Source organism: Berghia stephanieae, chromosome 1 (genome assembly GCF_034508935.2).
Source record: "Berghia stephanieae isolate SIO BIC M18660-M18661 chromosome 1, UCSD_Bste_1.3, whole genome shotgun sequence".
Lineage (NCBI taxonomy): Eukaryota > Metazoa > Mollusca > Gastropoda > Nudibranchia > Aeolidiidae > Berghia > Berghia stephanieae.
The window spans coordinates 59,376,228-59,438,727 of NC_088360.1; the positions used below are offsets into that span (position 1 = coordinate 59,376,228).

The window sequence follows — 62,500 nt, forward strand, 5'->3', positions numbered from 1 at the left end:
AATTATTTTCCTTTGCTGTCTGTGTTTTGTTTTGTTTTGATCTGTTGAGTTGGTTTTTTTTAGTTTTTGTTTTTAATTTTAGATTTGAGCTTTAAAAAAAAAAGATTTGCTGGGGTCTTGTTGTTGTTGTTTTTTTGTTTTTTTTTTTTGGGGGGGGGGGGCGGGTTGGGTTTTAATTTTTATTTTTTTTGGTCTCTTTTATTTTCGTTTGTTTGTGTGGCTGGTGGTCGGTTGGTTGGGTTTTTTTTTTTTTGTTTTGTTTTTTGTGTGTGTGTGTGTGTGTGTGGTGGGGGGGGGGTGTTAAGTTTTTCTTTTCTTTTGTCTTGTCTTTTTTTTTTGGCCGACATTTAAAAAAAGGGTTTATCAGGCCCAGGGTATTGCAACTTTGATGTTTATCTCGAGATTACTTTTTCCATTTCTGTTATATTTGTCTCCAAAACAATGTTGACGTTGTTATTTTGACACGGTGACATACGACTGATAACTGACACGTTTTCCTCTTGTACTGTAATCCCCCCCCCCCCCCCCAGAGTGGTGCACGTGCGAGAGACCCGTCTTACTGGCATAGTTAGCCACATCATGATCGGATTGTCCATGTTTATGCTCCCTGAACCTCTGACCTACATTCCACGTCCCGTGTTGGATGGCTTGTTTCTCTACGTAGCTATCACGGCGCTTTACGGCAACCAGCTCTTTGACAGAGTGCTTCTATTGTTTACGGAACAGGTAACCGAATAATTAATATGTCTAATTATTATCGAAATAACTTATTCTTACTCGTATATTTATATTAATATCCATGCAACTAACAACCCATTTGAAATAAAATGTATAAAAAGTGAGCTGTTATATAGATCAATATTTGCTTTGGTGTGTTCAAAACGTTTTACATTGGGTTGGGAGCGGTGGGGGTCACCTGAAGCCTGGTATCGTGAAAATACTAGCGAATGAGTGATAATGGAGAGATTCAACGATAGTTGGAGTGTGAATGAAGCGTTAGCGTGGCGTGGGTTTGTGAGAAGAGAGTCCTAAGGGTGTGTAGTAGTAGTAGTAGTAGTAGTAGTAGTAGTAGTAGTAGTGGTGGTAGTAGTAGTAGTAGTAGTAGTAGTAGTAGTGGTAGTAGTGGTAGTAGTAGTAGTGAGTAGTAGTGTAGTAGTAGTGTAGTGTAGTAGTAGTAGTAGTAGTAGTAGTATAGTAGTAGTAGTAGTAGTAGTAGTAGTAGTAGTAGTAGTGTGGTGGGTAGTGGTAGTGGTGTAGGTAGTTGTAGTAGTAGTAGTGGTAGTAGTAGTAGTAGTAGGTAGTGTAGTAGTAGTAGTTGGTAGTGTAGTGGGATAGTAGTGGGAGTGGTAGTGTAAGTATAGTAGTAGTAGGTAGTAGTAGTAGTAGTAGTGTAGTAGTAGTGTAGTAGTAGTAGTAGTAGTAGTAGTAGTAGTAGTAGTAGTAGTAGTAGTAGTAGAAGTAGTACCATCCGAATCATCTCTATAATCACTCTTTCGTTAGTATTTGCAAAGGGTCCCAAGCTAACTGCAACATTTTACATGTATGACACGACGTGACATCTATAAAGAGCTACTACAACTCTAGAAACAACTCTGTTGCCAAGCCAGGCACTCATTTTACGCCGCAGCATAAAGAGAAAAGTTGAGTAAAGAGCACTTCCCAAGGACGCAACTTTATGCCACTCATTAGTTTATCCTTGCTTGGTCTTTTGATTAGCTAGGGACAAGAATATCAGCGGAGGATTGAATTGGGGGGCGGGGCGGCATGTCGATACTAAATTAAAAAGGATCAAATACCAATTTAACAAAAATAAATTTTGGGGAGTATTGTGTACTGTAACCATAATTTATCTTCATATCTTCATTCTTACAGTTATAGCTCTCAAAATTATGTTATATATGACCCAGAAACGGTCTATATTTTACCAAAACTGAAAAATTGTTTTTTGACCAGAATTTTATCTGAACGGAAATATGAGCATTTGCACTGCACAATTCTACATATTTGCCATGCTCAGTGCGCTTCACAATGTTTCATATATTCCCCTATATTCAAGTTCATACAGTACTGGTCGCCTGTTAGGCCTCCATTGTGTACTAACTCTTACAATGTCGGTCACTGACTATAGTCAGGTACTCATTCACGCATGAGTTGACTGACTGGGTGGGATTCCTGACTTCCCATAGTGGGCAGGGAGGCACTTGCTGTGTCCTCTATCCCCCTATAGCTGTTATCCAACATGCTTTTTGTCTTTGTCTTGGAATGAGATTACTTGGTTCTATCCTGGCCCTCGCCGGATACCCTGGCTGGGAGGGAAACAGCCGAATGTATAGTTTTGGGAGATGATATTTTTTGTCTTGTAAATCATCTCTCTGTCATGCACTGTATTATGTGTTTCACATTTATATTATTTGTAAACATTTGAGTGTATCCCTCTAAGTGGGGATCTGTGCTTGTGTCTGGATGAGACGTTTAGGGGATCTCAAACTAAGTACACTGATAGGATGCTCTTGGAATCTACATTTCTTCTCAACTTGAACTAATTCCTCTCTGTCTTCCTTTTTCTTGGGCACTTTAATTGTAATTCTAGAACTTTGTACTATCCCATTTTCTTCCTTTTCACCGGCGCTGATATGACATAAATTTATTGTAAGCGCCATAAAAACCCTTTAAAACAAACACATAGATCGAAGAATGCAAACTGTTGTTTTTGGTAGTAAGAATCTAAATTAATTTTTTTTTTAATTTCTCTCTTTTCATCCAGACTGCCTACCCACCCAATCATTACGTACGACGAGTTCCACAACGAAAGGTCCACACCTTCACCGTCATACAGCTTGTACAGCTGGCCGTGTTGTGTGTGTTTGGATTCAGTCCTTTTCCCTACATGAAAATGGTCTTCCCCGTCCTACTTATGTTCTTGATGCCTCTGAGGTACCTAACTATAGCTTATTTGCCCCCCCCCCCCCCCCCCCCCCCCCCCCCCCCCCTCCATCATTAGGCGTTTAGGCTATTTTTATAAAGAAAAATTAAGAACTTATGTCATTTCTATTCATGACATTCATATCATAGAAATTGATGGAGGATATAATGTTGATCCTTTCTCTGTTCTTCCAACAAAAATTCTTTCTAACTTGCGGTCGAAAAATAAGTGCGGCTATGTGGTCTAGTGGTATGACACTCGCTTTCGGATCGGAAGGTCATGGGTTCGAGCCTCGCTCGGCGCATAGTTGAGTCCTTGGAAAAGACTCTTTACTCACATTCTCTCACCGTACTCAGGTGTAAAATGAGTACCTGGCCGTTAACAGCGTTGTCTTTGTCTGAAAAATTGTAATATCGCCTAACAGGCGTCATGTCTCGTCCTACATGTTAAATGTTGCTGTTGACCAGGGACCCTTGTAAAGCGCATTGAGCACGTTAAGTTTTTATCGCTCAATAAAAAAAAAAAGAAAAATAAGTGTCCAGAGTGACAGTAAGAGACATATTCACGCTACATGAACGGGGATAAAATACAGCAAATCGTCAAATATCGTCGATCTTGTGTGCTTTTTATTTTTGGCCAATAAATTGTGAGGGCAATTTTTTTTTAATAACAAAAAAAATGCGTGGTTCTATTTTACTCTAATCAGACCGACATCATATTTAACCGTTTTCACCTTGCGTAACATTAGTAACTATGCGGTTCAGGGATTCATAAGAAAAACGAATTGCATTTTTATGAATTCTATTGCACTCTCAGTGAAAAGGACAAGGCATGTAGTGCCGTATAACGAATGAAAAAAAAAACAAACTGAAACACGTATTTAGACTTTTGGCCAGAAAACTCGTACCTAGTGTAGTCCCGGGTTTGAGAATGTTTGGTAAGGCGAGGGTCATATTAATCAATTGATATTTGAAGGGCGACTTTGCTGGCCAAAATATGTACGTGTTATTTTCAATGTACGACAGATTGACAATGGGTGAAGTTGTGATTTAAAATAAATGCAAACTTGACTGTAAATAGAAATGCTTACAATTGCCTCTTACTTTTAAAGATGACAAAACAAACAACAACAACAAAAAAAAAACAAACAAAAAAATAACTTTTTAAAAAAATCTGAGCATTTATATAGAGCAATATCCACAAAAAGTGCTCAGCTTTACATGTGTTTTACTGTGATTGTAAATCGCTGTGTTCGTATATAAGAATGCATATCATAATACTGTTGTTTGATAGCGTGTCAAGTGGTCAAACTCAAACCTATCCTGTCGTTGAATAGACATAAATCTAATTTACACACTTTACTTTCCTCATTACAATGGAGGCTTCTTGTTTATGAGTGTTATATTGTCATTTTATTGTTGAGCTCACCTAAAAATAAATCGAGATATATATTGTTATTTATCGCTACTACTACTATTACTACTACTACTACTACTACTACTACTACTACTACTACTACTACTATAATAATAATAATAATAATAATAATAAAATAATAACAATAATAATAATAATAATAATAATAATAATAATAATACAATAATAATAATAATAATAATAATAATAATAATAATAATAATAATAATAATAATAATAATAATAATAATAATAATAATAATAATAATAATAATAATAATAATAATAATAATAATAATAATAATAATAATAATAATAATAATAATAATAATAATAATAATAATAATCTCGTCGTTTCTCTATCTCTCCTTTACCTCTGTATCACTCACTCTACCTTTATCTTTTTTTTTTAGCCCTTCAAATCATGGTTTACTCCACACAACTCACTGCTTTTAACCCATTAATTTTAATGTTCCATCTCGTGTCGATCGTTAACCACAATGCGGTTCATCGTCTTTCTTAGAATAGTCTAACTATTCGATTTACACTTTGTTTCTCACCCAGACACAAGTTTGTTCCCAAGTTCATCGAGCCAAAATATCTGAAAGCTCTTGACGGCCACTGATTACATTACACTTCTACATCAAGGCTTTCCATTTATAACTTATCTCCATCGATCGACCCAGCTAATGGATAGTTTGCTGTTGACGTCACGTAGCTGTTGTTGTTTAACACAACCTGAGCGGCGGTCAATTGTCACCAGATTATCTATAACCGACTCGAAGATATTAGTCAAACAGTCGTAACTAAATGAATGTGTGTGATGGTTACGGCTGTTTACTGATAGTTTGTGACTGGCAGAACGGATGACCATTTCTCTGGACTCTCAATAAAATAATTGTCATTGATTGGGCCACCTGTTTAATTAATGGTAAATTGTAACAAAACATGTAAGATATGATATAAGTATAAGAGAAGCATTCAAATATTTGTTTTTGATAGGTTGTTGTCAGAAATTAACCATTTAGATTTTAAAATTGTTTAAAACGGGGCCCCAGTGTATATATTGTCTTTCTTTTTTCGGAAATTGTGTTGAGTAGAGCTTATGAAAACAGAGTTGTTTTGTTGTTTTTTTTTTTTTTTTTGTTTTTTTTTTGGTTTTTGTTTTTGTTCTTTTTTTAAAAAAGATATCAAGCAAATTGAATTCAATTGTTAGATACGTATACGAAAAGTCAAAAGAAACTGTTGATATAAATGGAATATATCGGAGAATCGTCTCATTTAGAAATCCTAATTACAAATTAAATCTGTTTTCTTTTTCATAAGTGAGAAATGATCACCAAGTTGAAACAATATTTTGTATAAAAATCTACAATTTGTTTTTGTTCTTTGTTTTTTCTTTTATTTTACGTAATAAACCTCGGTCGTCATTAAAAAGTAGGAATAAGTAGTACATCATATGTCTTAAATTAAAGGTGGATTTTTTACCTTTTATTGCTTGTCAAGCACATATTTTAATACTCATCAGGCATATCATTCAACAAATAGAAGCATAATATAATTACGATTTCATCGACCTCCTTATGAAGTTCATATGACTCAATATGACCTCATCATTAACACGAGTTCATGGCCACCTGACAAAGCTGATTGGGCCACTAATAGTCTATATTGTTTGTTTTTGTTGCCGTCATCGTCGTCTTTTCTTTTCTTTTTTTCTTAAATGTTGGTCTATTCGGAAATCAAAAATAAACCAAGAGTCTCTCTACCGGATTTTTGTACTTGATAAATTGTTACAGATTTAAAACATTCACACATTGTTTAACAGAGACATTCGCGGTAGTGCATTACTGTGATAGTTTTGCTGATTGGGCGTTTGCCAAGCACAAACACTAGTCATTAAGATTTATTGATGTTGCAACAGTTTATGCCTTTTTAATCCAAGTCATCGAATATCTAATTCATTGTATCCTAATTCATTGTATCGGTCATCCTTTATACTTGTATGTACATTTTAATATGATGATAATATTTATATCCCTGTTATTGTAACTGTATCGATGGATTGTGACACCAAAGATCCCTGCCATGGTATTTTATATCCCATCATATTACTTACGTTAGCTCTATGATCTGTATTCAATTTTATATACGAGTATTTATAAAATGTGTATTTATTACGAATAGTAAATGAACCTGTTCCCGCCTTCTTACTTCCGGTGACCATTTGTGACCCACTGTCTCAAAACGGTTTTGTGATGGAGATTGAATTTATAGCCACAAATATTCTATATGAAATGGGCGGGGTTCATGGTGGGCAGGAGATCACGCTGTGTCTTCTATCCCCTTATATCTGTTTTCTGAGTTTGCTTTCTGTCTTTGTCTTGGAATGGGACTACATGGTTTTATCCCAGCCCTGGCTAGATTGGGAGGGAAACAGTCAATTGTATAGTTATAGTTTTGGGAGATGATTTTTTTCCTTGTAAATTATTCTGTTATGCATTGTTAGTTATGTATTCTGTAAACATTTGAGTGTGTCCCTCTTAGTGGGATCCTGTGCTGGTGTCTGGATGAGACTGTAAGGTCTGGGTGGGGATCCTGACCTCCCATAGCGGGCAGGGAGGTACATACTGTGTCTTCTATCCCCTTATATCTGTTATCCAACATGCTTTCTGTCTTTGTCTCGGAATGAGATTACTTGGTTTTGTCCTGGCACTGGCCGAATCCCAGCTGGGAGGGAAACAGTCAAATGCATAGTTATTGTTTTGGGAGATGATATTTTTTTCCTTGTAAATCATCTCTGTTATGTATTATTATTTTTATTTTGAATGTATAATGTAAGCATTTGAGTGTGTTCCTCTTTGTTGGATTTTGTGCTTGTGTCTGGATGAGACTTGTAGGTGATTTCAAACTAAGTACATTGGTGGTATGCTCTTGGAATCTACATCTGATCCCTATTTGTTCCCAGTTCCCCTTTGTCTTACTTTTTCTTGGGTGCTTTAATTGTAATTCTTGAACTTTTTACTTTCCCATTTTCTTCCTTTTTACTGGCGCTGATATAACCTAAATGTGTTGCAAGCGCCGTAAAACCCTTAAAAACAAAACAAACAGACTGTAAGGTGATCTCAAACGAAGTACATTGATGGTATGCTCTTGGGAACTACATCTGTTCCCTATTTGAACCAATTCCCCTTTGTCTTACTTTTTCTTCGATGGGTTGATTGTAAATATAGAATGTTTTGACTATTCCATTTTCTTCTTGTTACTGGCGCTGATATGACCTAAATGAGTCGCAAGCGCCATAAAACTCTTAAAACAAAAAACAAACAAAAACTTGGGGTTAACTCTATGTTCGTTGTGATGGAGAATGAATACCATTTCTTACATTGCGAAAAAACAAAAAACAAAAACAGCTCGCAAAGTTCATATTTCCCATTCTATTCATTTAAAATTCACTTTTATATGTCCTATTCTTCCCGACTTAATAAGGGTTTGAGACGGCGGATCACATGTCATATTACGTCATCAGCCACGCGGGGGGGGGGGGGGGGGGGGGGAGGAGGCTCAGACCGCAGCCTTCGTTAACTTATATTCTGACACTACAACTTCTTTTGACGGTCATTTATAGGTTAATGTACCGCCTAGTGAGTTGTTAGTAGTGTAAAAGGAAACAAATGATCCCATTGGTTGAGAATTGAATACAACTCACGATGTTCACATGTTGTTTTAGCAAGGTCCCATTATAAAGAGGTGTAGCGTTAAGTGCGTCTTGTTTCATTCAATAACAAGTGAAATTATGCCCTCCTTTGCGTGTGCCAGCACGACCCACTCAGCATGCCAGGTTTTAACCTTAGAGTTAGAATCTGGTATCTGGTCCCTACACTCTTCATTAATCAATCTCTCTCACGCCATCTTCCCCTCCCCTAATCACTTCTTTGATTTTAATACAATAACAGTAACAACCTCAAGTCATCATTGTCTCGCTAGCCCCGTTGGTACTGGTACACATTAGAGTGAGTAATTGCCTGCTACCTATTGGAAGGACGCTCGTCTATAGGAAAATACTTTCCAACAGATCTAACCAACCTAGCGACACAATCTCTGCTGGGTGGACAGATTGTTTTTGTTTATAAGGGTTTTATGGCGCTTGCAACACATTTAGGTCATATCAGCGTCAGTAAAAAAGGAAGAAAATTGGATAGTAAAAACATTCTAGAGGAAAAAAGTAAGACAAAGGGGAAAGGTTTAAATAGGTAACAGATATAGATTGCAAGAGCAAACTATCAGTGTACTTAGTTTGAGATCACCTAAAAGACTCACCCATACACCGGCACAAGATTCCCACTAAGAGGAATACACTTCAAATGTTTACAAATCATATGTTTAAAATTTAAAAAATAACTACATAACCGAGAGATTATTTACAAGGAAAAAAAATATCATCTCCCAAAACTATAACCATACATTCGACTGTTTCCCTCCTAGCCAAGAACAGGACAAAACATTCCAAGACAAAGACAGACAGCAATTGGAAAAGATACAGGAGGATAGAAGACACATCAAGTACCTCCCTGCCCACTATGGGAGGTCGGAACCCCACCCAGCTTAAGAAAAAATAAGTCAACTTCGACTGGGGATCGAACCTTAGACTTAGACCTTCTGATTACCGGTCAGACTTGCTAGGGTGGACAGGTGGACAGAAATAAAATCTCAACTTCATCGGGGATCGATCTCAGTCCCTTTGCATGTGAAGCGAGTGCTCTACCAACTGAACTATCAAGACCCCCAAAAGCACTTAAAGCACCCAAGAAAATGTAAGACCAGAAAACAAGGCCAATCTGAGAATGTGTATCTTTTCTGATATCATCCAAAAGTCCAGGCCAAATATAAATCCAGGATCCGCATCCATAAAAAAATTAAATCACAGAAGACTGTCATTGGTACAAATGTGTATTCAGGTTCAATTAAAAATCTTGCATCTTCTTTGACAAAGAAATTGGGCAACACGAGGTAATAATTGACAGGTCATAAAAGTTTTTTTGTTTTAAAATTAATTAGAATTAATATTAACCAGTTAACTGCCGTACTCTGAAAAAATGGAAAAACTCGTATATCGATGGATTTAAATGCCCCTCCTCTTACCAAAATCTCGCTAACAACCTGGGACATCATTTAAATCGATCGATATTTTGAAGGACGAGTTTTCTGGCCAATTTTTTTTTAATTGAGTTTTTCTAGAGTACAGCAGTTAATTGGTTAATGATAGTTAGGAGTAATAATAATAATAATAAATCAAAATGTATGGTTAAAAAAAAACAAACAAAAAAAACAAAGGGAGAAAAATGAAATAAAACATCGCTGCTTTAAAACAAAGTAATCTAAATCTATTCGTAAAAATTCGTCAAAATTAGAGAATAAATAGCTGCTAATATTAAAAAACGAACTTTTTTTTAAAGTTATCATTACACTTCAAACTCTATACAAAAATGGTTCTGTGTAGAGTAACGATAATGTATTGTGATAATTAACATCATTATTAAATAGAATACATAAATAGAATTAAGAACCATTAGCTTGTTTTGTTTGGGGTTTTTAACAGGGATTTTATGGCGCTTGCAACACATTTAGATCATTTCAGCGCCAATGAAAAGAAATATAATTTAAACGCCTACACTAATAACATCCAAGAAAAGGTGAGACAATGGAGAAAATTCAAACAAGGAACAGACTTAGATTTGCAAGGAAACCATTTCTTTAACGATAATCAATCTCATATGACATACAATTGTAAAAATTGTCCCCATTAGTAAACAATGGACTCGCATATAAGTCTTACACCATAGGTAGAAAAAGAGATAAATTTTAGTCAATGCAACCAGGAGAGCAAAGAGAGAGAGAGAGTTTGTGCCAAAAAATATATCCATTCCGACTGATATTGTACTGCTTATTCCAATATTTGGGACTGATATAACAGCCGATCGTTGAATTAAACAAAACGAAGATTAACTACTAGGCCACTTAATTTATTCTATTTTAGTTTTTTTTTATGTGTTAATGGCTTGTGCTATCTTGTGTATTAAACATTTATTTTAGTTGCTTATTAATCCTATTCGTGTCCAACCTTGTGTGTTTCCCTGATTAACCTGAACATTTTTTAAAATGACATCATAGTAAACAAAGAAATTGTTATGATATATTTTTAAAAAATTACCCCCTTCTTGAGTATAATAATGGCTTTAAAATGAAAACACTTCACATAAATGTGGCCCCCACTCCCAACTATTTAATCCCACAACCAAATTCATTTTCATCTCTTTGGCTTTCACCAGCTGCTGTAATCCATCACTCTCAGACTCAGATAAAAAATAGCGCTTAAAATCAACAAAATAATTGAACAATTCATCAGAAATAGATCCATCAAACATGAATATGCACATAACAACATTTACTTAAGTCCAATATCAATAACCATGGTGATAAAGATATTGATATGGATAGAGGAATGCTGTCAGACATTATTTTCAAACGTAGAAAATACTAAGAGGACAATTCGTTCCTTCCCCTGAACATGAACAACACAGCATTATTTTATTTTTTTCAATTATTACACCGACAGTGAGTTTGCTATTGTTTGGTTCTAAAAACGCACAGTGTAGAGCAACAGTATCCTTCAAAAAAGGAGAATATTGTGAATCAATCAGATATGGAGAAGGTTCGCTTCTGGGAGAAATACAGCGCCTACAAAACTATTTTACAGAATTATAAGACACAAAGAACCAAGACCAGCAAGCAACATAATCCTAATACAACTATATGTATTAAATTCATAAAGGCACAGAGAAAAAGAGCATGACGATTTCAAAATGTTAGCATATAAATCAAAAATGATCATTTGACAATCGAAGATGAAATGAGTTTGAAAAAATGCATACATATCATAAAATCAGTTTATAATTTCATTCTATAATTATATCAAAATCTGTTTCAATACACAAATACTAAACTAATTCTATCTTGAACTAATCGTAGTGGTAGATATAAAATAATTAAACAGGAGAACTCTTCTGGCTATCTAACACTAGGAGAAAATTAATTGAATTTTATTTAAAATATCATATATCATATCATAACTCATTACTTAAGAGTGTTAGAAAAGTATATATCTCTAGCAGATATCTCCAAACAAACAGACGCAATTGATTTTAATATTAGGAAGTGGGAAACGTCAAGAGAAAAAAGGAGATTAAAAAATTGAGAATTGAGAATGAACATCATAAGTAACCAATTAAAGAAAATAGGAATATAGATAGTATTGTCAGCAATTTCCAGTTTAGAATAAGTAACAGGCTAAGGAAAATAAATTCCTCAATTACCGAAAAGGAGAACCCTTTACTTATAAGTCTAGAATGCTCATCAAAATACTAAGAATCTAAGACTTATGGCAAAAGTAGCCCTTCCCACCTCATTCAGCACCTTTCTTCATGTTCTTCATCTCATACGGATATATCATACAAAAACAAATTTTGACAGATGTCTAAAAGTAGAAATTTATTCAGTACTGAACAAACATTTTCCAAAAGAAAAAAAAGACAACAAGCAAACAAACATGCAAATGTACACTCAACAATCTTCATGAAAACAACGGAAGACCATTTTTAAGAATAGGGCACAGTCCAGAGGGAAATCAAATGAGACGTTTAGAAGAAAAAATGACTTTAGAAGAAAAAATGATATTTAAAAAGTATTATATTAGGAAAGTATGAGGCCATTCATAGAGAGCATCATTGTTGTAATTAAAATATTGAGGCACTACTACTGACATCAACGACAGCATGATAATGTCATTGTCGATGTTATAGACTAGGTAAGGTTAAATAACACAATTACATAAGATTGCTTTACATGGTACTCTATCATGTTATTCATTACATAAATATATCATAATATGTTACATATTTATTTATATGAAAACGGCATTTGAATTATACAATGGTAAAAATATGCCCGTGTGATTTACATTATCATATCATTTTTAAAACAACAGCAACATCAATAACAACAACAACAAAAGATTGAAAGCATATTCTGTAAAACCATGCCTGGTTTTATATTGTATCAATGAAATTAAAAATTTTGATATCATTCTTGACGAATGCCTGATACTAAATCTCTTATTTCAAACCAAAAAAAGTAATCAATATTTAGGCCATAACCGTATTGGTAATTTATATGTTACACTGTCTTGTATAGAATTAAAGATATATAAAGTACATGACGGGGTTAAATATCTATGAGTGTATATAAATATATATTTTACAATTTCCATTTTGACTGAAATGTAAAAAAAAAAAAAAAAGACTACAGATCATTGGTTGAGTAATATTTGATACAGACGAAATTGTTGTTGTAAATAAACCCATAAGACAATTATGTAGACTATGCAATGCACACACAAAAACGATAAAAACTTCTGATATCTCACAAATCACAACAAACAATACAAATTCATTAGTCGTTCAAAAAAAAGGTTAACCCCAACTCTTTCAGTGCCATTGGCTGCACTAAGCGGTCAGAGCAGAACCTGTTCTACTGACTAATGGTAGCACAGTGTGGCCCTTCTTTAAAGGCAAAATTAATAATGTAATCCAATCCTATTTTCTACAAAAGTACTATAAATTGAACCAATGGTATAATTTCTTTCATCAGAACATTCAAATGGCCCTATGGGGGATATTTTAATTAGATTATGCGCCAAAATCGAATGTCGCTTTGTCTTAGCTTGTCATTCTCATGCTGCCTCTATCAGGTGTCTGCCATTTTGTGATGGAAATACGAATATAGAGCCAGCGTTGAAAGAGTTAATATGATTAGTTTATAGAAAATCAGGGCTAAAAGAGTTTTTATGAAATTGAGGATTCCTTGGCACTATAGCTTTTTTTTTTTTTTCAATTTAAACTCAAAGTTTTAAGGGAACAATCGGTTTTATTACATAAAAACTACATTATGATGAGTCTATTTTCACCTGAAGTCCAATCAATGTAAAATTTCCCTTTAAAGAAGGAAAATTGCAAGACAATTTTTCTCAACTGTTGAATAATTTGTTTGTTTTTCCCCACAGATCACAATGTAACAATCTGATGTAGGCATTAGTTTGTAAAATGGGATGGCCTGGTTGAGGTACCATTGTGTACATACAGGATATGATAGCCTTTCTTGTTCAATTTGGAAATAAATCTACTAAAAATAATTTCATCAATTTTCCTATTTATCTATTTTTTTAAAAAATCTGAATCAGGAAGGGTGAAAGAACCTAGATTTTTATTTTTAACTTCAACAGACACCACTTTTATTATAAAGTGGAAATCCTGTTTATTTTCTGTGAATTTATAATGATGAAGATAGCAATCCATAAAATGTAGCAAATACAACTTCAATCTTGTCAGTAGTAGAATAACACTTGTATAGCGGATATGGTCACATTTAAAAATATTCTTGTCTGAACACTGTTGCAATCATTTTTGCATAGAAATTCTATTTCATCGATATTGAAAAACGTTTATGTCAACAATTTATCTTTAATAAAAGGAGGACAAATCATAATTCATTCCAATGTATATTTTACAGTGTTTTCATAACGATTTAGATCTAAATTTGAATTGGAAAATCAGTGAGCAATTCAAATGAGCAAAGTAGGTAGCCTGACCATGATAGCTGAAATAGAAAAGACACTTCACTGGAACCTGAGAAGGCTCCAATTAGCTCACTTGGTAGAACACTCACCTAACAAGCAAAGTGAGCAGGGTATGTCACGGGTACATTTAAGATATCGTTTATGATCCCCTTCCCTTGTTCACCCAGAAGTGCTTGAATAACTCAGCCTTCTAAATCAAGCAGAACGTAATTTGCGATAAGCATGTAACCTATCACAATGGTAGCAAGCAATCGTTACTGTCTGTTAAACACTATAGAAACTGGGATAAGCATTGGCACCAGTCTGTGGCTCTGAAAGACTACTTGCTTAACTGTGCTTGTTGTAAAGTTAGAGCACATCTTTGGCATATATTTCTGTCATATATTAGCCTACACTGATACATCTACTTCGAGTAGCATTCAGATTCAGATCTGATAAATTTAGTCAAATCACTAGCAAAAAAATTCATTAGTTAAATATTTGATTGAATACTCTTCACCTTAAACTCGCTGGTTTCAAACATAAAAATCCATTAGTGGACGGACTGACTCTTGATCTCTGGTTGATGTGATGTGGTAGAAACATTCCAAGAATTGGAATCTTGGCACACTGAAAACTCATAGTAAGGATGAAGTTACATTCCTTTGGTCAAGTAAAGATATAATAAAACCAATAGAACATCACTTTTTTCTCTCAATCTCGGTCCAAACTGTAGTGTAAAGAAAAAATTGAACGTTTTAAAAAGAGTTCTGCTAATAACTGTAAACAATCAATTTAAATAAAAACAAGGTTAGATGTATTTTTTTTTTCTCAATCCACAGATGTATCATTCAATACAGTGGTCAAATCTTATGACAATAAAGGATGAAAGTAATCAAGACAGTTTTTTTTATCATATTGGAATGAAATATAAAATGATTGAAGAGGGCTGGCAAATAATGCAAGTAGACAAAGTGACGGAATGAGATCAAAATTGTAAAGGAGTAAAGCACACCCATCCAATTCCAAACAAAATCAGAAAATACGAGTCACAAGCAGTAAAGGAAACAAATTCCGCCAATCATTAATTATTTTTAAAAAGAAACAGAAAGAAAGAAACATTTCCCTTTGAAACATAATAACCAAAATATTGTAATTGTTAAATACATATTATCTATTAGTTTAAGAATATTACAAAATTAACAAACAGAATTGAAGAAGGAATCAACAAACAAAACATATGCAAGATAAATGTGTAAAAATCACAGTTGACAGATGGAAACAAACAAATTTAAGATTAATTGAAATAAATATAACACTTTGAATGACAGTTCACTTGCACGGTGACAAGAACAAGAATTGCACTAACAGAAAAAAAGGTAACATCCAATTCATGAAACTAATGCCTGTTCGTAAAATTTTAATAACTTAATTTAGTAAGCCTTCAAAATCTTCAATGGTGGTAATCCAAATCAATGTCTCTATCTTGGTTACATAGTTTACTTTTTGAATTCCTTATTTATAGAATGAAAGAACAAAGAAACATCAACCTTACAGCTAAGATTGAAGCTTCTAAGAAAGTTTACATCAATTATTTTTGTCAGAGTATACAACTATCAGAAAAGCGGTGAATAGTCAGAGGGAACTGTCACATGCATCACAATCCTATTTATAAACAAAACCTCAACACTTAAATCAAATTAAAATATATTCAACAATGACTGAAATGGTACATACATACAAATTGTAAAAATTAATTTTGTGGGATTAAAACCAATGGGATTATTTCATGAAATTATTTACAATGCTCAATAGTGATAAAGAAAACCATCGTTTAACACCCAACCATATCATACAAATAATTATTTTCTTAGAAAGAGATAATATGTAACAATAAACAAAATGAAGTCATAATTCAAATTTGAAAATTCCTTTTTAAACTGTTGAATATTAAACTATAACTACGATGTTTCCGAAACATTAAATAGCAATCGGAAACAAAATCAAAATTAAAATTTTCTGGAATAAAAAATAAAATAAAGAACTTTAAATCAAAATAAGACATAATAAACTATAAAGATTATAATTATCATTATTAAGCCCCAAGGATATCACTTTATTCATTCTTTTTTATCCAAAATTTTCAATCAAGTCATTAAAAATTTCATTTATTTTTTCTCCCATTCTCCTAATCTCAGCTGTTTAATTCTATCTTTACCTCCATAAAAATCTGAGAGCAACGCTGTAATAATCAAAGTTTCAAAGCTTTGGTATATGGATTTCCTGAATAAATCTATCAAAAACAATCATTCAATGAAATCCTATCTTTAAAGCTTACTTTAACTATTAGGGGTTTTATTTCTTCTTTTTTCTCTCTCTCTTCTGTCCCCATTCTGTTCCTTTTATTCACTAAAATGTTTGTAAATTTTTATTTAATTCGTCACATCCGAGGCTCCCATGACAATGAACAAGTGTTTGAGTGTTTGATTAGATGCAGAGATACAGATTAAATCAAATTTGAATTTCCATCAGTTTTACTCTAACATAAAGTACTCTTCAATTTGCTGTCACTATTAAAGAAAGGAAATGAGGATTCAAAATGCTTTCTGTTCATTTGGGTTTATTCGATTTCTACTATAAATATGCAATATGTACATGGTAACCATCTGATGTTGGAATGGTCTCTATCTCGCAATGGCACTGTGTATTGTCTTTGGGCATTTTCAGGCAAATCTTTATTTATCACTCAACAAAAGGAAAGGCAAAAAGATATTTTTTTTTTTTTTTTTTTAAATTTTAAATGAAAATGTGCGCATCAGAAGTCCTACGTTAATAGTGAAATGATATTATGGTACCATATCAATGTAGTTGGGCCAGACGGTTTGTTGAAACTGTCAGGAATAAAAAATCTTTGTTATAGTAATTGGTTAGTAAAACATAGGCAGTTAAAGATAATGGTAAAAATAAGTTACTGTATCAAGTACTCTCTCTCTCTCTCATTCTCTGAAACTCTCACCCTCTCTCTCCTCCCTCGGACTTTTCCTTTAAAATGGGTCAGCAATACATCTCATAATTTAAATGTCCATGCATTCTTAAGTGTAATTTAAAGTTCTCGACTCAGAAATTGTACCTTAACTTTATATACAATTACATTTTTGATAATATAAGAGTATCAAATAATTCTTCTAAATATCACATCAATAACATTGGTTAAAGAATTAAAATAGATACCTCACTATTCTATACTATTAAAACTATTTAGCAACACTTCATTCAGTACATCACACATAATTGATTTTTAAAATAACATTTATTCATTTGAATTATCTCCATAAAAAAAATCTAGGTTCCCTAAGAATTCAATACACAAGTTCAAGATATAGATATTTTGATTTCTAGAGATTTTAAAATTGCAAAGTTATCAATATCTTGATCAATTTGTAGCACAAGCGCATTTCTGCAACCAGATGAATTTTTAAAAATTTTACTCCTCACGAAAGAGAAAAAAGACTGCTGCAGATTGATGGAATTCAAGAATCATACAATGTTTTAAAATTTGCACTCAGCAGCTTTCCAGCTTTCCTTGGATAGAGTAATTATTTACTAACTTATTAAAGAAAAATATATATATTTTCATCACATTTTCATTTTCCACTGATTGGGAAAGATAATGTTGTTTTTCCATGTTTCGAAACATGGAAAAACAACATTATCTTTCCAAAATTTAACTATAAAAAGTTTGCACACTTCAATCGATTTCAAACATGAGCACAACTTTGTAGACTTTCAGGTCTTGTAGATCCTTCTAGCTTTCACAATAAGTAGAAATTTGCCTGATTCCACATTCAAATATGCATAACAAAAATTACAACAGTTCCCTTTAAAAAATCAATAAAACCAAAAAAAAAAAGCATCAAAACAATAAAACCTGACTTCTGTGAAAATAATAATTCCTTTAAAATCAACATAAAGAAGCCATTGAAGAGGGAAATTGGTTGTCGTCGTGCATGCAAATTCAGCAGTTGAATGTTCAATATTTAATTTACAAATATGTTTGTGTGTGTGTGTGTGTGTGTGTGTATTATATATATATATATTATATATATATATATATATATATATATATATATATATATATATATATATATATATATATATTAAATACAATTCAAAGTTGCCCAACAAGAGCGATTGTGTGAGATAACAACAGCAACATGGGTAACAACATAATGATGTCACACACTGCGGAAAATACATATTGAAGACATCCCATGGGTACAGTCAAGACACCGTAGTCAATACCCTTCTTCTAATGACACCATCATCGGATCAGGGTGGGTTTAGTAGTGCGAGATAGAGGGAGGGATCTGAAATGATATGAGAAAAAGTGGAAAGAATTTCTTACAAATTTTTAGAATAATACTGCCTGGGATAAAAAATAAAGTAAGAAAAAAAAAGATGCAAGTCTTAATAGAATCTATGGCCATGGGAAAACTGGTGTGCAAAATAAATAAAAACTCCATTCAGACGTTGTCTAGGTCCTCCCATTGTTCAATGGCTATCCTATTTTTTCCATCCTAAACATTAAACAATGGTAATCTGTTAGTAATTTATCAATAATCATAAAGTAAAAGCCATTTGATTATCAATAATACGAGGCAACACACTATTGGATTTATCTCTGGCAAAGGCTAAAACTCATTAAATCATTCAGCAATAGAGAGAGAGAAAGAGAAAGAGAGAGAGAGAGAGAGAGAGAGAGAGAGAGAGAGAGAGAAAGAGAGAGAGAGAGAGAGAAGGAGAGAGAGAGAGAGAAAGAGAGAGAGAGAGAGAGAGAGAGAGTGAGAGAGAATATATATAGGAGAAGCAGGATAACATTCAAGAAAGCTGAGGAGACAATCATATATGTGTTGGTATTGTTTTTTCTGTTTGCTAATCTTAGGGCAATTTCCAAGGATACGAGCAGCTGAAACTGAAACTAATAAATATTTTGGGGAGCATTTCAGGCAAAAATCAAATGAAAAGAAAAATAATATAACCAAACCATTTTTAGAAGGAAATTATAATATTTTTTTTTTTTAATAGAGCAAAGATATATCAATTTCAAATCATATTTTAACACCCTATTAAAAAAAAGAAGCAGAAAAAGAATGAAACTCAACAAGAGCAAGTTGTAATTGGATTTTTAGAGAATAATTGATAAAGTATATTTCGGGTCTTAAAATTAAAAAAATATAAGTTTAGTTAAAACCAAAAACAAACTAAACAAGATATGTAAAACAAAAATAAAATGAAAAATAAGATGAAAGTTGTTTATTTCTATACAAATGTAAGAGGAGAAAATATACATCAGTGTGACCAAGGAGCAACTTTCCAACTGAAAAGCGACAAACATGTTTGAGATGCAAATTCTGCAAACCCTAACTTTTTATCTGAAAACCATGCTTAAATTTAAAACAAAACAAAATTTCATTCTAACAGTATTAGATGACACTATGTCGTGGTAAACCACACACAGAATATTGCAGTCTTCCATAAGCATGTACCAAAACAGAAATTTTAATCTTTAAGAATTAAATTTGGTCGTAAATTACTTTGAATACAGATGGTCCCAGAGAATCACAACCACAATATCAGAAAAATTCCTCAATATATTTGTGACAGGAAATACCAATCTTAGCTTTCTCAGAAATATCAGCATAGTAATAATAGTATTTCTTTTTGGTGATTGTTTCAGAGAATGCATTTTAGGGACTATAGAGCAAATCTTTTCAGAAATGGAACATCGTTTCCACGAACTGTTTTGCATGTCCCGAGGAGTTGTTCGAGTGTAACAAAATTATCTCTCGACTCTTACGTCCCTTTAAACTTCATTAATATGTAGTAGTATCTGAATTGAAACCATTTTCATCGGGCCACTAAATTTATGGTAACTTATTTTCTTACCAAATATGCCCAATGCTAAATTCATTTTGATAAGACAATTTGGCTGTTTCATAAATTGTGAGACTTGAATTTGCCGTAAACAAGCTTTACTTTAAATAATGGATCACTGTGATATTACCACAACTATTATTATTATTATTGTTATTATCATTATTATTAATATTATTATTATCATAATCATTATTATTATTATTATAAATGATGATGATGATAACAAAATTAACAGTATGGGTGGAGGCCCAAGTAAACCCCCAGGGATGGTCAGAATACTCGTTTTGAGATATAGGTAGAGAATTGTTGAATTGTGAAGAACAAATTTAAAGATTAAACATCATTGATTTATAGGCTGGAAGAAAAGGTATTTAAGAAACACAGCACAGACACATTTTTTAATGCATGGAGACACAGCAACTCACTCTTGATTTGGTATTCATTTACTTAGTTAAAGCTACACATAACTTTGTAGTTGTTTGTAAAGCGAGCTCGTTTTCAAGCCAATGGTTCGGGTTATGCAAGAAGAAAAAGAAGAAAAGAATTAGGCAGTTCAATTGTATCAGGCCCTCAACTTCCCAATGCAACCACTGAGTCAGGTTAATATCATAAAATGAAATCCAATTTATAAATAATATCACAAACGCTTTCAGCAGAGCAATAATAGGGTTTATGATAATAAAATGATGTGGTGATAAAAAGTCCATTTTGACATCCGAGCCCCTAATAAAGAAGTTTTTCTTACGTCTTCAAGTCTTTGTGCGATATCCTGCGGATTTTCCAATGCCAGCACATTATATGAATGCATTGTAATTTGAGCACAGTTTACATCATAAAGTGTAACAAACTAGACAAGTTCGGAAAACAAAATTCTTGGACTGCTGAAAATTACCATTCTTCAATCATCATCTTTTATCTGCTTTTGTTTTTTATAAATTGCATCAATTTTATTTTCTGTGGTGTCAGAAGTCCACTATTTGTATGACGGGTATACGTTGTTTTCAACTATTTTTGGGTGTGGTTTTTTTTTTTAGGGGGGGGGGGGGGGGGGGGGGGTGGTTGGATTTTTTATCGAATTTATTTATTATGTAAAAGGCAAGCAGGACACCATTACAAACTGTGAGGACATTGTCCACGTATCTATTATCGTGTTTACCATCTCCAACTGATGTCACTAGACCTCAATCTCTTTTAGAAGGGCAGGCAATCAGCACTTTTCATGCCATGACCAATGCCAGAATCTCACCATTTTATCTCATTAGAAACCAAAGCCTTACAGCTCTGTCAACTTTCAAAGAAAAATTCAACTTCAGTGGCTTGAAAAGAGAGTGCAAGCTGGATTAAAATGTTTCTAGCCAGAGATGCCAACCTCAAGAATCAGAAATATGTAACAAATGAAAAAATGTGGTAATCTTTAAAAAAATTTTTTTTAAATAGAGTACTCCAGTACAGTCATTTCATGAGTAAAACTGTCACCATTCACAATGTCGTGAAACTGTATAAATACTCTTAACCTCATACTCATACAAGAAAAACGGCAGCTTGCCAAAAATGCAACATGTTAAAAATGTTAGTCAAATATAATAACAAAACACATGAGATCCAGGTCTTTGTCAAGTTATTCTTTATAAAGTTTGTCTGATATTAAAGATTCCCTAAATGTGATGAAACCTTGAGTAACTAATATTATATTTAATGCATTAGTCAACTGCCATTGCCGTACCATCAAGTATAAAGATAGCAATGACGATCGCAAATCCTTGGACCTCGTTTCAGTCGTGAAATCGTGCAAATTCAAGGCAAAATATAGGACACCGAGATTTCGTTTATACTATTTTTTAAAATTCATTATGACGCTTTTTATCAATAGATATGTCTGAAATTTGGCACAAAATTAGTAAAGAAGTAATTTTAGATTATTACTAGAAAACCGTTAAAAACAGATGTTTGCTCTTTTGAGTGAAATATTTCTAAAACCATCAAGAGCAGAGATTTTGCTGTGAATAAGGATATATATGAATATTTCATCTATTTAGGTTTCAAATTTCATCGAAATATGGTAGGTACTTTTCACATATCATCACAAAACACCAACCCAATTTGCGATTCAATGAGTGAGAAGGGGAGACAAAATTACGGTTGACCATAGTTATAAAAAAAAACACCTAGTCATACAGCTCTAAAACTTAGAGCTCTTCTGATGTCTTCATCATATTTTCTGAGAAATTTGCCCTAAAATTGCCAAGTTTCAATATCATATTCCATGTATTAAGCGAGATACAGCCACAAACCAGAATAAAACGCAGAAAAAGCGTCCCATATTTTCCTTATTTTTTTCTCTTTGTGAGTCATCCAAATGAATGACACCTTTGAAACTGCATAACATTTTTATTTATGAATGGATTTTCAAAATTCAAATAGATTTCTACTCAGTGGAGATGGGGCTTTGATTTAAACGAAATATTTCCCCGCAAAAATAGAAAAAGTCATTGTTAATAAAGATGCCCATATTCTCTTGTTTTTGTTTTAAAGGGCATTTCATGCTTTCATGGCACTAATCTAAGGTCATTCCAGAACCAGTGAATAGTACTGACATACATATACAGTGCAATCATATCTCCTCATACATGTACTCAAGAGTGTGGCAGCAAAGGAGACTAAAAATCAAATTGCGAACATCAGGACTATTTAAATTTATAAGTGTCAGAAAGCAATTTTTGTTTGTTTTGTTTTTAATGGTTTTACAGATTTTGCAACACTTTTACTTTTAAGTCGTATCAGTGCCTAAAAAGGAAAATTGTATAACCAAAAAATTCTACATTAAAGGGGACTAGTTCAAATAGAGAATCGAAATAGATACAAGAGCAAGCTGTCAATGTGCTTAGCTACAAATCACCTAAAAGTCACATCCTAATAAGAGGAATACACTCAAATGTTGTCCAAAATATTACATTAAAAACAAAAAATGTAATTTGGACATAGCAGAAAGAGGTTTACAAGGGAAAAAGATCATCTTCCAAAATTAAAACTATACATTTGTCTCCCTCCCCCCACCTCCACTCCCAATCCAACCAAGGACACCAGCCAGGCCCTGGACAAAACCAAGTGATCTCATTCCAAGACAAAGATAAGCAGCATGGGAAAGGAGATTAAGGAGAATAGAAGAAACAGCAACAGTGACCTCCCCTAACACCAGGGGTGGTCAATAGACCCCTGCCAACCATCATCCGAACATTAAGACTTCGCAAAATTGCATCGCGCACTAACAATGTTAGAATATGAGTTATAAATTGTAAAATGGAAAACAAAACAATTTTTAAAAGACGCTTGTGCCTTATAAAAAAACACACATAAAAAAATATTTGCAAAATCAAACTTAACTATTGAAACTGTAATTGGAATATGGATAATCCTAACTAGAAAATGTGCATAACAATAAAGTTGAACTTTCTATCTGAAGCACACGCAGAAAATATAAAAATTATATGATATGACTGTGTAACAAAAACACTGTAACTGTGTATAACTGAAAGAAAAAATAAACTCCACCAACGCAGGGTGTCTGTGCTGAACCAACCTGAAAAGCAAGTGGTCGGTAGAGATAGTCTGTAGTGAAGAAATTGAAATGAAACTTCAGTTTTCTTCCAAGTCAAAAATAAACTTTAAAACAACACACAAATCAGTTTGGAGTTGGAGGCATTGTTAATATAGACACTAATACATTCTTTAACATACAATAGAAGCATATTTTAGCTTACTAATTCACCACCAGATCCTTCCCTCTCCCCTCCAATTTCATTAGGATATATTATAAAAATAAAAACATGTATTAGTAGACTCTACCTATAATAATCATATTCGTAGTGATTCACCATTTCCAACCATAATTACACATATGATGAAAAGCAATTTGACCGAAGGAGAAGGTAATTTAGATATTTGAATCGTTCATCAAGGCAGAAAGTCGTTAAGAAAGTTGAATTTATCCTCGGAGGACAGAAAGAAAAATTTATAAGGACAAAATGCTAAGTTCTTGAATTTCCAAGTAAATCATAATTTTCTAAGTGATGAGTGAGAAAATATTATCAGGTCAAAGGATATCTCAACAATCAAAGTATATCTTTTAAATTTTACACTTAAAATAGGATATGACTAATGTCTTAATACAGGGATCCCGACAACAATTGATAGAATACCTGGGTAAAGAAGAATCTAGATTATTTACATGCAGCAGTGTCTAGACGTATAAAGCTGGCAGAAACTGAGTCAATAAACTTGCACTTTCTCCAAAAAGGGTAGTATTTTAAACTCTCCATCAGAAAACACAATATACATCCAGCTCAATGGACCTTATATAGATTCGAAGGATTCCAGTCTCAAATCATCAATAACCCTTTAATGACTTGCCTAGATTTTCTAAAACAATAATTTATCCCATTATCATCTTATACGAAGAAAAGGCTTAAAAACAAAAACCTTATTATTTTCACATAGACTAATAACTGCTATTCACCTCCAGCATCATCCATGCTGTTACTGGTCTCTTAGTAAAAATGGCAAGATCTATGATTATATTGTAGATTTATATAAATGATGGGAGAAAATATCTTTGATCATGTTAGAGTAGACTGAAACCAAAACTGTCAAGGTGTTGATGTATAAATTCCTATCTGGATGGAGAATATCATAGTATATTTGGTCTCGCAGGATTAAAAGCTTCATACTTTTGTTTGTTTCCAAAGTCGTTGTCAACAACCTCTTGATTTGTTTCACATACACTTTTGATTAATGATAAGCGACTTCATTCTACTTTGCAAATTTTGCAATAAAAGTAATTAGTATTAATTATCTCAATACAGTCATGACAATACCACAATAAGTTACGCCCACTAACCACAAAGGATGGTGTATCATTTTGGAATAAGTGGATGACTGTCAAAAGCATAATATGGTACTGGAGTACCGGAAAGTAAGCATCACTTTGAAGTTTAAAGTATGTCGTCATTGCAATTTAATAGCCAACAATTTAATATTTAACATTTACCAATACCAGTGCTTTTGCTACTTTTGTCATATCAGCACCCAAAAAAAGTAAGATGGTAAAAACACAGAGAAATATTAGAGTCCAATCCCTGCAACACTCTTAGCTCACAAGCGCTTAAATGAAAGAGAAAGACAAAGAGAGCTTAGCTTATTGCTACTCAAGACTAAAAAGCTTACACAGACAAAAAAGCTTCACGGAAAGTTATCATGCCATAAAATTGTAGATACACCACCCCACATTTATTATAATGCTAAGAATATTCCACTTCTATTCCATCCAACCCAACAATACATTTTTAATAAAGAGACTAACATAATAGCATGCAATGACGTTCTCTTCACAATAAACTAACTAAAGAGCGTATCGTTGCCTGTGAAGAGCACAGATTAAGCGTAAGTCAGGTGTGCATATTATTTGCAATCACTCTTCTAGATATCAATTTTGATTTCTACGTGAATAGCTCACCTTCAAATTGACTTGGGATTTTCTAGCTTAGGAATGAGTCTAAATAGGTCTGTTGAAGTAAACAGGCCAAAATGGACCATTTTATATTATAAAAAGTCAAAACATGATCATGTTGACAACAAAATAAAAGTGTAATCATAAGAGACCCTTCTTTAAATTTATGGTTAGTCCATTTCACAATACAAATGCACACTCTGAGAATCAATGACTGTCCATCACAAGCCAGCTAATTTTGAATAGTTATTGCATGTACCCATGGCCCAAGAGTAATAGTTTCCCAATTATAATCATCAACCATTCTGAATTTTACCAGAGCCACAGTCAACTTCAAGACAGAACAGACTGTATTCAATTCATGATATAAAACTATTGCTTACACCACTAACTCATCATTCTGTTGTTTGTTTGTTTTTTTAAAACAAAGGATCCAACAGTGGTAGGATAAGGTTTTACTTAATATCAAAATGAAGTGTAAAGTGCTTGAGCTCAATTGTCAATGGTTGTATAACTCAGGTTTGAACTAACTTGACCAGGAGATAAGTCATTACACCAACTCTCAACCGATAACATCTTAGATAAGCTCTATGCATATTGTTATTTATTTTTTCCTTTGGTAAGATATTTATATGCTTTTTATGTGACACTGGGCTGGAGCTGATGCCTAGATTATTTAGATCTTTCCTTGAAATGATAAGACATTGAAAGACGATTTCCCGATAAATTGACTTAGATATTTTAATTGTTTTTTTTTTTTTTTGTTTTTTTAATTCATTGAGAAGAGAAAAAGAAAATACTCTCCATTTCAAAATCTGGACTTTAAAGCTTTTGTATAGTGTTAAATTCTTTTCACCAAACCTTATGCCCCCTGATCATAAAAAGAATTATAATTTTTGTTGGATTTTTACTCAATATTTAGGAAAATTACCCTGGGATGAAACAATCAACAGCCTGCATTTGTATCATGACATGGATTGATCAGAATTTTGGCGATCCTTCTTCATCACGTAATTGATATAAAATTAAATTCCGAAAAAGACCAAAAAAAAAAAAAAAAATAATCCAAGCAGTTTCTGATTCTTATGGACTGTCGAGCACCAAGGACAAAGAAAACTTATTCTGAACACTAGATAGCACTCATTATGTAAAAGAAAATAATGTAAACTATATTCCAAACTTTCTTTTTGGATCCAAAACCATGTATAGAGGGGCCACGATTAAGCAAGTATAATTAGCTCCCCAAACTTTTTAGTCATCCTATGTCATGAAAATTGTCAATACAGGACCCGTTTTTATGAACACGGACTAGCGCTTAATCTCTGACTGGTCAAGTACTTGAAAAAATCGGATTTTATGTGAGCTGACCAAGCAAGTCCCAGACTAAAATCACAGAACCTTCGGAGTAAGTTGAGCCAAGTTTTAGTCATTTGCTCAGGCCAGACTTCAAGCATAGTCTTACTAGGATACATCATTGCGTCAACAAGATAGCATCTATTTTTATATTGAGAGAGTGATTCAGAAGGAAAATAGGTCGGTTACAAATGACAGGCAAGAAGTATCCTGTTACTATTGAGAGTGGCTTAAAAACTAAGATAAATGCAGATCATCGAAAGTACACGTTTTTTTTGGTAAAAACTTTTTTTTTTAAACCCCGTAAATCGGGCTAGCGAGTTGCGAGTGAACAGAGACTTGAAGTCGAAGGGTTCAACACAAAGAACAACCAAAAAAAAAACGATTAGAAAGTATAGTGGAGACAAAAGTTATTCTGCTGGCATTGTAACTTACTGAAATAATGTGATTCATCAGAACACACTTTCTGTTTTGTTTGTTTTTTGGTTCAATTCGTTTTGAGTTTCAATGAAACTTTCATTGGCCTTAATATAGAATAACAGTCGACCATGAACATCATTGTAGTCTGATCAATCGACATTCAATATCACTATCACATGATTTGATCCATACCGGATGTGTTGCTAATTTCTTCTTTGGAAATCTTTTGCATTGAAAGTATGAAGGCTGGTATCTTACCTGCCATCCTGCACTAGAGAGCTTGATTTTACCAGAACAAAATAGCTGAATTAGTCGCCGTCCTTATAACGCCCACTTCTATTGGGCTACTCAGAGACTAAAAAACGTTCATAAAATATGATTTTTTTTTTAGTCACATACTTTGCTTAGGCTTAAGACTAATAAGACTAGCAAGTCATTTACTAGACTAGTAAAAAACAATCTAGTCCGCTTTCATAACATTGGGCCCAGAGGAGCTTACAGAATTTATCATGAGAAAAATAAACAATAATAAGTGAACTTGAGAACTAACAGGAACTTCCTACAAAGAGAGTAATTTCCCACCCTCCTAAGCCAAGGAAAATATTGTTCTAGGAGCTGAATTGCAAACTCAATTTTCTAATCTACTGGCTTTATCAATTTTCAAATATTAAAAGGAATACAAAACTAAAAAGCATTTTTTCCAACAGAGTAACAATATAAACTACATATAATTATACAAGGAAGCATGCAGTGTAACCTCCTTTATCCATCATGCTAATAGGGGACTAAAGGCAACGGTTTTTACCAAGTATTTAAAGTAGTGGCTATTCTAAACTGCCCAAGGATAGGAAATGCCATTTGGAATTTCATTATTTGCTCTAAGCCGAAATCTCTCTCTCTAAAAGTAAAAGCATAGTGAGTTAGAGAAACAGAAGTATGCACTAAACAAATTGCAATACACAAGATATAGCAATTCGCTTTAAATTGAAATGACTCACAACTAAATTATTTTCTAGAAATGCTGTTTTCATTGAGAACACAACTTCAGACGAGCACATTTGCAAAGGGGCAGGAGATCATGAATGTCATTTCTCAGCTCAAAATCCACCAAATTTTATCAATCCTCATCCATTATGCCAAAATATTAGAGAACCTAATAATTCAATAGCTTAAGGCAATTTTTGCTCTTAAATTGATTTATTTATTTATGTATCTATTTATTGGTTTTGTTGTGTTGTTTTTTTTTTGTGTGAATTTTCTCAAATGTACATTTATAGAGCAAAATGATTAAATTACACAATTGTAACACTGTAACTGGCAAGCATGATTGACTTTAAATCTTGATATTAATAAGCAACCCCGAACTAAATATCAAGAATACCTGGAAATTCGTTAATAAGCTTACAAATATGCTGAGTAATATTTGTAAAAGAATCTACCATGCGTATTGATATAGAGGCATTTGACCTCTTGATAGACAAAGTCAATGATCAAGACTGTACTCTTAGATGACAAATGTAGCACACAAATCAGCCATGACACGTGTCATTTATCAATTAGATCTAAGTTTGTTTTTTTACCGATAAAAGTTTATCACTTCTACATTTGTTTAATTACTACTACGAATTTCATTTGCAAACAAAAGACTCAATTCATTGAAAATCACTGCTGTTGTTATATGTCATTGATTGCATTTTTCACAATTAAAAAACTTGCATCCAAATTTGGTTTTTTAATTTTCAAATAGCTTGAAATTATTGATATATAGGGGCGAAGTGGCAGAGTGATTAAGGGATTGCACTGTGATCCGGAAAATACCGGGTTCAAGCCCCACCTCAGGCACTTTCAGGTTTTTTTTTCTTTGGGCAAGATTCTTAACCCCAACTTGGACAACATGGGTGATTCCTGTTGTCTCCTGACGTCCTGTTTAATGGATTATCTATATTCCTTCATGGAATGACTAGGCCTCAGAATGGTGCCGTTGCAAAAGGGCCGAATCTTGGGGAGGGGGAGAGATTTGTTATGAAATCTCTAATATCTATTATTTTCGATTTAAAAATTATTTTTAATTAATTTTAATTATTAAGGTATTTACTATATTATTATTAATGACACTTTTAAAGTTTTGCTTTGCTAAAATTTTTATTTAAGAACTATATCAAATATCCCTAGAAGACTGATAAAAAGATCAGTCATCAGCAGTCATACCACTAGGGGAAAGAGCAGCAAGGTGTTTATGAAGGAGTAGGATAGTTATGATAATGTGTTAGGCAAGGATGATGAGGTGCGTAGTAGCAGTAATCAGCAATCAGGATATAACTTGGTGCCCCAAACCAACCAGCCATCTGATCAACCAACCAACCGACCCAACGGCAACAAACTTACAGTGTGATTGGAGCGCAAGTGATATTTGTAGGGCCAGGAGGAAGTGGCAGCACTGCCAGCCGTGGCAGAGGCAGCTGAAGTCATAGTAGAGTGATGATGATGGTGATGGTGGTGGTTGTTGGAAGTGTTGTGATAGTGACTGTCCACCCCGATCCCCGTCACTCGCAGGTTGCTGTTGATTGTCATTGTTGGTCAACAATGAGGAGATTAGCCAGAGATTAGATGGTTCATAGGGTGTAAATTATCAATGTTTGGAGAGGACTAGTCATTTAAATCTATGATTATGATCAATGACAAACAACTACCAAGAGCGAGACAAATGTTTTCAGATCTTGATTAAATAAGATTTTCATGTCAAAATGACATGGATTGTATATTTTTTTATAATGACTTCAATAAAGAAAAAAAATACAAAAACAAAACAAACACACACATAAAAACAAGCATTCAAACTCCGAATCATACAAGACTTCAATTATATAAAAATTGAGGTACCATTTATTTTATATTTTCAAGCATGAATAATTGTAAAATTTACCATAATAAACACTAAATATTACATTTAACTGGAATACATACTTGAGACACACGTTCATCCGTGCAACAAACTTTCCACCAAAAAAAATTAAAAACACAAAAAAAAACACCAAAAAAACAACAAGAATACAAACATATAGTTTCAAAAATTAATAAGAATCCAAAAAAAATAAAAGAATTCAAATAAATATAGCTCAGTGAAAGAATAAATGTTTTTAATATGATAATAATATATTATATATATATATATATATATATATATATATATATATATATATATATAGTGGCATACAGTTGCTCTTCACAATCGTCAACATTTTCGGCTATTTTTTTTCTCTTCTGTTATTCATGGATGAAAAAAGGAAAATTGTTTTTACTGCATAAATTGATATCTATACAAAGGCCCAGGTCTAAATCTAAAAAACACAGAAATTTACATTGGATATTTTTATTTCTTCTCATGTCATCTTCAGAATTTTAGGTATAGTAATGCTTAATTCGTTGATAAATTCATTAATTGTTTGTCATTTTAACTCATTTTTTCTACTTTTCTAATATTTCATTCGTCTTTTTTAATCAATTCTAAATATAAAATCAAATCACAATACAAACTGATGTTTTTTTTAAAATTATATGTTGATGTTGATCCATTAGAAGGCAACTGTAAGTGAGTAATAAGTGAACTGTTCCAACCAAAGTGGAAATCCATACATTACTCTTTAATTTCATTATAAGATTAGTATGAGAAAAACTTGAAAATACAATTGTTAAGACAGTAAAGAAAAGCACAAAATATTTTGTTCTCTGAGTGAATAGAAATTCAGGGTATAATAACACAAACAAATTAATCTATCTGAAGGCATCATCACATATGGTATTTTTTTGATTTTTCAAATCAGGAGAAAAAAAATCTAGTAATCGTGTCATCAAAATATGAACTGTTGAGTTTTTTGGTGTTTTTTTTATCATGACCCATCCTATATCTCTTCAAATGTTCAATGATATTATTTAAATGAGCTAATTTAAATTAATTTATCTGAAGGCATCATCACATATGGTATTTTTAAATTTAAATCAATCTATCTGAAGGCATATGGTATTTTTAAAATTTAAATCAATCTATCTGAAGGCATCATCACATATGGTAATTTTTGATTTTTCAAATCAGGAAAAAAAATATCTAGTAATCGTATCATCAAAATAACGAACTGTTGAGTTTGTTGGGGTTTTTTTTTATCATGACCCATCCTAAATCTATTCAAATGTTCAATGATATTATTTAAATGAGCTAATTTAACTGCAACAAACTATTTCTGGCACCTAAGAAAAATTCATAAAACTTTGACTTGATTTTAAATCACTGATTCAGCTAGGTATAAAACGGGGAACTTAATCTGTCGGAAGGCATAATCAGATTAATGTTTTGATTTTATTTGTCAAAATGGAATGAAAAAAATGTAGTAATCTTGTCATCAACATGTGAAGGGTTGAGTTGTTTTTGTTTTTTACTTTTTTATAAAATCATGAGCCTCCCTTCATCTATTCGAATGTTGAAATATATCATTTAAATGAGCAATTCCTTTAACCGGAGCAAACTATTTCAGGCAGATAAGAAAAGATCATAAAATTATGACTTGATTTTAAATCACTAGTAAAGACGTTCTAATGGGGAAAAAAAATTAAAAGACTGAGATAAAACAATAAAATGAACACAATTAATTGAACACACTGGGTATATCATAATTAATTTTTTTAAAAATTCACATCCAAATATTGTCTCACAACTAAAATTCGAAGATTCGACGTCAAAATTCAGTGGGGGGAACAAAACAAAACAATAAAAGACCACCAAAAAAAATAAACAATTAATTAAACAAAAAAAATAATCACATTTAAAAAATAAAACAAAAACAAAAGGTGAAAAGGCTTCAATTTAAAAAAAATAAATAAATAAATAAATGATTAAAAGCAAAACTTGAAACAAAGCATCTTTGATCGAAAAACCATCACTTTTTTATATTTTGCAGGTGCTAGCCTTCATCCATGTAATGATACAACAAGTAATGAAGACAGTCTTTGTGGCTGCATGCCGACTGGGACCTGTTGTGGTTATGATGGTAAGTAGGAATTGTTAAGATGACAGGGTGTTGTTCAAAGTTCCTTTTTGAACAAATAATCTAAGCAGACATTTTCTCACTTCACTCATAATAAAAACATTTACAACCTAAGTAGGCATCTTCTTACATCACTCGTACTATCTCCATCCCTACACCCCATTTTCATTTTGTTTATTCAATAATCTCATAGCATCCTTTCTGCGATCTACAGAAAGAAACATTTTCTTGAAAGGGACATAAATTATCTTCTTTATCTTATTTAAGCCTTGTTTATAATAAACATTCCAGTTTAATACCATTAAAAAGAAACCGATTTATGAAAAATAATTCTTTAAAATGTTTAATTTTCTTTTTTAAAGTAAGGAACTTTAAACAAAAGATCATTTCATGATATTGACAAAACTCAACTTGGATTTTCCATTTCGATTCAGTGACAAAGACACATTGAAGTAAAAAAAAACTCAAAAAAATAAATCATAATCATAGAAATAAAAAAGGATTTTGATTTTTAAAATAATTTTACAAGTGTGGTGGGTGTCACAAAAAAAAAAATCATTTGCATTTATTTCCATTACATCATTAGAAGCACAGCAATGCATTCCACCATCCCAAAGGCAAACCGAAGATGTACAGATTAACTTTATAACAATTATTATAACATGAAAACCCTTCCTTCAAAACGTAAGTAGTGCCTTATAAGCGAATTAAATCATCTTGCCATATTTTCTACTTAAAAAATATGGCTGATGAGATATCATACATCGATTTACCTTTGATGGTACATTTCCAATAATAAAGTACAGTGCTGAGAAAAGCATGATGATGATAATGATGATAAGATTAACTGGACTGAGTTAAAAACAAAATGATGATGATGATGATGATGATGATGATGCTGTTATCCTTATTTATGCCAGGCACGCCCCAAAATTGAAATAATTTGCTTCGTTCAAAACGTTGAAATCAGGAAATGGGGGGATGAAACGAAAAGACACACAGTCGTCTACAAAATATCTGAAGGAAAAAAATTTGAGTATGGAGGATGAACTTATACAGGTGAGTCAAACTTAATTTCATAAAAAACACCAAACTGATACTATAAAAATCAACATAAGAACACTTAACATATAAAAGGACTAAAACCAAGTTCAAGAAGACATTTTTGTGAAGCTATAAATAACCAAACAACAGCAAATGAGGAGGAAGAGAAGGAGCAATGGCCATCAACAATTTCAAGGCACAACAGCCCCCATACCTGGAATTTAGGTTTTTCCTCAGACTGTAAGCCTGGTGCTTTCTGCATGGATACACACACACACAGCATACATAGAATTGTTTTTTGATTTGTACATTTTCTTCTTCGTAACTAAGTGTGTTTGTGTCTAATATAACGCATGGCATAAGGTGCACGATCTTGCAATTTGTACTGTAAAAAGGTTAAATTTGCGGCAAATTAGAGATTTGTACACACACAAAAAAAAACAAACAAAAAAAACGAAAGTTGCTCAGTTTGTACATTAAAATACTAACAGAAAAGAGGTCTACCCAGTTTTGTCTTTTTCTCTTTTGTTTTGTTCTGATTTGTTTTCATGTTACCATCCAGGGAGTCAGGGTATTAAAAAGACCAAACTTGTAGCATTTTTAAGAAGAAGTGTATATATAACACTCCAGGGAAATTTGAAAAGTAGAAGATAAAGAAATATTTTTAAATTAAAAAAAAAAAGTTAATTGATTATGCCAAATCTAAAACCAATGACAACAAATCTAATCGAATTAATATAAACGCAAAGGTAGTCACTGGCAACTTTGTAAAATTGTCCTGATTAAGGGGTGGGGTTGGGAGAAAGGGTTCTGTAAGATTTTGAATGGGGCAAAAAAAAACAACAAAAAACAAAAAAACAAAAACAAACTAAGCTATCAAAAGCTCATTGTATTGAATCCACTATTTGGACAATTTAAATGGCAAGGCTTCAGTTTGTTTGAAAATAATAGTATTTGAAAAAAGGAGCGACTTAATTACTGTAATTATCCAGCATGAAAATGTGTTAGAGAAAGTTTCATAAATTTATTGTAGAGGAAAGGAGGTATCCAGGCAAGGCTTTGCACAAGGTTAGACCCTCAAGTACATCATGCAATTTGTACTTCATAAGCAAAATTTTGAATGTATCTTAAATGTTTCAACTATTTATAGACTGGTTTTCATGTGAAAACTTTTCTCTTTTTTAACTCTGGGGTATTAATGATGGATGTCTCAACACTGGTGATATCAATCCAAAGGAAGAAATTGAAACACGAAAAATAAAGTTTTTGCCAAGTACAAGAATTGACTTAAAACTTAGAACAGTTTGAGATTTTGGTTTTATATTTGATGAGTTAATATATACTAGATCTGCCTTGTCAACAAAAAATCTAAAAAAAAAAAAAAAATGACTATGAATGAGATAAATGGAAAATCATGTGGAAAGCTGCCATTTACTAAGTACAAAATTTCTTTGCAGCAGTTGGATAAAATACAAATTAACATGCTTATATTACAAATTTTATCTTGAATGTAGATGTTTTAGTAATTTCTTATATGAAAAATGTACAATAAATAACATATATATATATATCATAATCTTGAATTAATCATGATTGCATAGATGCTTGCAAGAGTATTACTGTAAACAGTTGTAGATTATGGCCGTACTGGCAATGGTTTTGCTATGAATCTTTGAGAAAGCCGTAAAACAAAAGCTAGAGCGTATAGTATAGCAACAGCTGTAGAAAAAACTAACCTTTTTCCGCTGGTGCTAGAGGTGGTAGAGGAGTGGCGAGTCATGTGCCGCTTAGATGAGAGGGACCCATTTGTATTACTGAGGTTACTGTTGGCACTGTGAGAGGCCACTTTCGATGACTTTAGAGGTGACATGATACCCTGAGCACTTTTACTACCCATTTGCCTAGCTGGCTGTGTGGTGGAACGCTTGTGACCTTTGGTTTCTTCATAGCTGCATTTAATTGATTTGCCGGGAAGGTGGAATTTTTTTTTTTTTGGGGGGGGGGGGGGGGGGGGGGGGGAGGGAGGGAGTAAGGAGAGGAGGAAGGTATCAATTCCAGAATTTCATTCATTTTTCAATTTTTTAAAATGCCATTCAGGAAGAAGGGGTGGATGTCAAATTTTTTTTTAATGGGGAAAGGGGATAAGAGGGAAAATTATTAAAAATTTGATAGTAAAGGAATTCACAAGCTTGGATTATATTTTAAATTTCAAAATCAATCAAAGAGTCAAGTTGCAAAGAAGTAAATTCTATTGTGGAGGGGTTAAAATTAAAAACCCAATCAAAAAAGTCATGCATGTTGTCAAAGTGATGTTACATTTAATATGATTCCGTCAATATTTTATATGTGAGAGTCCTGGTAAAGCTTTTTATATTATTGAGATATTAGATAATAATGTGGAAAAGGAGTATGAAAAAAACTTCCAACATATTCAGCAATATCTAAGTAGGTACGGAAAACCCAAATTTAGATTATATGATTGTTGTCTTTAAGTTGCATTCAATAGGTAGAACTTTTTTTCCTGATTAAAATGGTATAAAAATTATAAAAATTGGTTTAAAATTTTAAAAGATATGTTATTTTGAAATTTGTAGAAAATCGCCCAAATTTGGGCTGCTTTAAAAGCAACCTTTTGTCCGTTTTCAAAATGCCATATGTATTTTATTCAATGTATTTTCATAAATATTCAAGCCACATCTCTGTAACTTTCTAACAATACACATCTTTTTATAAACAATATGTGTATTTTTTTCCTGAGCTCAACTTTAAGTAAAATAGAAATAATTTGCCCCCAAAGTAGCTGACAAAGCCAAAATTGTCAATTTCAACGCGAAGTTACGAAATATCAGCGATTGTGCCCCTTGCCTGAGCCGGTGTATGAATGAAGTGATTATGGCAAATGTTGTAGTTGTAGTTTCGTTTTCAGTTGGCTGGTGAACGCAAAGCTATAAATTTTGCTTTCGTATACATCATTTTAAAGCTGAGATTTTAAACTATCTTATGATACCAGAATCGTCCAAATTTTCAAATTTTTCTTAATTTTTTTTATCAATTTAAAGTTTTTAACTTGAAATTTCAAACTTTGAAAAAAATCATAAAAATGAGAATCTGGTACCGAATGAAAGCTTGTTCAATTTTCTTTCTGATGCAGCCATTGACATTACTATTAATAGCGCTGGCGCGATCAGCCGAGCGGAGAGAAAAGACGACCGTCAGTTACGGTGTTCGAGTAGTGGAGTGCCGGTTCCAAAATCGGAGTTTACTCCTCTTCTTTAACTCAAAGCCACGAAATAACGGCAAATCCTATGAAAAAAGCATAAACATGTTTTAAAAGATGAAGATTTGAGATTTAATTTGATACCAAAGACGTTTTAGTTGACGGACTGAAAATGAGAAAAAGAGAGTGACGATTTGAGTTGAAATTCTCAGTTTGCCAATAAAGCCATGACTCGATAAGAGGATTTGCCATACCTAATCTAAGAGATATAAGGAATGAAAAAAAAGAAAAATTGTTGAACTCATTAATTCACTTTCTATTGAGTGATATGAATACCCAAACAGAATTCTTCAGTTTGTGCTTATGTAAAATACAATATTTTAACACCACTAATCAATATTTTCCCATCAAGCCTAAGTCTAGATGAGACATGGATATTCCAAAATCAATCTTCTCAATATAACCGGGGGGTTTTTCAACAGTTAGTAAAAGATAAATTTTAAGCTTTGATAGGTCAAAAATTATCACTGAAAGCACAAATCCTAACCTTTTTCCACATTTTCATCTGTTTTTATAAATTAAATTTTATCATGTATCAAGTTAATCTGTAAAGAGTTATTGTAAATATTACAATTTTTCTGTTAACCAGACAAAAAAAATTGCTTGCCAATGAAAATGTAACAATTCGCAGTAAGAGTCGCATTGCTTATACGGTGAAGTAATGTAATCAAACCTAAAAGCAGCAAGCACTTCTCGATGTTAATGATCATGATGTTTATCAATCAAATACTCAGAAATGAACCAAATATCACAAAATGAAATCATTTGATTTTTCTCAATGTTGCAAATTTAACAGTTTTTTATTTACATGGACTCTCACATAATCATGATTAACCATGTTATCACCAGTAAATAATGATGAAATTGTAAGGGCATACAATAAAGAAAAAAAATTGTAAACAGATTTATGTGTATAAATATATGTAGGTTAATGTTTATGGCAGAAAACACAAGAAGGCCCAAAATGGGGGTCTCCTTTTGAAATAAACTTATTTCTATGAAAAAATCCAAATTCACTTATTTTTTTTGTGTTTTGTGTTGATTTATGGTTAAGGAACCTGTGTGAGCAGTTTGAAAAAAAAATATTTTGTTGTTATTAAGATATTGTTTGTTGAAGTGTTTTTTTATGGGTTTTGGCGACAACAAACGTTTTCATTTCAGCCACGGTAGTTTCAGAAAACTGCGTTAAAGAAACATGAAATCAACTCAGAAATTCTTTGAATGGCCATATTTTGTGAAATAAAACATTAAAAAATCGGAGAATGAGTTTCATTTTTAAAAATAATTATGATTTCATGCTTAAAATAAAGAAAAACGGCCGTTTTCGAAAACACAAAGTTTTGGGGACTTCGTAATTCTTCCATAGCGAGGCTCTTACTTCCTGTAAAATACGAGTCAAAACATCCGGTGTCTACATCGTTTTTCCATAGGTGCAGTTTTTGTTTACGGCCCTAAAACGTTATCCGATAACTTCGACGAGTGAAAATTGGTAAGTTGACTATTTTTATTATAATTTTAAGTATTTTAGTATAATCATTGTGAAATTCAAAGGATTTGTGTTAGTTTTAATGCCCGTTTTTCTGTGTGTCGCTCTTCCATAGCAGTTTTTCCATAGCAGAATCAAGCCGGCTTCGATTGTTTTGATTCTGATAATTCCATTTCTAACCCCTGAAAGTCGATAATCGACTTATTTTATTGTAAATATATGATGAATAACAAGATAGAAACCCACAAATACGCAGGATGATGTTATTTTGGCTTGAAATGCCTTGATTTAATGTGCGATACGGCAAAGTTTGGAAAACTGCTATGCCACAGAATAGCGAAACCAATATGGCGGCTGATTCACGATAATGGCATGGCTGGCGACCCATAAGAAATCAACTAAATTTAGATTAAATTTATGAAAATGATAAATAGACGTTATTTTTATCAAATTTGAATAGAATTATGTTCCCTTTCATTTAATTTGATTCCCACCATTTTTCTTTCTTGTATGATTAAGATAACATCAGTAAAATTTCTCTAATTAGTTGTACATTTATTTCAGCTACTTTTCTTCATATAAATATTTCGATGATTATATGTTATTAGACCATTATTAATATTCTTTGCTAATTTGTATATTTTTCTTTGGGCAGGTTCTTTTATTATTTCATATTGCATTACACTTCTTAACATATGAGATATAAACACAACTTTCTATTTGACTTTAATGTAATACCAGAACCATATTTACTTATCTTTCCCAGATCAGACTGTCCAGTGGTGAAGGTGGGGGAGTACCTCAAAATAACATGCGAGATAAACAAGCTCACAAAGACTTTTTTTGCTGTTGTAAGAAGTTTTTCATACCTTTAATGCAATATTTTGTAATATTTATAACTCATTTTCATGTTTTCTGAAGTTGCAGGTGGTAAGTAAGCTGTTGTTTGACTTTGAAATTTGAATTTTTTTTTTATGATAAGAATATACCTATCATCTTGTTTCTTGTAATTTTTCCACAGGTTTCAACCCCACCAGAGCCTTCTTCTGATGCTCCATTCGTGCGATTCATGCGGAAGGGCCCTGGCAAGAGTTATGTGTTTGGTGATGTTCCAGATGAAAGCTTCATCAGTCAGGGCCCTCCGGACAACTACCGCTGGACGAAAGTGCCCTCGGAGCAAGTTACGATTGATAACAGGGGGCACTATTTTTAAAATTATAATTGATTGTATATATTAACCTTTATTTGTATTTGCTGTATATATTAGATTTATTGATTATTTATAACATTTCAAAGAATTTTATACTTTAAAATAAAAAAAACATGAAAACTTCAAATTTTTCCAACTCGTGTCCTTTTGTATTTTTTTTTTTTTACATTTAAAAAAAAAAAATGGCATGAATCCTGCTATTATTTTGAGAAAAATGCATGGGCTGCTTAGTTATGCTGTTTTAAGATGATTTCAAATGCCTGGGGGCAGGTTTGCATTGAAATTTTGGTGATCCTGAGAATTACCAGAAATTTTCAAAAAAACGGAAGAGTTGTCTTTCTTTGACAATTTCTCTTAATGTAAGAGGCCTGCTGCTCTCAAAAGCTATTTTTTCTGAATCTGCAATGATTAACCTTTCATTTGATACCAAATATGATGTGTTTGGAGTATTTTGAAAATTGGTCAAAATGGGCCCCAAAATGAAAACCCTCTGAGACCCTTTGTGTTTTCCGCCTTATATGATTTACAAAGTATAATGCAAACCCAACTACATTGAATAAAATGTACATTTTTTAACGCGTAGAGAAGCAATAGATTTATTCACTGAGTAACAAGTCTTAAAAAATGACTGAAAGGTTAAGTCCTTGTAAAAATTCAATTCAAAAAAATCACATGGCTATTCTATTTTCTTGAATTCTGAATGGATTTGTTATGTAAAAAAAAATTATCCAAAATATCACAGTGAAAATAATCTGAAACAGACGTTGGTTGACAAAATCGCTTCTCCACTTTTTTCCAAAGATCTCTCTAAAACATTTGAGACAGAGCAGTAAAAACTTTGAAAAAAAAGCTTTGAATATACTTACACAATGGCACCAGTTGTGGCTGACCGAGAGTGTTTTCCACGCAATAGTTTCAACTGATTCAATTTATCTCCTTGCGTCTCCCCTGCTGAACTTCTTGTTACTGGCCCTGAATACATCTAAAGAAAACCATTTTTCTTTAAAATATAGAATAAGTAATTAGACATTCATATACACTAGAATAATCTCATTCTGCATAAGACAAAAAGTTGTATGGGAAATATTCATACCGTCAAAACGGGGATTCAAGAATAAACTATTCTTTTTAAATCACACCTTCCAGCAAGGCAGATACCACAGTCTCAGCATTCGATGAAGGAATTAAAATAACACACTAGACAAATATTACCTATAATTCCAAAATGAGCAAATAATTGATTAAAAATCTTGCAAAATAATAAATAAATAAATAAATAAAAAATTTAATTAAACCAAAAAATAAAATATAATTAAAAAACAAAAGTATAAGAGCTAATGATATGGGTAAAATCCTCCCCCCACCCCCTGAGAGAGCAATGCCATCTCGCCTTCCAGGAATTGGTAATCATACTATTTTTTTAAAAGGTGGAAGAAGAAAGGAACTCTCTATTACAAGTAAATTTCTCTACAAGTATGTCACAATTTAAACATCTGATAATAATATATAATTTGTATTCTAAAGTTACAATACCAAGAAAAGGAGAAAAAGAATTCACTATAAGTGGGATTAATTTTCCATCTATGAATGTGAAAAGTCAATTGAAAGTGTGAATAATCTAAAATTGAGACAATTCTAACCTAAACTTTTCAAAACGTAACTAAGAATACTCTATTATCACTTACATTTTCGTATGTATTACTATATCTGTTATCATTTTCAATCGGATCGTCTATCCTCATGTCATCAACACCTGACAATAACTTAGATACAGAGCTTTGCCTCTCCCTTTTGGTCTTGCCATGAGTCTCCCTAAACCGATCTCCCATGTTCCATAACCAGGCTTGCTTTCTGAAATAATTATTTAAAAAACAAAAATAAGAGCATAGTTCTATAATGCTTTCAATTCAAGAAAAAAATATCTTTACAATTATTCTGACATGCTTATAGTGAGCAGTTAATAAGTCATTGAAATAAACAAAGAGGTCAAATGCAGTATGTCTATATACATTCAAGCTTCTGTGATCCTAACCCCTCCATTGCTAAAAATATGTGTATGGATTTAAGAGTCATCCAGCTTCCAGAATTGCTATCCAAAGTGAACATTTTGAAAGGCCTTGGAAAATAAATACAGCAATGTAGGCCTAGTCCATTTCTATTGGGGAAAACAATTTTTTTGACCATTAACTACAAGTTGAAGAAATAAGGACGTCATATACAATTATAATAATAATTAATATTATTTACATCGTTAAAAATGTTACACCTGACTTTAATAGAATAAAACATAAAAATTTCCAAATAAACTTATGAGTGGTTGGCATTCGTTATTTGCCCCATCATTAGGATTAAATCTAATTCCATAACTTGTTAGAAATTAAAATCCAATCGTCATCATTGTCTGTGCACATGTTTGTGTTGAAAGCACAGGGTGTCCAGCAGATTATCAGACTTAAAAATCCTACCTCCCCCCAAAAACTCCTACCTAGCAATTTAAAAGCTGAAGCACGGCCCCTGCGTGTCTTTAACCCAAAATATTTAGCAATTCTATTGAAAATAAAAGAACCTTACCTATGAACCTTACATTCTATAAAACGTTCATCCTTGAGCCAAGTTTGATTAAAATAGCACTTTCCCATAGTGGGATAATGACTAAAAGCAACAGCAATGAATTGAACAAAGAAAAAACAGTCCGACAAAATTTAAAATAGGCCTAATCTAGATTTCTAGATCTAGCAACGAGCCACAGTTGATTTATAGATCTAATCTACTAGATCAACAAGAATAGACTAATAGAGGAGGCACAAAGGCAGAAAATCCAGAGAAATGAAAATAATAGTCCTCAATTGAACAACACCAGTTAAGATTTCGCAAAATGTATAATCCAAAAGGAAAAGAGGCACTTTGCGGGATGAAAATGAATGCGGATTAGACGAACGCCAAACCGAAACTAAATTTGAGACTGAAAACGGCGGAAGAAAGTGAACAGTATGATCAAGTCAACCGTGTGGTCAATACTTGTATTAAATTATCACAGACATTGAAGAGCTCTCAAGGTAGTTAACTCTCCTTTATTCGGATTCGGTATTTTCTAGTATTTTCATAGGTAGGAAGGCTTAGGTCGACTTGATTCTAGCAATCGGCGTATTCGTTGCAAATGCGTTTCGCATTTCCGCTCGGAATCGCACGATCACTTTAAAAATCCAACCTCGGGTGCAATTATCCGACTTTTTCCTTCCAATCCGACCTTAAGGTAAAAAATCCGACTTTATCCGACCTCGCTGGACACCCTGAAGCAGTTAGAGTACAAACTCTTCTACTCTGTGCACTTGAACCTAGAAGCTCACTTGAATTAACTAGTCCTTCCTGTTATATAAAGTGGGAGACATATAATTCAAAGAGGTGTATGTAGACAAAACATTTGATACAGACTCAATCATATTTGGAACCATCAATTTCAGGAGTGTAGAGAATAAATATAAAAGTAAAATCCAATTTCCTCCCCTCCATACAGGTTACAGAAAGGTACAGAGGGCTTGGAATTACATACCGTCATTGTACTCAGAAACGTTTTTAATATCATTTTTTAAAAGGTCCCAAAAAGTTCTGAAAAGAGCAATAATAATCTTTTCTTCTCATATCAAATTCATTTTTATCCTCATCCAACTTTGCAATTATCTTATCATCAAACAGAATGAAAGCAATCAATCTATAATTTAGTCCCTATATCTGAAAACTTACTCTTCCAAGAAGTTCTGTTGTGGACCAATGATGGATCCGGGTCTGCATATTCTACACCAACCAATGCATTCAGCAGCTGTGAATTTATAGTGCTTCATCATGTAACAACCAATCAATGTCCCTGTTCTGCCCAGACCAGCTGCATAAAATGAAGTCAATATGTTAATTTTAAGATTCATATCAAAAAGGAGAAATTTGATGTCTATATGTGTAAAAAAAAAAAATAGAAATAGGTTAAAAAGTAGATATCATAAATGACATTATCTTAACAAATAAGAGTGTGATATTTTTAACATCATTTTTCTACGTAGAAAGAATTAAACATATATGATTCAAGCAGAGATTGAAGCTTAGGGGCAGCGTGGCTCAGCGGTACGGTCTTTGCTTCCTACCCGAAAGGCACGGAGTTCAATCACCCGCCGCTGCGTTGTGTGGCCTTGAGCAAGTCACATCGCCCTAGCTCACTTTGCGGCTGACGCCTGGGTTATTCCAGTCTTCCCTTAGAATAGACCCTAAAGACAAATTTCCCCTTGGGGATGAATAAAGGGAATTTTTTATTTTTTTTATTATTTTTTTTTTTTTAGTTTGCTTGATCAGTCACTTTTTATGAAGCATCTGATACAAATCAATGTCTAGATCAGATCAGTCTTTGGTCATCTCTTTTGCCTCCCCCTAAAACTTCCTGATTATCTTCACTTTCGTAAATTCAGCTCCGGTGTATAGTGTTTAGTCTGAGTGTGTTCTCTCTACAACAATTGACATTAACTTCTTTACAATTTCTTAAAAAGTATTTAACCATCCCAGACAAGAAATGAATTTATCAGAGATAACTTCTGTAGCAACGAATTTTCACCCTTTCAATATATTATTTTATTTTTTCTTCGTGGAATCATCATTAGTCATATTTCTACTGTTAAAGTATGTTTCCAAGGATACATGAAAAAATCCTACATCAGTTTTTTTTACTTCTTCTAATTTATTTAAAAATCAAATGTTGTCCAGTCCTTATACTTGACATAATGAAGGATAGGAGTTGATCAAAACTTTTTTATTCCAGGCCTTTGTTTGTTTCCATCTCATTCAGGACATTTTAATGAAACATTAAATCTCATTTTGAACACAAATGTGACAAACTAGCAGACACAAGAATCAATTATTTGAAATTCACTACATTAGATTATAATTATAAAGTGAAGACAATACCATGCAAGATAGAAAAACCAAACATCAAACCACACAAAATTTCTTCCTCACCGAAATAACTAATTGAAAGGAATCAATATAATTTTACCTTTGCAATGCACAGCAACAGCACCATCTGTGGCCTCTGAAAGATCCAGAAATTGTTTGACAATGGTTTCACTGGGAACACTCCCATCAATGAAGAACAAATCATGATGATCAAAGCCACCATCAAGGAACCGCCTGGCATCGTATATCTTTTTGTTGAGACGCACTATACTTGAAACGCCAGTTTTTCGGAAGTAAGCAAAGTATGCTTCTGGTGCATGCAACGGATAGCCTGTTGAAAAAAACGAAATGACTTTTACACATTGCCATTATTTTTATTAAACACCTGTTTGAAATCACATAGGAGTAGCTTTAAAGTATCAAAACAGTTACAACATAAGAAGAGAAATGAAATTAAGAAACAATTCAACAATTCAGATATCGTAAATACTGCAAAGTAAAGCAACTAATTTACCAATTTCATTGATTTTTTGGTAGCAAATAATAATAATAATAATAATAATAATAATAATAATAATAGAATAACATAATAAAAATGATGATGATAATAATAATAATAATAATAATAATAATAATAATAATAATAATAATAGTGACAGAACCATTTGAAGTCCAGCTTCTTACACAGGGTCAATTTCTCATAAACTTTATATTCCAAAAACTGTCACATGTCTCAACTTAGCCTCTTCACACACAGAGCAGAATTAGTATCTGGTTAATCACAAATACATATGTTATATATGTCCAGTTTTAACAGTAAGAACTAAGATTTTTGACAAATCTTCAAAATATTCAAACATACCATTCTCAATTTTTGACTTGGGATGTGGTCCACAAAAAGCCAAAAATTTATTTGGTACAATCCAGTTAAAATCTCCATTTTCTACTTTCTGTAGATACAGCAAAAAAAAAAAAAAAATCGACTTCTTTAAAATCAGGTGGTAAAAAATTTTTTGTACGAAATCAATTGTCAGAATAAATCGTCAGTGTCCTATTGCACTTTCACTGTTGACAATTTCAATTATCAGTATCTGACTCCTACTGGGCAAGTGCCATTGTATCTGAAGCCATTCTTGAATTTAAGCTTAAATTACAGTGAAAATGGTCCAATTGCTGGCACCACAATTAGACACTAATGAGATATCTTTTAAGTTCTATCTTAGAAAATCATATTCATACTTAGGCCTACAAAAATCATCTAGTTTGATTAGTATTGGATGATCATTTTACCTGAAAAAGAATGCTTTTATGTAAACATTTCCAGAGCTGCAAAGAACATGAATCCATTATTCTCATGATTATTTTTAGAATAGAGGAAAATAGAACTTACCTCATAGTGTTCATACTCATCAACATCAAATGTTTCAAAGTTGAAGAAACCATTCACAAGGGCCTGAAAAAGGAAAGTATCAATTGATGATTAAGGGGTCTGATGTCAATGTTTGTGTGGTGTGCCTTCATCTATTTAAAAATTATAAAAATATTTTTTACAGATTGATATACAAGTAATTTGTAAACCTTTTTAAATTTCAGGCTAATTCTTTTTACGTTGATTCAAATGTTCTTTTAGAATATCTGCTAGGGGGTAATCATGAGTCCTTTAGACTTCAGATTTGCCATAATGTGGCAGCCTGTAATGCTTGATCCTTAATTTGACCTTTGCCTTGAAAATTGAATAAAGAGTTATTTAATAATAATAATTTTTTAAAAAATTTTGGTAAGCTTTGGACTATTAAAAGTACAGTGATTAGAATTCAAAATGTTATCTTTATGTTAAAAATATAAATAAATCTTTATTAAAATATATTTTATTTGTCAATTGAATTAGCATTCTTTAAATTATTTATTAATATTTAAAATTTTGTCTTCATACATTATTGTATTAAGATAAGTTTTTTAGTTGTTTTTTCGTTTTATATTTTTTATAAAGGTAATGTTTGCGATGCTTTTTGTAAACAGTGTGTTTTGGTTTTTTAAAAACAAACGAAAAAAGCCCTCCATCCCCTTACTCAGGCATTATGATCAGTCATTTGACGTTGCGAATCGCCATCTGGCGGGCTGCCACTATTGCCAAATTCATATGTGCGCACCTGTACACCTTATCATCATCATTGCCTTTTTCACCCTGGGTAAGGGTATAGGCCACAGACAAACAGTTTCCATCCTTCTCTATCCTGAGCTAACTTTTTTATCCCGTTCCATGTCTTATCACTTCTCTGTATATCAGCTTCATCGGGTCAGCCGAGTCCTTTCGGCTTTGTCTGTTGTCCTTCATAAATTCTGTCATTGCAGAAACTCTTTGGTCACCCAAGCTAAAAAAAGGATTTGGTTTGTCCGTCTGCGTTTCTGTAACGGTTTGAGTTTTATGGAAGGGGTGTTAACCCTTCGACAACCCCCAACCTGGAGGGCCAGGTGACTCAAAAAAAGGGGAGTCACACACCATTAGTCGCCTTTTACGACACGCTGGCTTGGCATTGGGCTATTCTTGCACCCTCTCAGTTGAGGGACTCCGGACACCACACAGGGGTGTACACCTTATGCAGGCCTGTAAATGGCTGGTGAAAAAATTGAACTTTTTGAACACGCGAAAATATGGATTAATAAACACAACACAGATATGACACAATTGATTAGTCAAATCATGTCATTCTAAACCCCAATTCATTTATAATCAAATAAGGATGTCCTTTTATGCTACTAAAGAAATCACAATTATTTGAGATAGTACACACATTGCAGTCCCTGGTCTGAGTTTATTGTAAAATGAAAAGAAGAGAACAATTCTTACTTTTTTAAAGGATATTTAGCGCTTGACACGAGAAGCCGTTTTAACTTTGTTCCACTTGGTGTTAAATTTTTAAGTTGATTCTTTCGTTCACTAAGGATTAATTCTTATACCAGAAGAAGAAGAAGAAGAAGAAGAAGAAGAAGAAGAAGAAGAAGAAGAAGAAGAAGAAGAAGAAGAAGAAGAAGAAGAAGAAGAAGAAGAAGAAGAAGAAGAAGAAGAAGAATTTGATCGAGGTGTGGATTGTTTATAAGTACTGATTCCAGTTCACGAAGACGATTTTATGTGTACGTATATCGGCAGAGGAGTGCATAGTCTATAATATGCACTAACTCCAGTTCCAGAAAACTATTTTATGCGTACTTTTATAATGATTGGAATGAAAGATTACAACTCGATACACACAAAATCAAATTATTGAAATAAAACAACACGCAGCTACCATTGATAGGACATTACTGAACATTATTCGCGATTTCATTATATGTAAGCCAAGATTTTTAAAAGCAAAATGCGGAGGGGAAACATAGTTTTGAGCATTGGTACGTTATCTCCAGCTGGCGAGTTATGCATAATTTACCTTCAGGCACAGCATTATTAGCTGACTGATTTGTTTTGTTTTTGACTTGCTGTTTTAAGGTGACAAAATAAAAATTCCTTTGTTTTTCTTCTACCATTTGTTTTGTCTTTTGACGCGACAGATTTTTTTTTTCTTTCATGAAGTTCTTATTATACTAAATAGTGTTAGGGAAGTGATTTTGAAATTCAATAGAGAATAGTTTTAAGAAAAACATGTTTAGAAAAAAATATAATCACTGGTTGAAAAGCCTATGCCACAAGAAAACTGATTAAAATGTTTAAAATGTACAAAACATTTTTCTTATAATTACACTATAGAAAATTTCATACCTTATTCAAACCATGGAGACAGTCAAGCAATGTAAGATTGTAGGAACATGGTCCAAAAGATGCATCTCTGAAAAGTAGGATTTGTTAAAGAAAAAACTAACAAATATGAACTCTTTCTGTGTTTCAACAGCAAAACTTCGAATCTACTGTGAGTTAGAGCTGTTTCACAGACATAAACGATCTTTCAAAACCAATTTAAAAATCTATCAATAATCTGATCTTTTACAAACTTAGTTGATCGAAGTTGCTTAAGGTTAATAAAATATGACCCACTACATCAATTATCATGTTGGTATGAACTAAAATGCATTCAGAAAACAAAAACATAAGAGCCTGGCATGTATAATCAAAAATAATTTGATAAGAAAGAGTACATATATTAATAACATCCCCTGTATTTTCTGATTGACAACAAAATTGATTCATATGGCAATTATTATTGAATAAATCCAGACAATCACATACAACAAACAAAAAGACATGCAAATCTTAATAAATATCTTTAAAAATATGTATCAACACAAAAAGCTAATAATTTCAACCCAAACGTCTTTAAATTGCCAATTTAAAATACTTTAAATTAAATAATGTCATTCAGTTTGAACACAAATCTAAATCTCATCAAAAAAACAACATTTTCAACCAGTTTCCTCCAAAATTTTCTTGTATTCTATTGTTAAAACCATCATAAATATGTATTGTTCTGTGATTTTATCAAGTGATCCTATTTGTGGGTCATACATAGTGATGCCTGGATTGGAAAACTGAACAGACCAAAGCCGCTCTCCATTGGTTGGAACTTTCACTAGCCAGAACTTACCTCTTTAAATTATTTGGGCCATATTGCCCAATTAATCACTTCGTAACTTTATTTATTTATCCAACAGATACAATGACATAATACCATTCATTATACCTGAATGGGAGGAAGGGTGGATTTGAACCAGCTACTAAGGGTCTGTATGCCTCCTCGGGTGTTTTCTTGAGGTAAATTATCTGTTTGATGAATACCATTTAAATCTAAATAATCATCTCATGCAACAAAATATAATTTTGCAGCTTGAAAAATTACAAAGATTTGATATAATCACAAGGTAAATGTATTGATTGAAACACCATGAAAATCAAAGTATGCCTTGCTCCCATCAGAGAAATATTAATTCTTTTTCACAGAAATTGAGCGAGTGGTCTGTAGAGAGGAAATAATCTCCTCAGTCATAATGATATAAATATAAATCCAATTTGTATGAATTCCAGAAATGATTTACTGATTTGAGAATGAAAATTGAGAAGAAAAGAAAGTGAAGAACAAGAAATATATTTCTTAAAATCACAACATGAATTTTAAAATGAATACTTCTAATACATTAAAAATAAATACTAAAATTTCCATCAAACTAAAGAGCAACCTCTTGAAAATGTTTCTCTTCAGGAAAATGCTTTTAAAAAAATAGCCAATATTCTGTAGAAATAACAATGAATGCTTTTGTTCTTTATCTCTTACTTCCACATTGAATCAAATATTATACTGATTAATATAAACAATTGACTTGTTTACTTACAGCATAAGAAGATATCATAAAAGCAGCATTTGCACGTTTCCTAGCATCAAAGCTAGTGTAGTGTACAATTCTTTTCTTTGCTAGTGAAAACGACTTTAGTTTCTTGTTAACCTTACAACAATAGCGATATAACATTCCCAAGTTGACAGGCCCAAAGTCTGCATAAAAACTGAAATAAAAACAAAAATTATCTTGAATCTTTACTTTAATCAAATTATTGATAGTTAAACAGGAAAATATGTTCTGAAACCTAAAATTAAATTTTATATTTAAAACAAATCAAAATGCAATCATCCAATTATGCAATCATTCGTCACTATGTATATCTTTTATGAAAGCTGTGAAAATTTATTCAAATAAAATTGGATTTATCCCAAAGCTGCTTTGGAAAAGTTTTTTTTAAGCTGTATTCCTTCTTAGTTGACATTTTCACTTCTTTAAGGGATTTGTCCCTGTGTGTGTGTGTGTGTGTGTGTGTGTGTGTGTGTGTGTGCGTGTGTGTGTGTGTGTGATATTAGAGTTGAGAGTAATGCCTTGTGAGCCAGGCTAGATGACTCACTAAGACCATGGTGAGCATGATGGATGATCAGTGCCAGTACATCCTGACTGCAAAAGTAAACACCATCCCTCAGAATATCAAATCATAAGTATAATTAAGCAATTCACCCCCGCCCGCCCCCCCCCCAAATGTTAACGAGAAATAGAATTGTCAAACTAACTACTTATATCTGAAAAGAAGAAACATGTAATAGCACTGTATAGTTCCACTCACTTTTCATAGACAAGCTCATCATCAACACAAAAATAATGTGTGTTAGCTGTTGACTTTGGTTTGGTTCTTAGTGATGCAAAGTAAAGACGATCTGAAAATTCCAAGAAATAAAATGCACTTATGTGTATATTATTTTTTAAGATCTCATAAATTCCTTTCAATAAAAAATAAATAGTTTGGATGGTTTCAAATAAAAACTAAGTAACCGCTCACCAGCAAGGCCAAATCCAACACTACAATATCCCATTACTTATCTGGTTAATATAGTATTAGTATTAGTATATATATTACTAATTATGATTAATCTTAAACTGAAGCTAAAGTCGCACTGGGGCTGTTGTCTTGGTGAAAACAACAAGATGGTGCCTTGTTAAGAGCAAAATCAAACCCATCCAATATACAAGCAAAAGGATGAGCTGTAGACTTTAATTATTTTAAAATCAGATACAGTCCAGACCCATCATAAGCAAACGAACCAAATTTGATAACATACACATTCACATATCATGTAAATAGGTACTTTGGTAAACGTCCATTTGGCCCTCCAGCAGGGAGCTGATAAATGGCTGTGACCCGATTTTTTGGACTTTTGAGTGATGGGTCTCAGAAAAAAGTTCCATAGATTTTTTGTTTATGGATGGATTTCAATGATTTATGTCTTATTTTCTTCAGGAGGAATTACTCCACCGTTTGGTGTAGTTTATTTTTAAACCAATGACAATTTTGTATATCTTTTGATTGTGGATAAAATAGGGTATAATTTAGCTTTGGATAATTAAAAAATGAGAAATTGGTAAATCAAAATGTCATGACGGCATGTAGATTTAACATCTTAACTTTTAAATAAAATTAAATTCAGGGCAAAGCCATATACCGCATCCATAAAATTCGTAAAGCCAGTTTTGAAATCCAAATAGTCGTTACTACCGGAAATGCAACAGTTCCAGGTCACAAAGTCCGTCAGTAAATAACAAAAAAGACAAATATAGAAGGCCATTTTTCAGCCTTTAAACTAACATAACTTTTTCTTCTGCTTTTTATCTGATTTTCACAATTTTGGTATCATTAGAATCGTGTTGAAAAGCACTTTATAGTGATAAAGGTTTCATTGGGCTCAATCCAATTTGAATTTGAATTTTACCAAGTACATATTGTAAAGCTTGCAGTTTCCTAGAATTTGTTAAAAGTTAGTTTGAGTGGTGACAACATCACGTCATCAACTGAAAGTTTCTGGGAAATGAGTAATTCATTTGGCCCCAATTAATTCAATTAAAGCCTTGAATGTCTGACTGCTTAAAGTAGACAACTACAAACAATAAATTATAAAATACCAGAGTACACCGTGTGTACTTTGAACATGATTCCCATCTTAACATGATGCTGATGCAATCTGGAATACTATTACTAAATGACAAACCTAATTCCTAACTCTGTCAGAGTCTAACACATACACCACAGTCCCTTGGAGGGGGGGGGGGGGGGGGGGGAAGACAGGCACCTGAGATGAACAAGGAATGTGAGGAAGGTAAAGGAATGTTTTTGGATGGAGCGTGGGTGATAAGTGATATACTAGGTCTAGGTCAGACAAGATCTGCCGCAGAAAACAGGGAGGAGCATTCTTCACGTTTGTAGAAACCAGAAATAAACCATTGCTGCAATCGCTGTTAACAGATTATTTTTTTTAAGAAGTATTTTGTCACCTAAAATTTATTCCAACAAAGAACTTCTTAGTTAGAGTTAGAGGCACTTTCTTTCGCTTTCATAAAATTTTCAAATTCAAACTCAGTATCTCAAACTCAAAGCTCTTTGCACGGTGATCCAAGCTTACAACATCTTTAACCTTTTCCAACTATCGAATGAGTGCATAGTTGTGTGTTCGTCGTGGTATCAAAATCGTTTGATCAAACTCCATCTGGCCTGGGCTGACGCCTCGGGGCAAGATCTGACAAGCATTTCGCATTCAGCCTTCAACTCAAGAGAATTTCAATTTCACAAAGTATCTCGCCCGATGATACGTATCTGACTAAATCTTATAAGGTTGATTCTTTAAAATATAACCGTTAATGACGAGAACATTATATCGTGACATTCACCCCATATTATTATTATTACGACATTCAAACGGTCTGCTACTGCGACTGCGAAGACTAAGAAAGAGTAAGACTTGAAACACCATCCGGGTTGGACACGATTATAACTATTCTCTCTTATTTAGCATAACGGTTTTGTCCTTTTCAAATACGTTAATACTCACCTTTGATAAATTCAGAGGCACATCCAATTATTTCATTCTCTTCTGCCATTCTTTAGTGATATTTTGGGTTTGTAAACCCAAGGTCCCTAACAACTTGAGGTTTGTTGACAATGGAGTTTGTTGACGTATATAAAGCTCGACCCGGAAAACAATATGAGAGACTATCTGGCCTGTAAACTGGAAAACCGCTAAATTACCCAACTATAATGCTTTAAATTTCTTCCTCTGGGACAAATACTTATAATGAAATTAAGAATTGTAATGTAATGTTGATAAAATTTCTAGTTAGGGATATAAAATAAGAACAGCCATGTTTGAATGGAGGAAATGGGCCATTAGATGATCATGTGACCGCTATAAGCGAATGGCAGAGCTTGAAACAACTGTCTCCATGACAATTTGAAGTTGGGCCAATCAACGGTACCATTTCTTCGCTTTGCGTTCTGTCAACATTGAACTCTTTTAAAAGCAAAGCAGAAAATAGCAACAAAACACCATTTATAACGGCTTTGACAGAAGTATAAAGGAACTACTTAGTAAATATTTCTCGTGGACGTTTTAACAGAGAAATATTTTAATTCTTTCTCTCCATCATTTCACCATAGATTTCAATGCAGTAATATTAGGCAACGATTATAAGGGCGACGTACACTTATTTGTATACATGATGGTTAACGGGCATCAAGCACTTACACAGTCTGTTCACCTGGTTAACGGGCATTAAATGTACAACCAAACAATGCGCACACACCTTGGCTCGAATTTTATTTGGTTGTTGTTGCTTTTTTTGTTTTGTTTGGGTGTTTATTTAGTTGTTTTTTGTTGTTGTTGTTTTGTTTTTTTGTTTTTTGTTGATTTTATTTTCTCCTTTTCGTTTGTATGTTTGTATCATATCCTATCAGTAATAGAGCTTTAAAATGTTTTTGTTTGTTTTGTTTTTTTTCCCCTTTTTTCTTTTTCTTTTCTTTTTTTTTTCTTCTGTCGGTGAGGGGTATTTTGGGGGGAGGAGAAGGGTGTTTTTTTTTTAATTTTTGTTAGTTTTTATGGGGCTTTGTTTTTGTTTTTTTATTTTTTTTATTTATTTATTTTATTTTTTTTTTTGCTTGTTTTTGTTTTTTTCTTTTGGTGTTTTTTTTTTCTGCTTTGCTTTGATTTTATTTATCAACGCATTCATTTATTTCTTTGCTTAATTTTGTTTTCTTTTTTATGTTGGGATACGCCAGATGCTAAAAGTAAAAGATCAAATTAAAGTTAAGCTGATAAAAAATATGATGTTTTTGTTATTATCACTCTAAAATACTGCATGCCTTCTAAATACAACATAAATTCAACCCAAGTCTGATATTGTAGTCTATAAATTCAATTTTTGGTGCCTCAATCATGATACCGTTTTGAGGCAATAGTTCACTATTTATCTATTTAATTTTGCAATGCGTTGCAAGGAAAACCTGTAACGAGAAGAGTGTTAACCCAGGTGAACTTCTTGGTGTTAACCCTTTATTCCCATTGTTAAAAATTGCAGGGATCAACGCCGGTGATCAGCTTAAAGAACAAACAGTTTAATCAAGTTCTAATGCCTCCAGCTCAATTCAAAGTTTAGTGGCGTGATTGGGCTTAACTTTTATGACATTATGGGCAACAGAGAAATTTAGCCTGGAGACACACGCTATCTTTTCTCGATGGGTGATCACCTAGCCTCAATAATAAAATAATATTGTTACATAACAATAATGATCTAACCAATCAACAAATCCCTTCGCATATTCACGAAGTGTTATTAAAATTCAGGTGACTATTACAAATGGGTGACGCTGCCATACCTCCAATGATCCAGAGAGGCTTCTTTTTGACATTTCTGTTCATCTCGATTTGATAACACATATTTATTCCAATTAAAAGAGAAAGGAGAGGCAATGTTACCGCAATATTTTTAGATGTCTTGGGGTAAAGCTTTTTTAACTTGTCTATTTCATGTGAACTTTCTTTTGGCCTCTGAACAATTAGTCAATCTAGACTTTGAACACATTATGCTCTTTAATATAAATGTTTGTTGGTGTGAAAGAGAACCGAATATAATCTTCCAATATCACTGCTGACTCTCAATAAATATATCAGGAAGTCAGTGATTAACGGTGGTCTAATATATTCATTAAAAATATGAGATTTTCATAAGCACAATATGTATGAATCTACCGATTTCGCTCAAAGCTCTTAGCATGGTGATCCAAGCTAACAACAATTTGCTCTGAACATGTAATGTAAGCCGAGGCAAGAACACATTATATAGAAAACAACGTTATTACAGGTCAGTGGCTCATTTTATATACTTAAATGTGGTGAAAAATAAGAAAACAGAGGCCTTTTTCCAGGGACTCAATTTTACACCACCAAAGGTGGGACTCGAACCAAAGGCCTAAAGGTATGAAGCCGAGTGTGTCATACCATAAGCACACAAAGCAACACACACACACACACACACACACACATACAAATAATAAACAATGAACCCAGTTTAAGGAAGTGTGCAATGTATTAGTGAACCAAATGAAAGACAGATTTGAAAAATCATCGTTTATTCTGTCTTTTGTCGTCTTGAATCCCACTTCAACGTTCATAAAGAGAATTTAACGTAACCCAACAATGAACTCAAGTCTGGTCATATCGTTCAACACTCCTTCAAATTGATATCGCAACTTTTGTTTTACGATGGGATAACAGTGACAAAACCCAATAAAAATATGTTTTGCAATTTAACTTCAATAAATATCGATTAATAAGATGACCGTGGACCTGAAATCTCTCAAACCCGATTCGTTGAAAAACATTCTTTTTATTTTGGAGATCTGCTGCAGCTCAAACTCAGTAATCTTGCTCGAGATTGCTCCCGTTCAATGAGTTTTGTTTCTTCATTTTTACCCTGAGAGAGTAATTTTTTTCTTTTCATTCTAAATATTGTTTTAAACATAGATTTATCGAATGCGTTCTTTTCAGTTCCAGCTTTCTCGTTTTAGTTTATCTCTTCAAAGGATAATAGGCTCCGAGTAGATTTGATAGTGTTCGCAACAGTGATATGCGATTCCTTTCGATGCGATCATTTCTATATTTATTTTTTATTTTAAAAGATTGTTTTGTTTCACATCAGTCTCAAATGTATTGCCCTCGTCCGTTGAGCCGAAATATTTGTACTCAATAAAATTTATGAGTCATTAAATACGTAAATTAAATACCGTTAGATCCCCCTTCAGCGACTTAGCTACTGAAGCAGAAGCAGCAGCTGGCAAAAGACTTACTTTAAGACATCGTACAATATCACCAAAACTTTTTCAGATAAGAAAACGTCACAGACAAGGACTGTAAAATAAAGAAACGGTCATCCTCTAACAAAAATAGAATAGAGCAGCGGCGTGGCGTATTGACGGCATATGGTGGTGCCATGATTAGAAGAAGAAAAAAAATCTTAAACAGTGAACACGATTAAGAGGAGAGAGCACATGTTAAAAACTCTCTTTTTTGGAAGGGTGGTGGGGGGGGGGGGGGGGGGGGGAAGGGTCGATGGTTTCTACGAGTGTACAAAACTCACAAAAACAAATAATTCATGAAAACAAGCCACAACACTGAGATACAAGTCCCGTGTGAAAAGGTATTTGTAATTATTCTTTGTCAACCATTTAAAGGATTGGATTTGGTAGATAATGCAATCAATATGTGATAAATGTAAATCAAAAGAGAAAAAAAACAACCTATGACAGAAATTACTTACTTTTAGTACTTGTAAAGAAAATCTGCACGGCGATGTTTCATCTCTGCAAATCTTTTTATAATTTGTTTATCGAAATCTGGAATGGCATTTATTTCAGCTTTGTGAATTGATAGAATCATCTACGAATTTAACCGCTCCTGTTTCATTGAATTTCGCAAGAAATTTTTCACTCTTTTAAGGGTGCTAAAACAACGTTCAGGAGGTCAAGAAATACGATTGAAATGGTTAAGGTCACTATAGCCTATAGATGTCCATTATTTGTCAGTGTTTGTTGTATCTGTAAAAAGTAGACAATAAAAACAAAAGAAACGTTTTTTTTTCTCTAAACTAACTGTGAGCCATACATGTCTGTCATACCATGTCACTGAAAAAGAGCGTTTTCGAGATTTCCACACCTGTGTTAATTCAAAATCAGTTGGTTGGTGAGGAACTAGCCTTTTAATTTGTCATCTAGTGTCGATCTCCCAAACGGTCGGTGAAGTAAAGAGTCAACTTGATTCATTGCAATTCATTGTTTAACAAAACAAAACTTCAAAGTGTATCTCAAATAATGGAAATCAGTGGAATACGATTAATGATTGCACAAATAAAAGGTAGATTCAGATCTTAAAGCATCACAAAGAAAAAATCACTCCACTTAAGTACTTAAGAAATCAAAAAACACACCAAAGTATAACTGTTGACAATCTTCGCTTTCTTTCTCTGACTGACACAAATACACACGCACAAACACACACACACACACACACACACACACACACACAGAGACAGACACAAATAAACACTCATACACCCGTAACCATCAACTCGGCACTACAAGCAAGAAAAATGTTGGTAAATTCGTCCACAATGCTTCGTGTTGCAAAGAATTACTTTATTCAATAATCGTGAAAAAGAGGTGGGGGGAGGGGGATTTTGATATGTCAAATTTTTAAGTTTTATGTTGTTTTTCTTTGCTGTTTACAAATAAACTTGACAATGATCAGTGTTTTTGACAGTTAATGTAATATTTTGGATGGCCGAAGTTACCCTAATTATGACGTAAATATGGTGCAACATTGGCGCATCCCCCCAGTCCAACGGTGGAGCTCTCAGATCCTGGCACAAGTCGAGGGGTTTTTCCGCTATTTGAAGATAGTATAATTCGACCCAGTTTCTCACTCAATCAGCTGTAGCGATACTAATGGATAGAGCATTAACTGGAGCTCGGATTGCTTTGCACCACGGTGTTGATTAAGTCACTAATTCGCGCAGTGATGTCACCAACACACGAGTCGGCGCAGTGCGTGATTCGGAATCTTGAATAGAGTGGAGACTAAAAAGGCAGTATGTTGTTGGCGAGTTGCGAAAGACAGTGGAGTTAAACTTTGTCAGTTTTATTTTTAATTAAATTATGCCGTTAATGATTTTTAAAAGATTGGTGTGGTGCCTGGCACCATTCGATCCAATGGCCCCACGCCACTGGAACAGAGAAATAGATGGATGGAACATTTCAGAGAACTCCTGAATTTGGCTCCACCTGACACAAACCCCAGAAATAGAACCAGACGAAAGAAGGTTAGATTTAAATAGAAAATCCTCATCTATAGCAACAATTTACAAAGCAGTAAAGGGGATGAAAAATGGAAAAGCTCCATGACCAGTTGGTGTGGCCCCAGATGCCCTCAAAATGAATTTAAACATCACAGTGGACATGTTGCACCTTTTGAAAATATGGAGTCAAGCCCAATAAATGTCTTCAGATTGGAAGAAATGGTATGTTTCTAAGCGCCCTAAAAGAGATTGTAAGAACTGGGAGAGGCATTATGCTCCTCTCAATTCCTAGTAAAGTTTTCACTCGAGTGATATTCGAAAAGTTGAAAACTGCACTTGATGGGTAACTTTGTCATGAGCATGCTGGATTCAGAAAAGACAGATCCTGTACCGACCATAATATAGCAACGCTCCAGATTATAATAGAACAGTCTCTTGAGTGGCAATCACCTTTATATGAATGTAATTGACTTTGAAAAGACATTCAACAGTATTGATAGGTAGGTTATCTGGAAAATACCACATCATTACGACATACCTGAAACTTATATAAATCCTATATGACCAACCAATCTGCCAAGTAATCCATTATGGAAAAGTTTTTGATTTCTTTGATATTATTTGGAGTGAGGCAGGGATGTCTTTTTTCGTCAATAATATTTCTAACAGTAATTGACTGGATAATGCCAAAAAACTGTGGGAGATAAAAAAAAAAAGACTGGAATAAAATGGAACCCGACTCAATATCTAGAAGACATTGACTTTGCCGATGATATTTGTTTATTGTCACAATCCCATCGACGTTTAAAATAAAAATAAAAACAGAGAGACGTGTCAAGGAAGCAACACAGATTGATTTAAGAATAAACATAATGAATACAGAGGTGATGAGATTCCTAAAGATAAACAGAACACTCATCTCAGTAAATGGAAACAATCTGAAGGACGTAGACAAATTTACATATTTGGGTAGCATTGTTTCAACATATGGAGGAACAGATGAGGACACAGAGGCTAGAATATGAAACGCAGGACATGCATTTATCACCCTCAGACCTAAATGGATATCAACAAATCTAAAACAAATTCAGAATATACAGCACTAACGTAAAAGCAGTCCTTCTGTCGGCTCAGATACCTGGAGAGTGACCAATGGTCTTTGTAAAAAAACTTCAAATCTTCACTTACAGATGTCTTCGAAACATACTCGGTATCAGGTGGCCTGAGAAAATCAATAATAAAGACTTGACAAGAGCAAATTAGGAAATAAATCTTTAAAAAAAAAAAATATATATATATATATATATATATATATATATATATATATATATATATATATATATATATATATAATATATATATATATATATATATATAAAATGGAAATAGATTGGTCACACTTTCAGAAAACCAACAGACATTACGAGACAAGCTGTGGACTGAAACCTTCAGGGGAAAAGGAAGGTTGGGAGGCCAAAGAAAACACGTAAGCATGCTGACTGGCCTTATCATCTTACAGCTGAAGTTTTAATAAAATATTTAGTCAAATCTACATTCAGACAGTATTCAAATGTCGTCCATTAGATTTACACTCATTTTTAACGTTATTGTGTATTTACTGTTCATGAATGAAAAGGTGATATAATAAAACTACGAAAACAAACGAAGATCCATCATAACTGAGACAGGAAGTTGATATTGCAGAATGTCAACAATACTCATTTCTGTTGTTATGATTTTCGCATCTTCAATGTAAAGCGTCTATTACGTACACGTATGTGGTGGATCTCAATGATATTTACTGGAAAATGGAATTTAACATTTAATACTTATTCTCTTCAGTTTTCCATCATATATTCAATGTTCAAGTAGGTTTATAATGGGTAAATTTTGTGATGTTGACAGTACAGCCACCATCCGATTATTTTGAAGGAGAGGCGGAAAGGAGTGGAGAGATAGAAGAGAAAGAGTCTAAGAGGCGTGTCTTTGTTGATATTCATATTCATGTCTTCGAGAGACAAACAATGCATCGATTATTATATAATTGGTGAGTAAGCGATACTATATGTTAAAAGGAAATTGTCAATCTTATAATAGTCTCCACATCTAGATACATATATTTATCTTTTTGTAATAATGTAAAAAAAAAAAAGTAATTAATTTACCTATTGCCTATTGGTAATGCCAATGGCCAATGGCAACAACAAACAAGAACAATAATAATAATAATAATAATAATAATAATAATAATAATAATAATAATAATAATAATAATAATAATAATAATGATAGTAATAATAATAATATTGATGATGATGATAATGATATAGGATAGTAATAGTAATAATGATTTAAATAAAACATGATCTTTAAACAAAACATTTTTAATTAGTGATGGCTCTGGTTCATGGGTAACCCAGTTTCTCAGCTTGGAAGAAAGACAATTAATTTCATAAACAACTTAGCGGCTCTGCATTGTGGCTTATACTTATACCCGGGTTACTCTAGTCTTCCCATGCGATATATTTTAAATAAGAAAATTTTCTCTTGGATTTTTATTTTTTAAAGAGTTTTTAATTCTTATAATTCCCTTTGAGAGAGGACTTGCGTTTTGTCTTTGAATTTGTCAACTAATCCACGAGGACAATAATGACCCTTATAATTTTTTTAGACTCAAAGACTGTTCCTCTTTTCGGTGCCTTGTGTCAATTATGTCTTAAAATGTACTTGTTGAAAGAATGTATGAATATACAATTTGAATGGAGTATCATCCAGAACGCAGGTCGAATAAAGAAGGCAAAGAAATATGAAAAACAAAAACCAAAAAACCCCCCAAAAAAGTCACAAAAAATGAAAGGATCCCCCCCCCCCCCCCCCACAAAGCAAGCAGAACAAAAAACAAAACAGCAAACAACAAACAACAAACAACAAAAAAAACATAGAATGACAATTAATATTTAACTCAATGACTTGTATATTAATACGGTGTTTTATATTAAATATATTAATGTGCTCAAATCACATGCAAATGTACCTGATTCATCATATCAACACAGTGCTACAGTTGGCACATATTTTTGTATGTTAAATTGTGTCATTTCTTTATCACTATTTATTTCTTTCTCACTATTTTTAGTCTATGATATGCTATTTATTCAGTGCTATTGTTTAGGTAGAAACGAATTCATGATTAGGACTTCGTGACATAAACACACACACACACATACACACACACACATACACACACACACACACGCACGCACATACACACACATACACACATATTCATACACTAGCACATATTCAGGCACACACTCTCTCTCTCTTTTATCCCCCCCCCCCCCCCCCCCCCCCCCCGTCTCTCTCTCTCATTAAACAAAATTTATAAGTAGATTAGTTAATGATGATGATAATTATAATAATATAAGATTAAAATGCTGAATATATTGTAATAAAAGTAATGATTATAAAGGGTGGTGATGATGATGATCATATACAATTAGTTTCTTGACATAAGACCTAAGACATGTTTTTTTTTGTTTTTGTTTTTTGTTTTGATTTGTTTTTGTTAAATTTTACTGCTGTTGTTGGGAAGAGGCACATTCCTTTTCAAAGGATAGAGATAAATTGGTTTGATATCTGTGTGCCAGTTACTTCCATAAACGACCAAGCACTCATAAGTCCTCTTCATTAACTATTAAGAAAAGAAAACGAAAAAAAACTTGAGCTTTTATATAGTGCCATATCCTCTAAGCATGCTCAAAGCTCTTTACAAAGGGGTCCTGATCAACAGCAACACGTAACATGTAGAACAATACGCCATGATGCCTGATAAGCGATATTACAATGTTTTTCCGACAGAGACTGTACATCTGAGTACGATGAGAGAATGTGAGTAAAGAGCCTTTTACAAGGACCTAACTATGTGCCGAGTGAGGCTCGAACCCAGGACCTTCCGATCTGAAAGCGAGTGTCAAACCACAAGATCACATAGCTGCACTGTTTCTAGAAACTATTTGTCTGTATTCAATTTGCACCATGTGAGAGTTGACTGATAAAATGTGTTCAGTTCCCAAGAGGTCAGTTGACAACGTATATGTATGATATATTGAATCCTTTTGTGTATGGCTTTGAAGTCTAATGCTATGTCATGCCTTATTGGTAAAACTTTTCATGTCACTCTTTTGTCTAGATTGTTTACACCTGTGTTAAAATGTTTCAAGGAAGTGACAAGGATTTGCGTAAATTGTGTGATACTTTCAAAGTAACAATTTCTTTAATTGTCTTGTAGGTAAAGTGTTTAAAAATTTCAGCCAATGAGAGTGCTGATTTGGTCAGTTCATGGGGTTGAAGGGAAAGTTTTCCATCTTCCAAAAGCTTTTTTGTCAAACAAGATTGGAATAAATAATAAATGAAGTTGATGCCACTCAGCTTCTATTCTTGTTTTTAGACCGCCATTTGGGTGATAAATTCTTATTAAATTCTCTTAATTAGACTATAAACACTCTAATGTTACACATAGATTTTTGTGTTGGTATGATTTATAGTGAATATTTTACTTAAACGCATGCCTTCAAATTAAGTCCTGCTCAGTTGTTAGGAGCACTCACTTCACACGCAAAGGGACCAGGATCGATCATGGGTGAAGTCAAGATTTT

The 62,500-nt window shown here is 32.9% G+C and overlaps 4 protein-coding genes across 33 annotated transcripts in view; 3 read left to right on the top strand and 1 right to left on the bottom strand.

Annotated features, from left to right (window-relative positions):
• LOC144978422 (solute carrier family 4 member 11-like) overlaps window positions 1-6,530 on the top strand; it is a 45,025-nt gene extending 38,495 nt beyond the window's left edge. For all 18 annotated transcript variants that reach the window (XM_078924569.1, XM_078924513.1, XM_078924532.1 and 15 more), the window contains 3 exons: window positions 531-726; window positions 2,765-2,934; window positions 4,904-6,530. In XM_078924569.1, coding sequence (XP_078780695.1) covers window positions 531-726; window positions 2,765-2,934; window positions 4,904-4,964 — 427 coding nt within the window. In that variant the 3' untranslated portion in view covers window positions 4,965-6,530. The remainder of the gene's footprint in view (window positions 1-530; window positions 727-2,764; window positions 2,935-4,903) is intronic.
• A 2,746-nt stretch (window positions 6,531-9,276) lies between these two features.
• Window positions 9,277-52,902, bottom strand: LOC144978480 (dual specificity protein phosphatase CDC14AB-like). 12 transcript variants are annotated; one of them, XM_078924627.1, is made up of 16 exons: window positions 52,550-52,894; window positions 50,296-50,386; window positions 49,524-49,692; window positions 48,878-48,957; window positions 47,962-48,028; window positions 45,598-45,660; window positions 45,070-45,157; window positions 44,308-44,538; window positions 43,017-43,155; window positions 40,961-41,126; window positions 40,142-40,257; window positions 35,039-35,251; window positions 33,517-33,558; window positions 29,608-29,779; window positions 23,524-23,552; window positions 18,170-18,376 (listed from the first exon to the last, which is right to left on the bottom strand). In XM_078924627.1, the coding sequence occupies exons 1-16, from the start codon at window positions 52,596-52,598 to the stop codon at window positions 18,331-18,333; spliced, it is 1,761 nt and encodes a 586-aa protein (XP_078780753.1). In that variant the 5' UTR covers window positions 52,599-52,894; the 3' UTR covers window positions 18,170-18,330. The 12 variants fall into 12 exon arrangements, with proteins under 12 accessions (XP_078780803.1, XP_078780753.1, XP_078780772.1 ...); XM_078924662.1 differs by lacking the exon at window positions 23,524-23,552 and adding an exon at window positions 25,456-25,504 and having other exon boundaries at window positions 18,172-18,376; XM_078924693.1 differs by lacking the exon at window positions 29,608-29,779 and adding an exon at window positions 32,155-32,244 and having other exon boundaries at window positions 18,173-18,376.
• LOC144978535 (uncharacterized) lies at window positions 38,012-39,402 on the top strand. Of its 2 annotated transcripts, XR_013646528.1 has the most exons (3): window positions 38,012-38,068; window positions 38,832-38,916; window positions 39,087-39,285. XR_013646528.1 is itself a non-coding variant. In XM_078924730.1 (2 exons), the coding sequence occupies exons 1-2, from the start codon at window positions 38,761-38,763 to the stop codon at window positions 39,276-39,278; spliced, it is 348 nt and encodes a 115-aa protein (XP_078780856.1). In that variant the 5' UTR covers window positions 38,698-38,760; the 3' UTR covers window positions 39,279-39,402. The 2 variants fall into 2 exon arrangements, 1 of the variants encoding a protein (XP_078780856.1); XM_078924730.1 differs by lacking the exon at window positions 38,012-38,068 and having other exon boundaries at window positions 38,698-38,916; window positions 39,087-39,402.
• A 6,634-nt stretch (window positions 52,903-59,536) lies between the features above and the next one.
• LOC144978558 (protein phosphatase EYA1-like) overlaps window positions 59,537-62,500 on the top strand; it is a 216,612-nt gene continuing 213,648 nt past the window's right edge. The window contains exon 1 of the mRNA XM_078924773.1: window positions 59,537-59,889. The gene's annotated coding sequence lies outside the window, so the exon portion shown is untranslated. The remainder of the gene's footprint in view (window positions 59,890-62,500) is intronic.

What these genes read in the sequence shown, in the direction of transcription:
- LOC144978480 (XM_078924627.1), bottom strand. Translation starts at nt 52,598, where the DNA reads ATGGCAGAAGAGAATGAAATAATTGGATGTGCCTCTGAATTTATCAAA. An exon ending in GCCACAACTGGTGCCATTGT is followed by an intron (nt 35,252 to 40,141) that starts GTAAGTATATTC and finishes AATTAAATGCAG; the next exon opens with CTATGAAGAAACCAAAGGTC. An exon ending in ACCGACCACTTGCTTTTCAG is followed by an intron (nt 18,377 to 23,523) that starts GTTGGTTCAGCA and finishes ATATCATTTCAG; the next exon opens with ATCCCTCCCTCTATCTCGCA.
- LOC144978535 (XM_078924730.1), top strand. Translation starts at nt 38,761, where the DNA reads ATGAGATATAAACACAACTTTCTATTTGACTTTAATGTAATACCAGAA. An exon ending in CAAAGACTTTTTTTGCTGTT is followed by an intron (nt 38,917 to 39,086) that starts GTAAGAAGTTTT and finishes ATTTTTCCACAG; the next exon opens with GTTTCAACCCCACCAGAGCC.